The sequence below is a fragment of the Pistacia vera genome, unplaced genomic scaffold, assembly GCF_008641045.1.
Source record: "Pistacia vera cultivar Batoury unplaced genomic scaffold, PisVer_v2 Contig390, whole genome shotgun sequence".
NCBI classification, from domain to species: Eukaryota; Viridiplantae; Streptophyta; class Magnoliopsida; order Sapindales; family Anacardiaceae; genus Pistacia; species Pistacia vera.
The window spans coordinates 45,263-117,351 of NW_022196213.1; the positions used below are offsets into that span (position 1 = coordinate 45,263).

At 36.8% G+C, this 72,089-nt stretch overlaps 4 protein-coding genes across 5 annotated transcripts; 2 read left to right on the top strand and 2 right to left on the bottom strand.

Moving 5' to 3' along the window:
- Window positions 1-13,086: 13,086 nt before the first annotated feature.
- Window positions 13,087-23,784, bottom strand: LOC116141057 (putative phosphatidylglycerol/phosphatidylinositol transfer protein DDB_G0282179). Its single transcript, XM_031426608.1, has 4 exons — window positions 23,671-23,784; window positions 23,317-23,418; window positions 14,783-14,943; window positions 13,087-13,418 (listed from the first exon to the last, which is right to left on the bottom strand). Exons 1-4 carry the CDS (start codon window positions 23,768-23,770, stop codon window positions 13,311-13,313), a joined length of 471 nt encoding a protein of 156 aa, XP_031282468.1. The 5' UTR covers window positions 23,771-23,784; the 3' UTR covers window positions 13,087-13,310.
- Window positions 23,785-25,325: 1,541 nt separating this feature from the next.
- Window positions 25,326-28,529, top strand: LOC116141056 (probable receptor-like protein kinase At1g49730). Of its 2 annotated transcripts, none has more exons than XM_031426607.1 (7): window positions 25,326-25,486; window positions 26,036-26,291; window positions 27,131-27,183; window positions 27,271-27,338; window positions 27,732-27,826; window positions 27,936-28,005; window positions 28,102-28,263. In XM_031426607.1, the coding sequence occupies exons 1-7, from the start codon at window positions 25,423-25,425 to the stop codon at window positions 28,129-28,131; spliced, it is 636 nt and encodes a 211-aa protein (XP_031282467.1). In that variant the 5' UTR covers window positions 25,326-25,422; the 3' UTR covers window positions 28,132-28,263. The 2 variants fall into 2 exon arrangements, with proteins under 2 accessions (XP_031282467.1, XP_031282466.1); XM_031426606.1 differs by having other exon boundaries at window positions 25,328-25,486; window positions 27,732-27,821; window positions 28,102-28,529.
- A 2,703-nt stretch (window positions 28,530-31,232) lies between these two features.
- LOC116141053 (dnaJ protein homolog) lies at window positions 31,233-33,624 on the bottom strand. The gene is made up of 6 exons (XM_031426604.1): window positions 33,326-33,624; window positions 32,759-32,924; window positions 32,510-32,648; window positions 32,135-32,411; window positions 31,843-32,041; window positions 31,233-31,748 (listed from the first exon to the last, which is right to left on the bottom strand). Exons 1-6 carry the CDS (start codon window positions 33,473-33,475, stop codon window positions 31,426-31,428), a joined length of 1,254 nt encoding a protein of 417 aa, XP_031282464.1. The 5' UTR covers window positions 33,476-33,624; the 3' UTR covers window positions 31,233-31,425.
- Window positions 33,625-58,021: 24,397 nt separating this feature from the next.
- LOC116141055 (protein IQ-DOMAIN 1-like) lies at window positions 58,022-66,070 on the top strand. Its single transcript, XM_031426605.1, has 8 exons — window positions 58,022-58,074; window positions 58,262-58,345; window positions 60,267-60,383; window positions 60,985-61,230; window positions 63,663-63,890; window positions 64,418-64,531; window positions 64,943-65,432; window positions 65,919-66,070. Exons 3-8 carry the CDS (start codon window positions 60,300-60,302, stop codon window positions 66,068-66,070), a joined length of 1,314 nt encoding a protein of 437 aa, XP_031282465.1. The 5' UTR covers window positions 58,022-58,074; window positions 58,262-58,345; window positions 60,267-60,299.
- Window positions 66,071-72,089: the final 6,019 nt, after the last annotated feature.

Here is a 72,089-nt window from a genome sequence, read left to right on the forward strand (position 1 = left end):
TTTAGTTTTTTCGATTATTGATTATTGATCAGTTCTCTAGGTTTTCTATGTACACGGTTTTTTTTACGTGGACAAGACCATGCCTATTCTTTCAAATATCGACAAGAAATATACCTGAAACCTAGAAAGTGGTTGTTTTCATTTTTTAACTTTTGCATACGTACAAACATTATTTGCATTTATAGCTAGGAGAGGAGAGTGCCAAATTACAAAAGGTCCAATAAGAGAAAGAATACTCACTAGTTAAGTGGTGCAATTCATGTGGTACTTAAAATCCTAACTACAAATCTCTGAAGATTCCTAAAATTACATTATCATATGGCAGGTTGATCACAGAGTGAATTGGATTAATTTTGGTCATTAACTGTTGTTATAGCAAATGAAAAATAAGAACAGTGGTTTGACACTTTGATTTAAAACTTAGAAGGACACTGGAAATTTTAGTTGTACACCATAATCAAAAGCATCAAGTATGGTTGAGGAGTGTTTTATTACAACATGCATGCTTAGATATCATCAATTGTGTACAAATTGCAACATAAAAACTGGAAAGAAAATGACACACACAAAATCATTGTAGCTAAATTATTAGAATCGGATTATAGGTTCAGCCCTTACATTGACATTATGGAGTTTCTAGTATTGTAGATAAACTATGTTCAAATTAACTGCCAACTCATGCACAAAGTATTAAAATTGATACATAGAATACTCCACAAGTCACAATCACTATATCTTAATTTCATGTTAACCAGGAGAGAAGTCTTATAATCCCCAATAACATTTTGCTTACAACTGAGTCATACAACCAGATAAAAATTGGACAAAATTTATATAAAATAATTACTTTGTGTGGACGTCAAAAATCACCTGGGGCTTTATCAGGCCCAGACATACATTTTCTACTGCAACGGCCCAAGGATACGATCCAACTCTAGTTGGGCCAGCACCAAATTTCATGATTTGGGCCAAAGCCTATGGCCCAAATCCCACTTTCCACCAAAATAGGTGTCATCAATGACCTACCTAAGGCCAAACCTCCGGAACAAGGTAAATAGGACTCCTCCTATTTGATTATATCCTAATTCGCCCAAGATTCCATATGTTGGGTGAATTATGACTCCTGCTACTAATGAGGCAAGTGAATCAGGATTTTTCCTATTCACTAGACCTCTTCCTTCATGGATTCAGAATCCTACTAGGATACGAAGATCCCACAACTACTATATAAACAGAGGTCACCCTACTGTTTAAGCATTCAATATTACACCTTCTAACCCCTTAGTTCTCATTCTTGAGAGTTATACATTGTCACTGTGGTTCTAGTTTCTAACTAAACTACTAGTAACTTTTCCTTTCCCTTGCCCTCACTAAAAAGCCTTTATTATCCTTACTAAATTGAGCGTCGGAGTGCCTACGGCAAACACCACCCCGGTGTTTTCCATTCACTTCACGTTAGTTTCTTTGTGTGTGTAAGTGTATCGGATTGTTAGTGGCCTCAACCTCACAAGATTCGTCCTTCTTTCCGCAACCATAGATTTTAGTGTCTACAGTTTGGCGCCCACCGTGGGGCCTTTGGCAATTAACACTCCTTCGACATTCTGCTCCACTAGGAAATCAGTCATGACTAAGACGACAAACAATGCTCCCACAGACCTCTCGTCAAAAATCGAGGCTCTAACAGCCATGATGCAATAAAATTCAAATAAAGTTGCAACATTGGAGGCCGAGAACACCAACATCTAAACCGAAAACCGGACTCTATGAGAGCAAGTAACTCAATTTTATTCACTGGACTTCACTCAAGATCAGGTGCTTGGGAATTACTTTTGTGTCTCAGTAAGTTCCATGCAAAACCTTTCAACCCCCTGCCCCAGAAGCCCAAACAAAGATCCTCAATCCTCTCATATCTAGTCATCTTTAACAGACGGCTCAGCCTTAAACACGATGCCCGTAACTGGCCCATCCTTACAAGCATCTCTCCCAGCTGACCCATCACTCACACTTGACCCCATTGCTCAAACGATCACAAAACCAGCAGTTGCAGATATTAGCCATTATCGGTGACCCCACCCAAACTACCATGACTGATAACCCATGTCTACGAACCCCACTAGGCTCTGCTCTCCCTCACGAGTCGAGCGAACAACATTACACCCAACAAACCCATCATAGTATAACTCACCCCCATAGCTTGAGTCATCCCCAAAATACATCCTTGGTCATTCATGCTAGTAAAAACAGTTGTTTGGTCACACTGGGGCCGACTCAACCAAAAAAAGCTACTAAGTACCCTAATACCCAACCAAACCCCTATGGAGCAAACCTGCAATCCATACCTTATGACGTGACTCATCCTGGAGGACTGAGTGAGTTGCAAGTACACAACTAGAGCATCAATACACAACTATTATTCATAGGTACCCCTCTCGAGCAAATATTGGAAAAAAAGTTGGCCGACATGGAGACCATGATGTGGCGCATACTGGGAATGCCTACCCCTGCTAAAAAGAGTCTGCCCTATAGCTATACAAACTCACCCTTTGTGGATTCAATAGCCTTAGTTGAGATGCCAACAAATTCACCATACCCAACATGAAGTCATATGATGGAACAACTGACCAAGACAACCACATAGCCTCATATAAGCAACAGATGTTCGTTGCCTCTATACCAAGGGATCTTAGGGAAGCCTGCATGTGCAAGAGCTTTGGTTCTAGTCTCCCAGGATCGGCTTTGCAATGGTACACTAACCTCCCCAATAACACCATAAGGTCCTTTGCTCAACTAACACCTTTGCCGAACAATTTGCCAGTAGCAAGAAACTAGAGAAGCTGTCAGCCGATTTGTATCGAGTGTACCAAATAAGAGGCGACCCCTTGCGAGAGTATGTTAGCTACTTCAACAAGGAGAAAATGTCCATCACTTCTTGCAACCCCAAGACCGAAGTGGACACATTTAGGACTTAGGAGGGGACTCCTTCCTGGTGGGGAGCTGTACAAAGACCTCACCAAGTTCGGTTGTAACACAATGGAAGATGCATTGGCCTGGGCAGTAATCCAAATTAGATGGGAAGAGGATGAAGCCAACCGAATGCGGCATAACCGAATGCGGCATAACCGAATGCGGCATAACTGTTATGATGATTGTCGGCAAAGACATAATGACAGATGCCATGAAACTTGCTCCTATGAACCGTATTGCCCAACTCAGTCATGCAGCTCCAACCATCACAATAGAAGACCGTATGATAGATAGCCTTCCTACCCAACCAAACACTTATCCAGCTCAACCCCATTCAAAGTCCCAGATTACAACCTCAGCATTGAACAAACCCAGCTAATAGAAATTATGAAAAATATGGGGCCGACTGTCAAACGCCTAGCTAAGTTAGACCCAAACATCAAGAGAGACGCCTCTAAATGGTGTGAGTTCCATTATGATCATGGACACAATACTGTTGACTGCATCGCCTTAAGACTAGAGGTTGCAATGTTGTTGAAGAGAGGGCACCTAAGAGTTTTATTGACTGACAAAAGGAAGCAAACCTTGAACCAAATAAGCAACAAAAAGTAGTCCACCCCCCCCCCCCCCCCCCCCAAAAAAAAAAAGATCCAAAACCCAAGAGTTTCTATAACATCATATCCGAGGGCTCAGTAATCAGTGGAGTCAGCTATTCATCAGTAAAGAGACATGCCCGAGCCAATCACTATCAAGAAGTTCGTTCAACTTATCTACTCAATCAGACACCCTTAAAACTGGTCATCCAATTCGAAAACGATGATCTTATCACCCTAACCGCAATGCACCATGATGCCCTGGTGATCAGCCTGCAGATCGCTAATATTCTCATCAAGAGAATTTTTGTAGACGAAAGATCCTTAGCCAACATACTTTTTCTACAAGTAGTTAAGACAATAAGGTTAGACGAAGCTGACATAAGTAGGTGTCCAACCATCCTAATAGAATTCAGCTCAAAGCAAAAGTATACCATTGGTGAGATTGTTTTACCTGTCTATGCTTGTAGTGTGAACCGTCAAACAGTCTTCTTGGTCCTTGATTGCCCCTCCCCTACAATGTCATCATAGGCCGACCTTGGATGCATGACATTGCTAGGAAACGATCAAAGTGGCAGCGGAAAAACAAAAACATTTACAACATGGATCGTTCCTTAGAACCAAGATCAGGGTACAAATTTATAGTTTATATATTAAATAAGAATCTGAAGATTTTAGTTTAGACTTTAAGAAATCATATGCACGTTTGGAGGCTCCTCCAACTTGTCTCTGAACGTATTTTGCTACCGACCCAAGTGTAGGATTAAACCGATGTAGTCCACACAAAGATAACCTTAAGGAACTAGAGAGGGATTTGCTAGATCCTCTTTAGCCTTTAAGAACCAAAAAGAAATCAAAGTGTATTTGATTTTTAGAAAAAAGCAAAATTGGCATGAGAGAATATTAAAGGGGCTGGAACTTTAGTTTAATATCATTGAAATGAATAATACCATTTATTTCACAAAGTGTGCACTTATATAGTGCACACTTTAACCTATTCCATCATGGAATGGGCTTGGGCTCCAACCCAAACACCCCTTGTATCCAAACATCCCCTTTAAGATATTTTAATTTTAATTTATCATTATCTCAATTAAATTCAATTAATATATATTTACAATATATATATTAACATTTAACAATAATGATAATTTATTTAAATATATGCGAACACATATTTAAACGTAATCTCACTTATTTAATTTTAACATCAAATTAAATAAAGGCTACGACCTCAGCAAATTTAATTGCATTGTGAAATTACCAAAATACCATTTCACCTAAAAAGATGAAAACTCCCTTCTTCTAAATTGGTTCTTAAATTATCTTCTATGTGTGTGACCCGTAGGCTCCTCATCATACCAATAGTGTGTAGTATCGCGATTAACACCAATTAATTGTCTCACTATACACAGACCAAGATTGGCCCCTAGCAAGGCATCATGGCCACCTGATAGATTTGGATTTAGCGAAGTAGCTACCTGTCAACGATATGATTACTGTGTAATCCGATCCTTTCATCATACGCTATCTCGACGAGACTGTGGCATAGAAATAGTGTCAATCTCGGTTACTCTCGATATTATGTATTCAGTTACTAGACCAATGAACTATATTATAAACTGGATAGAGCAACAACTCAATCCCATTATGGCCACAATTTTAGTGTCATTACCATTTACTGAATTGCGCCGTAAGATAACTTCTCCCATACCCAGGAGTGATGAATCCTCTGTCTATCCACCATAGTCTTAATACACTCCTTGATGCAGCTAATCACCACCGTATTGACAGCTCTGATTAGAACTGCGTTAGGCTAGTGTCAAACAACACCAATCGGTGCACAAGGCGCTCCGATGATCTCAAGTCTAAGGATCACATGCACCACCATTCATTAGAGAATTTGTTCCATAGACACTGGGGTTACCATCCATATGTAATCCTCTAATGGATCAGTCCAGTGAACTTACCTACAACAAGCACCCATGTGTTGCACCAGGTTGTCACCAAACAACCTTGACAAGTGAGATAAGTCACTGCCTTTCGACAGGGTCATTCAATACTATGATAGTCTTACCGTATTATCTGTGCCCTTACTTCAGAATAATACTGGGGCTACAGACATTTCTAGAATGGCCACCTTATGTGCTCATAGGGTTCTCACCATCAAGATTTGAAATACTTGATACCCTCATCACGGTTCTACCATTCTAAGACATATATCAATACATACAATGATGATTTATGCGACATAGTATAAAATGTATTTTATTGATCAATGAACATTATTACAAAGAGTCAATTCTACAATAATTGATTGGCTCTAGTGCATCTACTCTAACAGACATGAGAGTTGTTCCATCCACATTCCACCAAAAAATCAGGTTTCTCACCAAGTGGGGAGTGAGTGAAATCAGGGGTGACCCCAAGGCTTCTAGAGAGTGTTACAAGAATGCCTTCAAAGGCAAGTCACAAACTTTGTAGCAATTATAGTCAAATCCAACCCCTCGAGCCGAACATGACGAACCATCAATGGAGGAGTTGGATGAAGTACACACCCAGACCACCCTGGAAGGAAGACACAAATTGGTTCCCTGATTGAGGCCTGTTATTAGGGAGTGGCTAATCAAATTTCTAACAATAACGGCTTCACTTGGTCTCATTCAGATATGATAGGGATCAGCCCTAATGCAATCGTCTACCACTTCTAAATGGACCCCAATCACCCCCTAGTAAAACAAAAGAGAAAGAAGTTCACTCCGGAGAGAAACCAAATCATCAATGAGGAGGTTGAGAAACTGTTACTTAATAGGCTGATGTGAGAGGTACAATATCCAAATTGATTAGCTAATGTAATGAAGGTCAAGAAGAAGAATGGAAAATGGAGAGTCTATATAGACTTCATCAACCTGAATAAAATTTGCTCCAAAGATTCATTCCCACTCCCCCACATAGACATGCTGGTAGATGACATAGCCGGACATGAGCTGTTCAGCTTCATGGATGCATTTTTTATCTACAATCAGATCCTGATAAATCCGGGTGACCAAGAGAAGACAATTTTCATCACCCAAAGAGACACATACTGCTATAAAGTCATGCCTTTCGGACTCAAGAACACAGGGGCGACTTATCAGTGACTAGTTAATAAGATGTTTGCTGAACAATTGGGAGACACGATAGAGGTGTATATAGACGACATGCTTATTAAGTCCCTAATAGCTGATCAACAACTTGACCACCTGAGCCAAGCATTCTCGACACTCAGAAAATATAACATAAAGCTCAACCCTGTGAAGTGTTCATTCAGGGTCTCATCTGGAAAGTTTTACGGTACATGGTGACTCAGCGTGGGATAGAAGCCAACCCTAATCAAATATGAGATGTGCTAAACATACCCTATCCCACAAGCACCAAAGACATCCAGCATCTAGCTAGACGAGTGGCCACCTTAAGCAAATTCATCTCTTAGTCAGCCGACAAGTGCTACCTATTCTTTGCCACACTCAAGAAATTTAAGAAGTTTGAATGGACCCCAACTTACGAAGAAGCCAAGCAATAGTTAAAAAGGTATTTAACTTCTCCGCCTCTTCTCTACAAACCCCTCATAAGAGAAAAAGTTTATACATACTTGGCCGTCTCGGAAATAGCGATCTCAACCAGTTTAGTTAAGGAAGATAATAGGAAATAACTGCATGTGTATTATGTGAGTAAATCGCTCCTTGAATTTGAGACTCGGTACAACCAGTTGAAAAAGTTGGCATTATCACTCATCCATGCCTCTAGAAAGCTTCACCCATACTTCCAGTGTCATTCCATAGTCGTCCTCACCACATTCCCACTAAAGAAGATTCTCCATAAACCAGAGTTGTCAGGATGACTCACCCAATTGATAGTCGAATTAAGTGAATTTGATGCATCCTACCAGCATCAGACAACCATCAAGTCTCAAGCATTAGCTAATTTCATTGTCGACTTTACAACCAACACCACCATCCAAGTAGAGAAAGAGTTGTTGTGCATGACAGGTGTCGAGTCTCGTAAGTGGGCTCTCTCTATCGACAGGTCCAATAATTCAAATAGAAATGGTTTGGGCATTCTTCTAATTACACCTGAGGAAGATAGCATCCAAAGAGCCATCAAATGTGGCTTCAAGTGTACTAACAATGAGGCTGAGTACAAGGCCTTGATAGTCAGGCTCACCCTGGCCAAAGACATAGGGGTAATGAAATTGGAAGTTAAGTTCGACTCTCACCTAGTGTTTAATCAACTCTAAGAACCTACCAAGCCCGAGACACCAAGATGAATACCTCAACATGGTAAAAGTACTTTATTCTACCTTTGAAGAGTTCACAATCACTTAGGTCCCAAGAACCGAGAACGCTTATGCAGATGCCCTAGCCAACCTTGGATCAGCTCTTCAAAGGTCATCTTCAGCAACCATCCCGTTTTTGTTGCTATAGTGGCCAGTCGATTGGAAATATCCCTAGCCAGAAAACACATTCAGAAGTATTAGACATCAATTTCGTTAACTCGTGGATGACCCCTATCATCCGATATTTGGAAAATAATGAACTCTCATCTAACAAGAATGAAGTCTGCTGACTCAAAGCCAAGGCTGCCAGATTCATAATCTATGAGGGTCGGCTACTGAAGAAGTCCTTTTTCGACCCCTATCTCAAATGCATTACTCCAAAACAAACCAAATATGTCCTCGTTGAGATACACGAAGGCGAGCGTGGGAACCATGTTGGGGGACATAGTCTTGCCCACAGAGTGATCACAACCGATTACTACTGGCCTACCATGCGAGCTGATTCAGTAACTTACGTCAAGAGGTGCGATAGTTGTCAAAGGTTTGCCAATGTCTCACACCTCCCCCCTAAAAGACTCAATTCCATCCTCACCCCCTAGCCATTTATAAAATGGGGGATAGACATAGTCGATAAACTTCCAATTGCACCTACGCAACGAATGTACATGTTAGCAATCATTGACTACTTCACCAAATGGATAAAAACCAAGGCATTCACTCAAGTGTGAGACAAAGAGGTGAAGGGATTCATCTGGAAGAATGTAATATGTAGGTTCGGCATACCAAAGGAATTGGTCATCGATAATGGATCTCAATTTATTAGCTTCAGGTTCAGAGACTTCTATGATACCATATCAAGCTCAACTTCTTAACACCTCGCAATCCTCAATAAAATGGGCAGGTTGAGTCATCCAACAAAATAGTGATGCAAACCCTCAAGAAACGCCTCTAGAAAGCTAAGGGTGTTTGGGCAGATGAACTACCGAGAGTACTTTGGTCCTATCGAACCACAGTCTGCTCATTCATTGGAGAGACACCATTCTCATTAGCATATGGCTTAGAGACAGTCATCCTAGCCAAGGTCTCTATCCTTTCTCCCAGACTCCAATGGATGGATTAGCATACCAATGACCAGAATCTCTGCCACAACCTAAACACCATCAATGAACTGAAGGATCAGGCTCACATTAGGAACGCTATCTATCAGCAATGAGTCGCTCGGCAATATAAGTGTAATGTCCAAGTGTAATGTCCGAGTGAAAGCTTTCAAGGAAGAAGATTGGGTGCTTTGCAAAGTCTTTCAGAATACTAAAGAGGTCAACGATAAGAAGCTCGACCCTAATTGGGAAGGCTCGTATAAGATAACTTGAGCGATGGGCAAAGGAGCCTATAGGCTCTAGACTCCAGAAGGGAAAGATATCACCAATAGCTGGAATGCCATCCATTTCAAATGGTACTACATTTAGTAAACTGCTCTTATTTTCCTTTTTTTTTTTTTTTTTGGTTCTAAAAAAAAAAAAAAAAAGTGAGTGGGTTTGTCCATCTCTTCTCCTGTCAATTGGGCTTTTAGCCTAGTATCAATAAAAGTATTATTCAACATAGAAAATTTATTCAACTCCAATTAATATGCATCAACTCAGTCGCGAGGCCCGATTTACATTTATAGTCGATCATGCCGACTGGGCCTCAGTATACTTAGCATTGACAAATTTATCCAACTCCAATCAATATGCATCGACTAAGTCACGAGGCCCGATTTACGTCGACAGTTGGTCATGCCAACCAGGCATTGGTATACTTAGCATATACAAATTTATTCAACTACAATCAATTAGCATCGACTCGGTCGTGAGGCCTGATTTGCATCGACTCGGTCGTGAGGCCTGATTTACATCGGCAATCGTCCATATCGACCGAGCCTCAGCACATCTACTAATTTACATAGACAGTCGACCATGCCGACCGAACATCAAAACATCTACTAATTTACATCTACTGGTTTACATCGACTGACTTACATCGACAGTCGGCCATGTCGACTCAACATTTACTGATTTACATCGACTAATTTGCATCGACCTACTTACATCGACAGTCGGCCATGGCGACCTAGCCTCGAGGCACATTGATTCACATTAGGGAATTAGATTCAACCAATCATCAAAAATTCAGCCACTTGACCTCAACACACAAATTTCTAAAAAATAAAAACATTCTAAGTATACAAATCACACAACAACGCAACACTTGGTAATGAGGCAAACGAAAAACAATGCATTAAAACTTAAAAGCTTGCATTGGCGAAGAGTTGCAAATACAAAAGCACAAAAGGCACTACATGCCTTAAAAGTCTAGAATAGTATTGAAAAAACATATAAACTAAGGGTCGACACGACCCAGCTGATCTTCCTAAGCTAAATGATCTCTAGTCAGCCCGACCTTTTTCTCCTGACCAGCTAACCCACTAACAATTGTTGCATCCATGGTCAACTCAGTCGAACTCGCTAAAGCTTCCTCTTGATCTTCAACAAATTCCTCCATCTGATCTTTGAGGTCAGACTTGGCTCGCCTTTCATCCACTTGGTCATCGACACAGGCTGCCTCAGCCTTTATTGCCTCCCAGAGATCGATGTCCCCATCAAGGTCCCAATGTGCAATATTCTTAGCCTTGTATTCCTTCATCAGCTTAGCACGGGCCTTGATCATGGCATCCTTAGCTATGGATTTGCATCGCTCCCTAAGTGTGACTGACTCTTCCTCTCTCTCAACCAGTTCTCTATTCACATCAGAGAGCACCCTCTCAACTTCAGCCAATGCCTTTTTCAATTCGACTGACTCCAACTCGACCTACCATTGCTTAGTGCAGCTCTTCTTTGAGTTTTTCAATGCTTGAGCCTCCCGGTTTCTCAGACCGGTATTGGACTTAATCAACTCTTGGATTCGCACGTCCTAGGCAACCGCAACCTTCTTCAAATAGAGTCTTCTCAAAGCCTACAAGAAAACATGCAAGTTACCTCCATAACTTAGCAAAAAAGTTAGTAATTAAGAAGTACTTGAAGTTGCCAACCCACTCGGCCACAGCAATCGTCCTCATCTGATTCAGTCGAATTTCGTCAGCAGGTAGCAAAAACGACTTGGCCAAACTACCCATCCCAGTTGCATCAAAATAGATCAAGGTTGTGTTGGGAAGAGTGATCGTCACCTTTTCATCCTCATCAAATGTGACTTCTTTTGATGACCCGACTCCAACCGATGAGAGGAATTGACTCAGTTTGTTGAACTTGAACTCTCCTTGGGGCCAAATCCCTCTTCTTCTTATCTTTACGCTTCATAGCCACATCACTCGTATTTGGTATGCCTACCTTAAGATTACTCATCAACCTCTCTACAATGGCAAACCCATCAGATGCTAGTGGATGAAGAAACAAATGCTCAAATAGTATGTGATTGCTGTAGTGAATTAGTAGCACGTGCCATAATTGCTTCGATGAGGGGAATGGGATACCCCTTTGAACAGCTTCAACTCCGGCCCACAAATGACTCATCCTCAAGTTGGATTCTTTCAAGATTATTCTCCAGTCTCTTTGTTCCTTCGAAATGGTAAGAACTTCCCTCGTCATCACGTCTACACCGTCTCCATTTTTTTTGACTCGATCGAAGTCGGGATTTGAAAAAGAAAGAAAGAATAAGACTTAGTAATCACAAGGAGACAAAAATCGATCTCTCACGTGTGGCTCTCCATGTGTTTGCTATCTCGCCCTGGCCTCTCTCGCTAAATATGGCCTTGCCCTTCATAAAGAAAAACTGCTCCTTCCAGTTCTTGTCACTCGACCTCAGGTTCGTCACTAAGTGGAGTCTGTAGTGCCTAAGGGTGATGGCGTATCTACCTTTCTCTCGGTCATGTTCCTTCAAATAGTAGGAATGCAGTAGCTCGTGCAAACCGAACATCACTCGGTTCTGAGTGCACAACACCTCCAAGCACAACAATAACCTCCACCCGTTCGGCATTATCTATGTTGGTGCAATCATGAAATGATTTAACACCTCCCAAATGAGTCGAGGTATAAGAAGGTACAAACCGTCTTGAATTCATATCTCGTACATGCTCACTTATCCTTTTGCCTACCAATCAACCAGTGCATAGCTTTTCAGGATTCTGATCTCCACATAACTAGAAACGTAGTATTGCATCTGAATCTACCATTGATCATTCTCCTTAAGTAAAGGTTGTTAGAGTAGGCACCCTATAGCCAATCAATTATTGTAAAATTGACTCTGTATAAATGTTTATTTATCAATAAAAGACATATTCTTCTATATCATGTATGTAATGATATATGTCCTTAGAATGGTAGAACCGTGACGAGGGTATCAAGTATTTCAAATCTTGATAGTGAGAACCCTATGATCACATATGGTGGTCATTCTAAAAACGTCCGTAGCCCCAGTATTATTCTGAACAAGGATACAGATAATACGGTAAGGTTATTATAGTGTTGAATAACCCTGTCGAAAGGCAATGGCTGATCTCACTTGTCAAGGTTGTTTGCCGACAACCTGGTGCAACGCATGGGTGCCTACTAGAGGCAAGTTCATTGGACAGACCCACCAAAGGATTTCATATACAAATTTATGATTTCATGAAATAAGAAGGCAGCATGCATTTTCTTCAAATAGTCACCACCAGATTTTCAGCTTACCCAGACATGGACAAGTTGCCGGAAAATCGTATTTTCGCGTCTGAAAAACCAAACACCGACACACAATTCTGCCCGGCGGTTGTCTAGGCATCTTACTCGGCAACGAGTTGTGCAATCATGGATCAGATAAACGCAGTAAATAATTGGTAGAAGTTAGAGAAAAATTTTGGCTGAAAAGAAAAGTTGGGAAGCCATTAATTATCTAGGGGAAGAATCTGTAGTTGGGAGCATTCATTCAATATAATCGACGTGCGCCTTACCATATTACTACATTATGACGAATGAAACATCACCGATTCAACCAAGCAAAAAGTTTTAGGTGACACTTTAGTGACCATAGCTCCAATTGTTTCCGGAAACGTTTTTGGCATCTAGTATTTGCAGATGTTAACACAAATTTATTAACCATAAATTATTGTATTTGGGGCAAGTTCGTTTTCATTTTATTTGGATTAGCTACTGTCTGCAAGTAAGTATTACTATTATCTTATCTGTTGTTTGAAACCTTCGGGAAGAAGATGATAAGGTAAAACTTTGAATTATTAGCTGAAGAAGATAGGAGTTGAGTATTTTAATTTACTCGTAAACGGTAAAACCATTCAACAACAATGGCCCTGTCTTTATATGCTACACACAACGCGCTGTTTGGGACACTTCTTTGGATAGCAGTAAGTGTTTTTATGTACAAAGACCTAAAACTTATATTCAACCACGCAATTACATCGCACGCTTTTTGGCTCAGCTATCGGAGATCAACGATCCAAAACCGATTTTGAAATTGAAGCTAAAGCAAGACAACTTTTGGTTGTTCTTGTCCTCCATTGTCATCTTAAGTTTGTAAGAGCCCTGTAGAAACCACACCCATATTAAACAATTGAACAAATTGTAAGAAAAAATTAATTATCAAATTAACTTCCAATTTGGCTACTAAAGAAATATTGTACTAATTTTCACTTCCACCAAATACTATCTTAAATTTGAAAATCAAATAAAAACGAGCAGCCAACAGCAGTAGTCAGAAGATGTTCATAAGAAGCAAAATGGGATTAATTATAGAACATAGGAGCTCGATGACCAAAGTTGGTGGGTGAAAATATTGTTATTGGGATCTAACTCCCAGAGAAAGGGGCCAATGAAAATAGTAGTGTTCAGCAAAAGTAAAGAACCAGATAAACTTAATTTTAAAAATAGCAACAAGCAAAGTTTTTTCCAAAAAGCAAACTAGTTTCTTTATCAAAGGATAGAAGAAATTGCGATGTAAAGTGTAACTACAACAATATTTATCCTATTTGTGGACACGTGATGTAAAAGCAAGACACTGAAAGTAGTTTCGACTAAGGATAATGTTTCTGGTTCCAAACAAGACAAGTAGGATTCTAGTTATGCTAGCATTAGAATTAAGAAGTACGAGCTGCTACTGTAACTTGTCATACTTCCCGTAATCATACATTTGGACATCAACAAAATGTGTGGGAAAAAATAAAAAATCAGAAAAATAAGATTTTTTTCTCATTATTTTGTTTTTTCTTTCCACCTCTAGGAATCAAAGGCAGCATAGAAGGTGGTGACACATGATCCAGCTTAAGGATAAAAGATGGTTCCAGCTACAAGCTTAAATTAAGGAGCACAACTAAAGAGCCCTTCCGCACATGCAGGCTAATACTTTATCGGGTATATTTTTTTTTTTTTTTTTTTTTTTGGTAAATATTCGTTGCTTAACATTATTGCTTCTGTTTTGCTGTATTTCCAGTTTTGAGGGAAGTATTCCATGTTCCTTGTCTTACCCTTAACTTCTAAAAGATATACTTCATTAACTTCAGAGATTAAATTGGGATGTAAAGTTTCACTAAGAAAAAGAATGGATGAAAACAAACACCTCCATACACTCATTTGCTTATCTATCATTTTCTGTTTGCTCCAAATTTGATCAACAAAAGCATTTAAGGCCTCTATGTCCCCCCTAGGTAGGTGTATTTTCTTCTTCTTATGAACAAATTCTCCTATTCCGCAAGGTTACTTGAAAAATAAGAAAAAATGCCCACATACCTCTGCCAACGCCAATGTTCATAACTTAGTATCAGCGTCTAGTTATTTTGGGCATTTTAATGCATCGTGATAGAAGTTGATACTTTAACATGGCCTAATAGTTTGGGGGTACCTATGATGGTCTCATAAATCACAATGTTTTAAGTCATAGAGATGAAACTTACTGGAGGAGTGAAACCAGGCAAAGTCTGGGTGTGAGACAGCACAAAGTCTCCTTCAGCAACAGGACAGGACAATTCTTGGCAAAGATCATGTGTTTCTTGATGGACATGCACTCCAAAGTAAGAAACGTCAATCACCACTTTCCCACCAGGGATAGCTTGAGCTGTGAAAAGGGACACAATAAGTTTATTGATGAAACTCCAAGGGACACATCAAGGGAATGTAAACACAAAAAGTAGCTTCATATATGACAGACCTATTAATAAAGTCTACCAGCTGAAGGGGCATAAGGGGCACAAGGGCAAAAGGGTGCTGGTAGTGTGAGTGAGCTATAAAGAGGGAATGTGCTAGTGAAGGTTTGTTATGGAATATCCACGTGTCAGGGAATATAGTTTGTTAGAGGGAGGATAATTCAGTAGATTAAATAGAATAAAAAGGGAGCTTTATTCTTAGGGAAAGTTAAGTATATTTTTTTTGAGGGTCATTAAGGGAGGTCCCCAACTTCTCGAATTGCTGGGAATTATCTGTTCTTGGTTTTGGTTGGTTGTTTGTGGAACTATTTCTTGTTAAGTTTTCTCTTCTTCAATACAGTATTTGATTAATTGTTGGGTGTTTGTCCATTCTTTGTATTTTGGATTGTTTGCAGCTGGATTTGATTTAATTTGACAGGGGTTCCCATCAATATTCATACATTAATGTGTGCTATAAGAAGGTAAAATATATGGACCAAAAAGACCAAGGACATCCAGAAATGAGAAATCTTCATCTGAGAACCAATTGCCCCAACCCAACAATTTGAATTTAGCTCTATGGGTGGAAATATGATCTAACATCAAAATTTAAAGTAAAATGATAATCTACAACTTTAAGTCAGTATATGAGCAGCTGCCAAAACTTTGAAAGATGACATGATTATGCAGTTTGACCCAGCAATAAGGGAATCACAATATGCCAATTTCCCTAGACCAAAAAAGGGTTCTAATTAGACAATAAAAATATTGACATGATTAAAATAAATTTTAAATATACTAGGACAATTTGCTTGTTCTCTATATACTGTTGAGAAAATCAAATCAGATGTAGTGGCAAATAAATCTAATCATGCTATCTTACCATCACATCTCATTATACTTGTATTTTTGGATTTCCACTTCCAGAATCAATCAAATTTTCAAAGAAATTATTGAGTGAAAAATCATAACATAGTAAATTGATATCAAATGAGTCGGTGCACATAGCCACCAATACTTGTTTTATTATCAAGACCCTAGACTTTAAATTCAAACAACTCATTTTCCGTCTTTTATCCACTTTTTCCTTTCTCGATGAATGTCATCCATGATAAATGCCATTAGACACCATATTGCTATGTAGTCGACACTGCAAAAGGAACAAATGGCGTGATTGTCAACTAACAAAAGCCTAGCCTATTGGGTGGTGTTACCTACCCACCCTTACAAGCCCAAAACTCAATCAATTTCAATCCAACATGGGATCACAACACAAGGAGACATTGACTATGACTCAGTAATATATCAAAGTTATTGTCCACAATTAGAAATTTGCTCTAGGATAATAAAAAGAAGAGAAGAAAGGTATCACATTACATCCTGTAATCGTGAAATACTACAAGCTTATGAAGATAAGTGCTACTGAAGTTCATAACACTTGAATACTATGAACTTGGAACTCATCTTATAAAGAGCTTGAACTCTAAAATTCTAAAACTGCATCACAATCCAATATCACCATGAAAATTACAAATGATGTAATCATCACAATTACCACATCCTGTAAAAGTACGAGATAGAATCATTACTAAAATGCTTATAATTGCCACCGTTAATATAACGATTACCATAGTCACAACAACTACCAAAAGCAGCGTCATTGTCACCATGACCATTAGTGATTTACTTTACAAACATTTCGTATTATTACCAGTAGCCACTATCTTAAACTCCAAGACCAACAAGTACCACAGATATAACTATAGAGAAAACACCACAGTCGATGTCATAATCCTAGTAACCATTATTAGTACTACTGATTTTATCATAGGGAATTTCTTATACTTACAATTGTAAATCATTCTACTTGATGGAAATTCAATATATTGTTTTCTATATGAAACTCTGAACTGACACGATGCCGTTCCCTGTCTTTCAGATTTTAATTGTTACACTAAGAATTAGTTAAATCAAATTAAATTTAATAGTAACAGTTTAGCTGAACTACATCAGTTATAACTTAATTACAAATAATTAAACTCTGCAGATTTTCATTCCTGTCAAATAGTACCTTGACAACTGTTTGCGTTACGTTCACCTAGTGAGTCACAATATAAACTCATGACATTTGGAGAGAGAAAGAGAAGGATGGAGGAAAAAATTGTTACTAAACAATGCAGGACAGGACTGAAGGTTTAAGAAAGCAAACCAATTAAGCCACTACACTGTAGGCAAATGCCAGAGCAACATAGAATATGACTTGTGCAGTGATTAACACTTTAGTCTCTAAGGTTTTAAGGGTGTCAATTATGTCAAATATGCAATATAATAACACTGACTGAAGTCCAATTTTTTTCTAAAACCTTTAAATCAACTACAATGAGCCAATTCCTCTTTTATTTGTATGCTTTCTCATCAAGTTAATCAGCCAAGTGAGTTGATGGTTTGATAAATGCAATGATTAATTAAAGCCTTCATTTATAAATAGTGTCCTTATGGATTCGCAAGAAATCAATGTCACTAAATATCAAATGAAAATATATATGTTTCTGGTTAGCACATATTCACCAACTGACAAATGTGGTTGCATTCACCTTGCATGAACGAGATGGAGGATGGATCCAAATTTTGTGATTAAATACCCCTTTTTATCATCATCATCATACCACAACCACTTTTCCTATCTACAATTATACTTCCCAATGTTTTATTTACATTTTTCTTTTTTTTTTTTTTTGCTTCTCTTTTTCTTTTTTAAAAATAAAATGTTTTCCCAATGTCAAGAAGAGATTCAATCTCTCTCTATAATGAAAAGCCAACTTCATCTTATAAAACAAATGCTGTGGAATAAAAACTGCCCTGTGCCAATACATAATGGCTCCAACATCACAGCGGCCACACCACAACAGACTAGACAAGCATGCCTAAAGTTTAGAAACAAGATGTTTAGTAAATTTGTTGTATTTGGATACTTGATTAAGTCTATCTATATCTTTGACATCTTTTTTGAAGATGCAATCTTCATAGTAGCTGAAGGGGGTGTTTACATCCTTGTATGTGATTTCTTTCCTTTCTCTTCTCAATGACCAAAAAACTAAAAGGGGAAGAGAAAGAAAAACCATAGACATGTAGAGAAATTCAATAATTTCTTTCCTTTATTTTCTAAAATGGATATATAATTTAATCATTTTGGATACTCCCCACATATGTGTATCACACCTATCTTTAAATGACATTATCAAACATAAGAATAGATTAACTAGTGTCATGATACAACAAATAAATCCTGTGCAAGTGATACAACACGCGAAGTGCAGATGTACAAGAGGCGTGGGAAGGAGCACCAGGGGATCAATAGTATTAAAAGAAGCAACTAAAGTGGGAATTGAAGTAGTGGGACAGGTGGCGAAAGATTACTGGAGGAGGGATAAATTCTGTTAGTAGAAGAAAGAATAAAGGGAACAGCAGAGGGTAAATAGGCATCCAGAAAGAAGTTAGGAAAATGGGAGGTAGCTGGCCCTCAAAGTCAGCATATCGGTTTCTTAGTTCTAGTCTTGGTTTCTCTTATTTTCATTGTCGTTAATTAAATCCAGTACTTCTTTTATTTGAGATACGATCTAGAGTGGTGTAAACTAAGTACAAATGAAATACACTCTTTGTATTTTGGAACTCTAGAGGTTGCTATGAACTGCTGTTTGTTTCTGTCATGAGCTATTGTATGTGGGAATGATTGAGAAATCTGGGTAGGTTCGAAACAAATTGGTATCAGAGCAGGTGGTTGTGGGTGGTTTGGTAGCAACAAGAAGGAATCTAGGCTTGAAAATGTGGAACGGGAGCTACACAAATTGGGCATGGTATGGGGACAATTCGTGAATGCATGGTAGAGATACAGAGTTGGATGAGGAGAAAGGATGAAGAAGAAGTGGACGTGGGGAACAGAATTCATCCAGAAACATGAAAATCAGGAAGAGGAGAATCAAAACAGAGTAAGTGGATCAGGGAGTTTGGGACAAAGTCAGAGTGAGTTGGGAGGAAGAAAACTGAATTACCCATTTGTGGGTGAAGATCCTTACGGGTGGATCTTTAGAATTGAAAGGTATTTTTCTCTGAATGGAATTCCTGACGATGGTAAGCTAACAGCTGCGGCAGTGTGCATGGAAGGGGAAGCCATTAACTGGTATCAATGGATGGAAGTCAGAGCACCTGTAACCTCGTGGCCATCGTTAAACTGCTTTAATTCAGAGATTCAGCGGATCTCAAGAGAGTAACCTTATGAAACTCTAATGGCCCTGAAGCAAAACAGTACAGTCGCTGATTACAGAAGAAGATTCGAAGCTGTAGTGCTGTTGGGTGAAGAGAAGGAAGAGATCCTGAACGCTGCGTTTTTGAATGGGTTAAAGGCAGAAATTCGGGCTGAGCTGAGGTTGATCCAGCATTTCTCTTCTCCAAACAATAGAAAGAGCCCACAGAGTAGAGGAACGTAACTGGGCTTTAGAAGAACTTAAGACAGGTCCAGCAAGAGCAATAGGTGGAAGGGCCTGGATTAAATGTCGAGTCAAACAATATTGGATCCAGGAGTTTCAACCCGATAACCACCCGACCCGAAGATTCATTTAAAGCCCCAAATTTGACTGAATCCCTAAAATCGAACTCCTTCTCAAATTCTTTCTCAATTCATTCTCAAATCCCGGGCGAAGAAACGCAGAGGGTACTGCGCTGGGTTCATCCAAATTCTCTCCTTGCGAATACACCTCTACAAACTTCAGATCCTTCGACAGAAACCATCCACCGCGACGTGAATTTCCCTTTCGAAAAATGACGAAGGCCAAAATATAGAAGAAAAGAGAGAAAGGGTTGTGCTTCAAGTGATGGGAAGTATTTTGGCCATAGTGTGGTGAGAAGCAATTTCAAGTAATCCTGTTGAGGAGAAGAAGAAGATTTGGATCCGGGGGAAGTGGAAACCAGTGAAGGAACGACGGCAGAACAAATCCAAGGTAATGTTGAACTTTCCTTAGCTCGGTTGTGGGAATCAATGGCCAAAAACGATGAAGTTGAAGGGCAGTATTATGGGTCAGGAGGTTATTATCTTGATTGACAGTGGGGCTTCCCACAATTCATTAGCGAGAGTTGGTAGAGAAGCTGGGTATTGCTGTAGAAAGAACACAGGCGTTTGGAGTGAGAGTTGGTGATGGATATAAAGTCCGATGTGAGGGAGAGTGTAAGGCAGTATGTTTGGGAGTCCAGAGGGTACAAATAATTCAAGATTTTTTTCCCTTTGAAATGAGTAGTGCAGATGTAGTGTTAGGCATGGCTGGCTAGAACATAGGGGAAACTACAATGAATTGTAGGCAGCAGGTGATGAAATTTAAATTGGGTGAGGAAACGTGACAATTTAGGGGATCTGCACTAGCAAAACAATGGTTTCCTTGAAAGCCATGATCCGAACGTTGAGGAGTGAGGGAAATGGACAGGGTGAATTTGGGCAGCTGCAAAACAGTCAGATGAAGAGGTCAATGTCAGTAGCACGTCATTTCCAGTGTTAGAAACATTTAGATCCGTATTTGAGCCTCTACCGGATTTGCCCTAGCAGACCCCCGGACCAGCAATTAGGTTACTACCAGATGCCCAACCCCCAAACCTTAGGCCTTATAGATATCCGTTTTACCAAAAACGGAATTGAGAAAATCATTGGGGAGATGTTTGCCTCAGGAATTATTAAGCCGAGTATCAGTCCTTTTTCCAGTCCAGTGTTGTTGGTTAAGAAAAAGGATGGTGGTTGGAAGTTTTGTGTAGACTATAGGGCACTCAATAAACTGACCATTCCGACGATTTCCCATTCGGCCATTGATGAATTGTTCGACGAACTTGGGGAGCTGAGGTATTTTCCAAGCTGGACTAAAGTCTGGCTACCATCAAATCAGAGTGCGCTCTGAAGACACGCACAAGACGGCTTTCCGCACTCATGAAGGGCATTACGAATTCCTAGTTATGCCCTTCGGATTGACCAACGCCCCATCCACATTCCAAGCTTTGATGAACGAGGTATTCAGGTCTTACTTCGGAAATTTATTCTGTTTTTTTTTTTATGATATTCTTTGTACAGCAAGTCAATGGAAGACCACATGAGCACCCTCAGTCTCACATTTCAGAAGCTACGGAACACCAATTAGTGGCTAACCGAAAAAAATGTTCCTTCGGGCAACCCAATTAAAATATTGGGCATTTATTTCAGCAGACGGATTGGCTGGGGATCCCTCTAAAATTGAGAGTATTGTCGACTGGCCCCGCCCGAAAGATATTAAAACACTAGAGGGTTCCTTGGACTGACCGGATACTACAGACGATGTCAAAAGGTACGGTAAAATGCCACTTCCCGAAACCTGTTTAAAAAGGATGCCTTCATTTGGGGGATGACCGCGCGCGCCATTTGAAGCTCTAAAATTGCCCTGACCAGTGTACCAGTGCTACGAATGCCGGATTTCTCTAAACAGTTTGTTATTGAAACGGACGCATCAAGGTGTGGGTTGGGAGCTGTCTTAATGCAGGAAGGGAGGCCTTTGCATTTTAGTAAAGGACTGTCAGCCAATTCGAAACTCAAACCAGTTTATGAAAGAGAATTGATGGCTATTGTATTAGCAGTACAGAAACCATTGCTGAAATACAAAAACCATAACTCTCCGGTGGATGAAGTTAATCCACAAATGTAGACCCGCAACAGCATTTTACTTGAGCTTAAGGAGAATCTGCACAAAGCTCAAAACCGCATGACAAACTTCTGCCAATGCAAAGAGAAGGGATGTCAGTTTGAAGTGGGGGAATCGGCCTACCTGAAGCTACAGCCTTACCGTCTGAAATCTAGCTTTCCGCATTAATGAAAGCTAAGTCCCAGGTTTTATGGCCCCTTCCAAGTCCTTGAGAAAATTGGTTCAGCCGCTTACAGGTTAGACCTACCAGAAACTGCCCATATCCATAATGTATTTCATGTGTCTCAACTCAAAAAGGCCAATTTCATCACCACATATTCAGCCTCTTCCGATTCACTGAATGAGGACTTGGTCTTAGTTGTTGAACCAGAGGAAGTGCTTAAGCTCCGCCGGTTACTCAATGGAGAAAGGGAGGCTCTTGTTAAGTGAACGGGGTTACCCCACCAGAGAACACTTGGGAAGAATATGACACCCTGAAACTGCATTCCTTCATTCCACCTTGAGGACAAGATGGCTCTCCTTCGGAGGGTATTGATACAACACGCGAAGTGCGGGTGTACAAGAGGCGTGGGAAGGAGCACCAGGGGATCAATAGTATTAAAAGAAGTAACTAAAGTGTGAATTGCGGGAGTGGGACAGGTGGCGAAAGATTACTAGAGGAGGGATAAATTCTGTAAGTAGAAGAAATGAATAAAGGGAGCAGCAAAAGGGTAAATAGGCATCCAGAAAGAAGTTAGGAAAAGGGGAGGTAGCTGGCCCTCGAAGTCCAGCATATCGGTTTCTATTATGTTCTAGTCTTGGTTTCTCTTATTTTCATTGTTGTTAATTAAATCCAGTACTTCTTTTATTTGAGATACGATCTAGAGTGGTGTAAACTGAGTTATCAATGAAATACACCTCTTCTGTTATTTTGGAACTCTAGAGGTTGCTATGAACTGCTGTTTGTTTCTGTCATGAGCCATTGTATGTGTGAATGATTGAGAAATCTGGGTAGGTTCGCAACAGCAAGCAAACTCCACATAGAATAGGAGATATTCTTGAAATTAATCGACCCCAGAAAAACGACAAAGGAATCCATTGCTATACAAAGGACTTAGAAAGTTTAAGAATCAGATTGACTGTAACTCAGGTTCGTTTGAAACAACCTCAGGTCTGAAGACCTGAACAGTCTGCACAAAGCCATGATGAATATCATACCAAATAACACACGTTATGTATTCCCAAAATGTAAAATGCACAAACACTTCTTTTATTATTCTGGACTAATATAGATACTATTGGCAAATATCCCATCATACTTTCCCAACAAAAATTTGTATTTCAAAAATCACAAAATGCTAAAGCTAAGAAGTGGATAAGATGTTGACAAACGAGTATTGAGGAGAAAAAGACAACTCGGAGACGAACAACAAAAGAGTAGTCAGTGAACACAGAATATTCAAGATAAGCGTCAACACATAATCTAAGGTAAACCAACTGAAAAAAGCGCAGAATTTCATCCTAAGACAATCAACAGATTCCCAGTTTAAGGATCCAATAAATCACTAAACTGAATCAATCAATCCCGTATATGCACCAGGTAAAACTGAATAGGAGAATTACCTGAAAAGGCAGAAATTTTAAAAGTGGCTGGTTGGCCTGTCACTACAGGGTCAGGTATTATCTCAACTCCATGGACCTTTACTTTATAATCCCCCTTCTTATCTGCAATTACAATCATTAAAAGAAGTCAAATCCAACTAAAACATATGTTTCTTATTAAATATCCATCATTTATGAGTTTAAAATAACAATAAGTCACCCAACAACATCTAAATTCTTCTAAAAGCTTCAAAAAATAATAAACCCAAAGTTAAAATTACATAAAGAAACAAAAAAAATGTAGAAACAATGGCAATGAAAATAACTGGGAAAAAAGCATTAAGAAATGAGATAGAATTAAGTGCAGAAACCGACCGCAGTATGTGACATCTATGGCTTGAATTGGAGAAAATAAAAGATAAAAAGTAACCACCGCCAATCCGGTGAGCTTGAAGAGTCCTGTTGGTTGATACATGGGCTTGAATAAAGGAGAGAAGAAGAGAGTGGAATTATCTGAGCAAGTGGTTCATGTATCTCACCGAGAAAGCTGACAACAGATAAATTCAAGAATGGTTTTGGCATAACCCTTCCTTTTCATCTTAATTATATTTGACCCTTATGTCATTAAATTTATTCATTTACCCCACACGATTTAGAAGGGTTTCTGATTTTAGGTACAACTTTTTTTGAAAACTATCTGAAGAGGGACAAAAATTGCAAAATGTTAAAAAAAACATTAAAAATAATTAAATTGAAATTGAAAAAAGAAAAACTAGTTACCAATGTTATTAGATTAGATGTAGATTGTAGACAGACACTGTTAAAATGTTAAGAATTTCAATATAAAATTAAATTAATAATTAGAGCATTTTACTAATTGACACTAACCTAAGCTTTAATAAGTTAAGATTATTCAAATAAATTTATACATTTTCTGACGAAAGCTTAAGAAGTAAGTCGAGGAGAATAAGAATAACAAATAAATTCAAAGTTTTCAAGGTAATGCAGCAACGGAATTGCGGGCAATGTGAAGTGGCAATAAAAAGAACCAAACAGGTTGACTCTGATTATGTATGTTTTTCCTACATTAATTAATTATTAACCTGTAAAAGAAGAATAGAGTATAATATCCATTGAGAGTTTAAAGTTCCACTCCACAGATGGTCAAAAAAGAAAGAAGACTAAAGAGACAAAGATAGACCCCACCAATCCATTCAAATAATTCATTCATTCATGCTCAATCTGCCTTTTTTGTATTTTAACATTGGTACATTTTTACTCTTTTATCCACTCACAAGATAATGCAAGGTCTCAAGCGGGCCTAATTATTTTATATTTTTTTAACTTTTTTTTAATTCGTTAAGAGAATTGAGACTCATCCATCTTTTATAACCTAATTTGGGATGATAATTGGAATGGTAGGGATATTTATCATAACAAAGACAAAACACATAGGAATACGAATAAATATAATATAAGACCGTGGCCACCAACTACCATGTGCTACACTACATATATGCTTTCTATCGTACACCATACTTTTACAAACTGCCATTAATTACGTGAATATTATTTTGAATTTATATTATCATTAATCATAATCTAAAAATTTATATAAAACAAAACATAGTATTATTCTTTTACTGTAAGCATAGCTTATTCCTGTATGTAAATTTTATATTTTTATTTTTTTTCTTAAACTTTGATAAATTAAAAAGAGAGTAATATGTGTTATATTTGTTCAAAAGATCTATTTGTTCAATATATATATATATATATATATATGAAGGGTTGCCAGGTCACCACCACCCACAATTAGATATCTCAATAATCGACCACCACCATCCAACGGTGAATGTTGGCCGGCAAGATAGAAGAGCCCAAGATGATCTGTCAAAATGACGTGTCATTCAAGTTTATTTTCAACGGTTCATAACTGTTTTTACCACTTTACTCAAAACTTGTTCACTTACACACAAACTCATTTAACTGCTTCTCTCTTTTGTTGTTTTATGAGTTAAAAAAAATAATAATAATAAAGCAATATATTTCTCGAAGCCTTAAAAAAGAAGATTCTGTTGTGTTCTGTTAAAACCTGCCAACCCCATGTGCTTCAAATCATAGTTAATGGATCGCTTCACCCGCAAATTCAGGCTTCTTCTTCTTGCATGGCTGCATCGATCTCGTTCTGGTATCATCTTTTTTCTCTTGTAATTTTAAGAGTGGAGTGTTTTAAGTGCAATGTTGATTTTTGGACTTCATTTTGCTGAATTTTATGTGGGTTTATGGTTATTTTTTGAGGTTTAGTTTAATTGTCTGTAAATCGATGCAATTTGAAGGATTTCAACTTGAATTTTCTGAATTGTGTAGAAAGTAGTTTCGGTTTGGCTTCAAGTTCTCTGATATGCTTCATTCTGTAGAATGTGAAGATAGTAAATACAAATTCATTTGTTCTGCACGAAATTCTGATGAATTGATCGGTTCTTTTCCTGTAAAATTGGAAAAATACCTCTATATTTTGGAGAATTATTGGAGTCTTTCTCTCAGTAACTTGAACTTTCGAATGTTAAATGTAGAAACTATTCTATTCTCTCTTAATTGTTTCACTTGAACAACCATTCTGTCATACTAAGTTTTGTGTAATGTGACTGGTGTCAAATTTATGATCTAGTCTGTGTTTTTGGGTTTAGTCAGATTTTCGTTAAACTACATATAGAATTCACCAACTTGATTGTTTCAGGCCCGATATCTTTGGTAAGGCGTTTTTCTTACAAGGAAATTAAGAGAGCAACGGATAGTTTTCACAGAACATTTTACAGAAATTCCCATGGGGCTGCTTATAAAGCAAGATTTCAAGATGGTGAGGTTGCTTTGGTAAGAGAAGTGCAAGCTTTTAATGTAGAAAAAGATGTCTTCTACAGAGACGTGCAACAATTGGGGCGTTTACATCATCGCAACCTTCTTGCACTTCGAGGGTTTTCTGCCGGACGTAAGAGGTCTGAATCCTAATTTCTAACATATTTTCCCGGTGGCGCAAGACAGAAATGGGAATTGAGCTCATTTCATAATTACAGTAGTAATCTGCGAAAATACAAACTCTCTGATCTATAAGAGATTTTTGAATTTCCTAAGTTATAGAACATTAGAGATTTCTAGCATGCCATGTGAAGACTTCAGCAGAACTCATTTTCTTTCTAGACCTTTTATTTTTGTGGGAATGCTGATGAGTTCTCGTCTAGCTAAAAAAAATGACTTGAATATCTTTTAAAATTTGTTTAGAAGTTTTGGATTAAGTCTTGGCCTGTAGTATTAGACTCAGGCGTATATTGTAAAAGGGATAAGTTACTTATGATTTCATTTGCAGGTAGGTAAAATGGTAAGAATTGAAAAAACTAGTTGTTTTTCAATATAATAAGAACAATCTATTTGCAATGTGTGTGTTTGTCAGTATGTTGGTGAAGATGTAAAAACCTTGAGAATTAGTTCTCTAAGCTCTGCATGGATATTTGATAAAGAACTGATTTGCCAAGGTCATTTAGAAGTATACATGAAAAAGATCATGTTCTGGTGTCAATGTAATATATATGATATTTAGAATGTCTAAATCAATGGTATTATACTCTGCCTATATATACACTCAGTCAGTGTTGGTTCATCAATGTAAATGGCAGATTAAGTTGTCACATCAAAGTTTTTTGTTCTTGGCATCCAATCATATGTGATTCATTCCTGTGTCCTGATTCCGTAATCTTTTCGATTAGTTGAAAGGTTATATTCCTTTTCTGCTTTTCTAATTACTATTACTTATGTTTGGACTTTGTTTTAACTTTGGCAGGTATCTTGTGTTTGATAACATAGAAAATGGAAGCTTGAAAGAACATCTTAATGGTAATCCTTAGGGCAGAACTTGTGCGAGAAAAACTTGCCCATAATTGTCAAAGTTAATTTGTGCTAACAACTATTGGTGCTTGGCAGATCCTCTTAAAACCCCCTTAAATTGGAAGACGAGGCTTCAAATAGCCATTGGTGTGGCAGCTGCACTGGTATGTTGTAAAGTTAAGCTATTATCTTCCAGAAGGCAGTCATAACCTGCATTACAGATTCTTAATATTTGTTAGTCCAAGAACCTGTCTTTTCTCAATGGGAAAGAGAATTTTTACAGAAAACATAAAGAAATGTATTAAGTCAAACCAAAAGGACTGCATTTTGCTTAATTCTTTCTTCCAGGAACTACAGATTATCTTAATTTAATCTCAATATTATCCTCAAGACACACAGCCTTTGGCACTGATGTTTATTAATGGACTTGAGGGAACAGATACACAACAATAAGCAGCTCGATCTCTATGGATATATCTTTCTAGCTTCTGTCAAAATTCATGCATAACTTACAAGTTAGTTATCTGGTATCTGATTAAGGTAATAATACACTGCAGGAATATTTGTTGCTCTTTAGTAACCCACCAATATATCATGTCTCCATCAGCTCAAGCAGTATTATGTTAGACGAAAACTTCACTGCAAAGGTTAGGTTGACAACCTCTCTTTCCGTAATAATTTTTAGCATTTTCTCATGCGGATAATTCAACTTTTTTATAATTGTGTTGTCAAATTTGCCTTTGATTTTGAATTTGTTACAGGTCTCTGATGTTGGCATTCTTAGTTCTGTTGGAAATTATGTCAGAGTGCCTAACAACTCATGTCCAGAAGGTAAATAATATTCTGCTACTAGCCTTACAAAAGGTAGACAACAAGTAATATGTCAGCAATTTATCTCAACTAAAATATTTATTCATTCTTTTGTAGATCTTAGGAGTCAGCATTGCAGTAACATAATATTTCAGCTTGGCGTGCTGATCCTGGAGCTAATAACTGGGCAGTCATCAGAGGAAGGAGGTGAAGATTTAATCCAATGGATCCAAGAATCGTGCTTGGGCAGTTCAATCCCTAGGATGATAGACCCAGATCTTGGGAATAATTATGATTCTAGAGAGCTTAAAAAGCTTCTAGCTGTAGCAAGATTATGTATTAAAACTAAGGATAAGCCAACATTTTCAATCCCACAGATATCTCGGTATCTCCAGAAGAAGGTAGATGTTCCAAGGCAACAGTATCTGCGCCCTCAGGTTTCTTTTATATGAAGTTTTCATCTTATATGAAATCAAGTTATTTGTTTCGTTTTAACTGTTGCTCTTTTCTTTTATATATAAAACTAGGTAGAACATTGACAATAATAAGTAGTTTTCACTTGGTCATTATCATGAGAATGATGCTTCGGAAGTATGCCCTGAGCCCGTGAGATTATGCTTTGGATTGGGCTTTCAAGTTTTATTTATTTTTCTTTGAATTTGCTTTAATACCCACCATTTCATTAGTCTTTTTTTTCCTTTAATTAATTAAATCTTTAAAATGTTTTCTTTTATTGAACTTTATAATGTATTTAGGCGATTCAAAAATAATGAAAGGATTTACTATATGTTTATCTAATTACGTCAGGTGTATGACCAGATTCCTGCTCTGCCCTTTTGAAATTCATGTGGGTATTATATGACCAGTCTATTGTCCTTGCGTACTTGTTTAGACCTTAGAGAAAAATTAAAATGTTTGCATATAGTTTTTGATAAAGTACTAAACAGTCACTGAAAAGGTAATCGACATATTTTTATTGGTTGCTGTATGAATGTTTATTAAATTATGTTTACAAATTGTTTTTCTATGTTATCAAAGTATTAGATTAGCGACCTCAGGTTTACTTAGAAGTTATATGATTTATATGATTTATTAGGTTTATATGGTGTTCAATAGACTCTATGGATTAATTGAGATGTTCTTAAACTGTTCAAATACCCCGGTCAAAAAAAAAAAAAAAAAAAAGTATTTAATTAGATTTAGAGTTAATGACTTTTTTTCTACCGAAATAATAATTTAATGACATTTTCTCAACCAGAGACTTTTAAAATACCATTTTACTACCCAAATTTATATTCCGATGACAAATAGAGCAAACTCGAATCAGGTTGTTGGGGCTTTTGAAAATGAGAGGCAGATAAGTCTTTTGGTGGTGGTGGTAGGTTGTATTTTAGTGGTTGGGATTGATCGAAATTTGACTTAGAATTGGGGGCTAGGAAAACCCTAATTAATCGATTGTTGGTGATTGGCGGAGGCAGCAAAAGTAGGGTTTGAGGGATTTTGGTGGGCGATGATCGGAGAAGAGAACAGTGGTGGCGTGGGGTCGCAACAATGCCAGAATTGAAAATGGAATATAAATTTAGATAGTTAAATGGTATTTTAAGAGTCTGTTGGTGGAAAAGTGTTATTAAACCATTATTTGGGTGGGAAAAAGTTGTTTACTCTAAGATTTATTGAAAAAGTGTCCACTCAGTGTGTTATTTTAACTCAAGAGTTCATAAATGTTTAGTCAACTCATTTGTGGTAATATTTGAGATTGGGTCTAGTGATGGTTATTTTTGTCATTTCGTGTTATTAAATTCCGCTATTGTTAGAACTTTTAAGTATTTTATTTAGAGTAAACGACATTTACCCACCCAAGGATTGGCGATGGCAATCGGCGATTGGCGAGCAATTGTGATCAGCGATGTTGGGAGTTTTGGTCCGGAGAAGCTGGTGATACCATTGGTGGTGTCGGGGGTGGTTTCGATGTCGGGATGAGTCGAAATTTGGATTAAACGCTCGACCAAAACTAAGAATGGTGGCCGTCAATCGAGGGCGACGAGGGGTCAATCAGGCATGGAGGTTAGGGGTTTTGATGTAGGGGTTGAGGGGATTGTAATGGTGGTGTTGGGGGGGATCGACTACACCGAGAACAAACCAGATTGGCCTGAAATTTCTAGTCCTTCGGTAGGGTGAATTTGAGATATGAGGGTTATTTCAAAATTTTTATCTTTGAAATGACCATTTTACCCTTTTAACCGTTAGATTAAACAGTTTTTAATTAATTTAAGGGTGAAAATCTGGAATTTATGAAACCATGGGTGGGAACTTGAAGATTCGCCAAACCTTGGGTGGGTAAATGTCGTTTACTCTTTTATTCATGTTGGACTTTAAGACTTTATTTTAAAAGTAATGCTACAGTTATCGAAAGTAGTGCACCGAATAACGTGACACAATCCTGACCGTCGATTAATATTAATTCATAATTAATCAACCACCAGGATTTTATCATGTCATTCGATGCATGAATTCGGTGCACTACATTCGATGACTATATTATTTTCCTTATTTTAATACTGCTTCAAGAACAACTTTACATTTTTTTTTAGAATTAATTTTCAAAATGACAATTTCAGAGTTTTTCTTAAATTTAAAGGATTTGCTAAAGCTTTTTTTTCCAAATAATGGAAGTGATTATTTTGTTAATAAGAAAAAATAGAAAGAATACTATTTTATGAGACCCAATCTAGATTTATAGAAAAAATAAGGTGGATTGTTTCAAATACTGAATACTGATACATGGAGATGGTACAAATTTAGAAAACTCTAATTTAATTTAATTCCTTCATAAAATCATAAACCTAAAACTTTGCAAATTTTCAATGGCATTTGTTGTTATAAGGAAAGTGGCATGCAGTTTTAAGAAAAGTGAACACAGAAAATATAATCCATTAAAAAAAATACACTTGGCTCAATGAGTATGCACGCAACCAACAAATTATTCATCAGTTTTCCAAATAAAATTTTTGTGTAATCTTGAATTTTACAACTAAACAATTCGTATTGTGCACACAAACAGTAAGCTATACTTATTAATCAATCTCAATTATGTAAACATCACATACAGTAAGATTAAACTAACAAAAATATCAATCTTCTTTTCTACCTGCATAAATTTCTGTCGCTTATTTTTGCCAAATAAGTTTCAGTTTGGCCTGCCATCTAAGTTTAGCCAGAAATCACAAGGTTCGATTTCAACCATCACATAACAAAAACATTAACAATTATAAAAATATGAAAATGACTGCCTTAAAAGAACTTTTAGGAATGAAAATTTGTCCCTTAAGTCTCTCCATGGTTATCTCACCACATTCCCAAGATCTCTAAGTACTAGTCACATTAGTAGCTTCAATCATGCAAGCATATTAAAGGACTCAGGTCTATCGATTTTTATCATCATCACTGTTGGGCACACTGCACCCTCTGAGGACCACCGTGCATGTCATCATCTTCATCATACGCCTCCTGACCCTGAGACTGCTGCTTCCTCCGCATCTCCTCTTCAATGTTAACATCATGCAACGTAGTTTCCTCACACTCGTCCAGCTCCATGTCAGTCAGCTCAGATGATGGCTTGGGTGGCAGAACAGCCGCTAGTGCCTTAACCTGATCTGGGGTCAGAGAATCAGGGAAGTCCACAGTAAAGTGAATGTAAAGCTTCCCTTTCATGAATGGCCTCTGGTACAAAGGCATCCCCTCATCATTAATAGCCTTGAATGAATCTGTCAAAGAGAATTACAAGTCAATGCTTAGAACAGTAATCAATACAATCTCAAACGTTCTAGAAACTTCTACAGTTATGCACCTATTACTCACCAGGCTTGACAACTTCCCCAGGGCTAGACTTGATAAGGAGCTGTCTGCCATCCAGGTGTGTCAATACAAACTGAAAACCACATAGAGCCTCAGTGAGAGACAACGTGTGCTCATAAAAGAGGTCTTCACCCTTCCTCTTGAACTTGGGATGTTCCTTCTGCTGAAGGACAAACACTATATCTCCAGTGACTGTATCAGGCTGCAGAAAACACAAATAGGGAAAACAATCAGAGCCATTACATAAAGCCAGTATACAGGGGAAGAAGCTATGCTAACCGAAACCAAGGCATACCGATTCATCAGCTTCACCAGGGAAGGTAATCTTCTGCCCATTCTGCATTCCCTTCTCAACAAAAACTTCAAGCACCTTCTTTTCTGGAACAACCTTCTCTCCCTTGCACTGTGGGCATCGATCCTTATCATCAATAGTCTCACCAGTACCCTTACATTCATTGCAAGCATGCTGCATCTGTTGAATCATAGAGGGGCCAAGGTGCCTAATTGAAACCTTCATACCAGTACCTTGGCAACCAGCACACTTCGTTGAAGCTCCAGATTTCGATCCTTTGCTGTTGTAGATCAAATATTAGTATCCCATGTGGAAAATTATTAACCATATTTGAAAAGGATCTTCAAAAGAGCATTAAAGTAAAAAAACAGTACTCACCCATTGCATTTAGAACATATCACATTTCGCGAGAGTGAGAGCTTCTTTGCGGTACCTTGGTAGAGGTCCTCAAGAGAAACCTTCAGAGGATGAACCACATCTTCTCCCCGCCTCTGTCGACGTCCTCTGCTGCTGCCACCTATTCAGAAACAAGACATTGATTCAATCACCAGTACTTGAGCACAGATGCACCGGCTAATCTAATAAAATACTCCCTCTAAATCATATAAAAGTCCATACAGTCCATACCTCCAAATGGGCTCCCACCAAAGAAAGATTGGAATATGTCAAATGGATCATGGCCACCACCACCACCACCCATTCCTTCCTTGAGTGCATCCTCACCATATTGATCATATATCTCACGTTTCTCAGGATCACTCAGAACCTCATATGCCTGAGCCAACTCCTTGAACTGCAAAAGAAACCCATTCAAGATTCATCTTTACTCATCTACAACATATTCAAACGCTAAAGACCACATCTTTTTCACATAAAATCAATCACCAGACCCATAAAACACTAATAAAGAATAAGAAACAGCAAAAAAAGAAAAAAGAAAAAAAAAAAAATCCTTTCATTACAAATTTCTCAACCATTGATCCCACAAATTCATCATTTCCCCTCTAAAATTCCTCAGAAAAGCCAAAGAAGAAAACTAATATCCACGAAAAAGAATGAATGTACAATTCCCAACAATTAATAAACCCCTAAAATCCAAAAAACACTAAAAAAAAAAACGACAGAACATTTCACCACCTAATTCATAGTACTTCACCGGACTGGCAATAATAAGATGAGTAGAAGAGAACTCACTTTCTCAGGATCGCCTCCCTTATCGGGATGGTTCTTGATTGCAGCTTTCTTGTAAGCCTTCTTCAAATCGTCCTGTGAAGCGTTCTTGGACACGCCCAGTATCTCATAGTACCTCGTGTTATCGCTTTTCTTCGGCGCTCTCCCGAACATCTTCTCTTAACACTTTCAAGATCAAAGTCAAGAACGATTAAAAAGCTTTAAACCCCAAATTCTATTCTTTTCTTCAACAGATTTTGATCCGAACACGCCAGGAATGAAGAATATCGTACAGAAAGTTCACGAGAAAAAGTTAGAGCTGTGGGGACTTTATTTATATGAAAGGTTAGTCGAATGGACGGTCCAGATTGTTTCCTTGTTTGTGGAATCCTTGGATGCGAAGGGTCTAGAATTCTCTTTATGGTGAGATCCTTTGAATGCTGTCTTCATGAGGTTGGACGGTGAAGATTTTATTCTGGAGGCTTCGTCCAAAGGATCTCATTTCATTATAAAGTCTCGTTGATTTGTATTGTTTTTGGTGTTTTTATATTGAACTATGGAAAGAATTAAGTTTGATTATGTGATTTTGGAATTTGAAGCGTTGATCAACATTTCATGATAAAGGTTATATATATATATATATAGCAAACCTCAATATTTGATGTGAACTCTTGCTAGTTGAAAATCCAACCCTAGCCCCAGTGTGTTCAGTTATTTTGTAGTGAGTACCCTCTGATTTCATAAATATCATCAATTCTCAATTCAAATTTATCAATAATTTCATCAATTTAATCTCAAAAAAACATATTAACTTCTCAACATTGTTGATTGATATCAGATTATTAAATTTGGATGAATAATAAAAACATCATTTCTTTCAAACTTAGACAGAATAACCTAATAGTTCATAAAAAAAGAAAGTTAAGAGTCGTATTTCCAAAACCAATATGTGTTCATTACAAAAAATGGCAAAAACATGAAGGTTAGAGTTAATAGTGTATACGAGTTGAGCCGAGCCGAGTATCTGCCCACTCGAGCTCAGCTCAGTTGCTATAGTTTCAAGTTCGAGCTCGACACCAAAATGGGGTCCTCGAGCTCGAGTATGCTCAAGCTCGACAACTACTCAAGAATCTTAGGCATATTGCAGTTGTCAAGCTCTAATCTAGCTTGATTAGACTGCCTCTAGTAGGTGAACAAACATAAAACCAGAATCAAACAGCTTGATCATATCATCAATTTAGCAAATGAACAAACAAACATCACAAAACATAACAAATCTTGACCCCATTTTTACAACCCATCACACTTACTCTTCCTAAATACTCAACATAAAACCAGAGAACCCTGTTCATTTCCGAACCATTACAATTTACAACCCACCCCACTTACTCTTCTTAGATACCCAAAAAGATTGCTGACAAAATTCAAAAAAACTATTCGATTTCTTGTTTTCACTTTTATCTTTGACAAACTTGAATCAAACTGTTTGATCATATCATCAATTTGAAGAATGATCACGTAATTTGGAATATATTCATATGGTCTACGTCAGAAGTGAGGACAGAGATGGAGAATGAGATCCTCGGCCGTGCCCCATCCGCGCCCATCTCATGCTTTGGATGAACTTGAAAGCTTTACAAATTAAACTAGGGAGAACGACATTTTCCCACCCCAAGGTTTGGCGAAACAACACTTTCCCATCCATAAAGTTTCAAAATGACACTTCCCACCCTTCGTCAGGTTCTGTTAGTATTTTCTGTTAATATTTGACTAAAAGACAAAAATACCCTTAAATAGTTTATTATAAATAAAAATTTAGTTAAGTGAAAGTTTTTACTCAAGTGTAAAGATACATTTTTTCCTTTGTTTATTTAATTAATTATGAATATTAACTATTAAGATTTTCTATGTTAATTAGTAAAAATGAAAAACATTTATATTAGTAGATTATTGAATAATAGTGATGAGATATTTATGACATTATAAATAAATAAATAAATATTAAGGTCATTTAACTTTAGACAATTTTATAGCATTACTCTTAACTTTTTAGTTGGGTTGATTATTTTTTCTTTTTTGACTTTTTAATATCTTACTTTTTGGCTAATTCAAAAATAAAAAAAATATATTTATAAAGTCAAATATTTAAGGGTATTTTCATCTTTTCAGTCAAATATTAACAGAAAACATAACAAATTTTGACGAAGGATGGGAAAGTGTCATTTTGAAACTTGACAGGTGAGAAAGTGTCATTTTGCCAAATCTTGGGTGGAAAAATGTCATTCTCCCATTAAACTAATACATACATTTCAACGAAATCTAATGTTACATTCTAATAAATAATATTCCACATGCACGACCAGTCGACCACTAGTTTGTTCGTTTGAGTATTAATTCAACATCATATCACCTATAAAATTACCAATAAATTTTTGTTTTACACATTTTGACTTTAAGCAAATACAAACTAGCCCTTACTTTACTCATCATCAGGATAATTTTTTCATAAAAATAATTTTAAGATCAACCATATATCTGAAAAAAAAAACCTCAAATTTCTTGTTCTAAAATATGTATTTCTCATGACAATGATGCATAAATGATGAGATGATTTAGTAAATAGTATATTAAATCAAATAAAATGACACACGTTTATAAATTGATTAACAAACCTGGTAATTAAAATTCACCTTTTTAATTAATTTAATGATAAGGAAGATAATATTAATAAATTTACCATTTAAATTTACTTCAGAGCAAGGGAGGCAAGATTAATAAATGATTAGTTTATGTAAATCCCACATGTATAATTATTTGGTTTTTACTAGAAAACCCCTATAGTTATCACAAAATTGCCCACAAGTATAAAAAATAGGAGGCTAGCCCCTATCCTGTCCAATTCTGTAAATAAAAATTCGTTAAATATAGTATTGAAATGATATCTTTGCCTTGATTAAAATTTCATAATCACTCCAAATTCATTAATTTTACATTCGTCAAACAAAATTTACAAAATTATACATTATTCTCCACAAAAAACAAAAAACAAAAAACTTCATAAAATTTTCTTATTCGACCCTTAATCTCAACAACTTTTCCAAATATCATTCTCATCCAATTTTTCATCAAGTCTCCTACATCCATGATCCAACATCAAACCCCAAATCAAAGTTTTTGCATAGACAAATCAAGTCCGGATTAAACCTTACATCAACGTCATCACTACACAATACTTCATCAAATTCATTGATCAAACAAAAAACCATCCACCAATATTGATGAGGACATGACCGAGCAACATGTTGTCGTAAAGCTGACACATGATCCTCTTCACATTCCAATGGGCCCGATTACGAGGAGTCGAGCTAAAAAGATGCAACGTGCGTTGTCAAGGATAATTGAAGAACTTGAAGCCAAGGAAGCAATGCATGAAGCCGAGTATGCCTTAGAGGGATTCAAAAAGACTGTTAACAAGATTGAAGCCCAAGTCCAAGTTTGAGGAATTGAAGACCGATTCTTGCTAGCCCTAATTGGGTCCAAGTTAGCGTCCAAGCCTTTGTTCATGGGCCTTAATAATTGTTATTTTATGTGGGCTATTTTAAGTTCTTTTAAGACTTATTTTGGTGTAATGTGTTTGAATTATTTATTTAGTAAAACCCAAGTCTTTTATTGTTTTTATTAGTTGGGTTTGGGTTAGTTATTAGGGTTAAGACCTATTAATGGGCCGTTAGCCTTACTTTGGGCTAATTAGTTAGTTATATATAGTTGTAGGCTGTTTTGGCCACACACTTTTTGGAGGAATAATTAAATATTTCGTTTTTTTTTTTTTTTTTTAAGATTGCATCTTGATCTCTAGAACTCATTAAGAATCACGAATTCTTGTGGCGTTCGTCCACGAAACTTATCAATCTAAGTCAAGATTGTGGCGTTTCAAATTATCCATACCAAGGTTTCGATAGATTCGTTTCGGGTCGCGACTCTTCAAATTATGATTGTTCCTAGATCTTTACGTTCTTGATCGGCGGGTTTCTTCGCAAATCGAAGGAGTTCGCATTAGTTGGTATCAGAGCTAGGTTCAAATCAGATCCCTTATTATTTTTTTTATTTTCTTTTGTTTCTTTTCGAGTTTTTATTCTTGTTTCGTCGTATTCAATTCGTCTTGGTTGAGTCTTGCTGAATATCTTGAATAAATCGATCATCATACTATTGAATAAATTGACCATCTTGATCAATTCGTGCACCAAATTAGGGTTTCGATTCAATTTAGTTCAAGTCATTAGGGTTCTTTGAATTTAATCCCATGTTTTGTAATCCGATCTTATGTTGAATTCATGTTATTTCATTTGGGTCTTGATTTGTAATTGACTGAATCTTGCTAGCATCTTTTCTTGATTGCAAATTAAATTCAATACAAATCAGATTTAACAAAAGTCGGCCAAGTTAAAAAAAAAAAAAAAAAAAATTGCAACATATATCAAATATGAATCTACTGTTCACGTTTAGATCTTGGTTATTAATGAGAATAAAAAATGTCATATTTACCCCCCCTTAATGTCTAGTCTTTTATACTTATTTGCTGCCTAAATATACTCATTATTATTCTATTTTGATTTAGGATGCAAATGGAGGCGTTAATTGCAAAACGGAACTAATTAAGTGAATTCAGACAGTTTTAACATTGTTTCGTAATCTGGGCATAATTCTCTCATCCGAGCTTCGATTGAGATGATTCAAAATGTTATGGAACCCAAACAAAGAGATCTACAACTTTTATGTTTTGAGTTTGGAGAGATACTCACTGCATCAAGGTTGTAATTGGGCTTAAAGTTGACGCACCTGCACTGCCGACGTTCTGGAACATTTTGCCTTATCATGCAATTCAAATAGGCAGATTATTACAAGAAGTTTTAAAGACCTATTGCACGCAAATTACAGCTGGAAACACCACTTTCTTATTTTGTATTAAGACTTTATTTTATTTTCAATTACTCAGATTAGGATAAAGGTTATTTTGGGATTTTAGCATATTTTTAGGAGATTTAGATTGAGTAGAATTAGAATTCGAATTAGAATTCGAATTAGATATTTTTAAAGGGAGATCAGATTAGGGATTACATGCTAATATTTATAACTTGGTCGAAGGAAACAAGACCTCGGAATCAATAAACTGTGAGATCAATTTGGTTTTTTTTCTTTAAGTGTTCAATTTATGTTTGAGTATTGAATGTTCTTCTGTGCTTATTTTCATGATTGTTGCATTTAATTACTAGGAGGCCTACTAGTTTATTAATTGTTGCAATCTACTGCTAAGTTAGATATAAAATCCGTAATTGTTTGATCCCTTTAACTTGTGAAGCAATTAGGGTTTAAGAATTTGCTGCGTCAGGAATTATTAAGCCTTAAGAAGAACATTTGACTGAATTAAATGCAACCGCTTGAGTTTGTGTTGTTTAGCTTCATCGATCTCTCTAGGTCTTAAGGCTGCCACTAGATTAAATCTTTAGCGCTTGTCTATGGTTGTTTAGTAGTAAGGTTAATTAGATCGCTTGTTTCTTAATTAATTAGAACTAAGGAGAGATAGGAAAATAGTTCCAACGGTGAATATTCAAAGTATGAATTGATTTATTTTTGCATCGATGATCAATTGTAAGATTCCGATGGTGGATGTTGACTTAGACCAAGGTTTGTTATTTTGATTGATTGATTAATTTGAATTGTGGTTTTCCTGAAATAGTTTATGTTTAACTCAAAACCCCCCCATACTGGTTCACGTAACATTAAATTCAGCTAGACACTCTCCGTGGGAATGATCCTGACTCACACTACTACATGTGTTTTTAGGTTTTAATTCTGGGTGCCTACGACAGCACGCCAGTTATATATATAAGTATAAGAAGAAAGAAAAGTCGCGGCCAAATCTTGAATCTTGGTTTGATTTGTTACAATCTAATCTGTTACGATTGTCCTACCAAAGATTCGATCTTAATTGAAGTTTTGTTAGTTTCATATTTTTGGTGTTGATTTTTTTTTATTATTATTGTCGTGAACACTCCTTTGAATTCCGGGTGTTCTATTGTCTTCATGATTTTTTCGGATATGTCCTTTGCATTCTTGGTTGGTGATTTTGGGCATCACATCTAAAAATTTGATAATTCTTGCCTTTCGTTGTAAAAAAAAGGAAAAAAAAATTTAGATCGTGAGATTCAAAAGAGTGTTCTACACGAGAGTGTGAGTGGCTTGAATAATTGAGTGTAAACACGTGAGGGAGTATTTGTAAGGAATTTTCTAACATTTTCTACAGGTACACCTTCATGGGAAATCTTGAAAAGGACATTACAAAAGAATCAGAGAAATCCGAAGCTTTCACAATGAAAGCTATGCAGCAACAATTAGAACGTATGATAAATGTTATGAGTAGTTTTGAGAGTAGGACAGAAAGAATGGAAGAAGGGGAAAAGAAATAAGAAGAAAGCACCATCCATGGGAGCTCATGACAGAATAGTAACCGATAGTGAGAATGAGCGCAGTGACGATGAGATGACCATAATAAGTGGGGATGGGCAGGTTAGAAAGAACAGTGGGAAATACTTTAGAGGAGGTAAGAACTTGATTTAGGAAGATAGAAACTTGGGTAGTATTAAGATGAAGATTCCACCCTTTCAAGGTAGGAACGATCCGGAGGCTTATTTGGAGTGGGAGAGAAAGGTAGAACAAGTTTTTGATATCCATAGTGACTCAGAAGAGAAGAAAGTGAAATTAGTGGCCGTGGAGTTTACTGATTACGCTAGCGTATGGTGGGACCAATTAGTTAGGAACAGGCATAGAAACATGAGTATACCTATTAATTCTTGGGAATATATGAAGAGTGTGATGAGGCAGCGATTCATTCCGAGCCATTACTATAGAGATTTGTTCCAGAGATTACAAGGGCCTAGGCAAGGGAATAAGAGCATAGAGGATTATCATAAGGAGATGGAGATTGCTATGATTAGGGCGAATATAGAGGAGGATAGAGAAGCCATTATGGCTAGGTTCTTGAATGGGTTAAATCAAGAGATAGCGAATGTGGTAGAGTTGCAACACTATGTTGAATTAGAGGACATGGTCTATATGACCATGAAAGTTGAGCGACAGTCGCAACATAAGGGCCGACGAGACTTAGGATCCTATAGTAATACTTTTAGGTCGAGTGGGTCTAAGCGAGATGAGGGGACTTCCTACAAGCCCAAAACTGAGAGTCCCAAGCCTAAGAAAGACGAGTCCAACCGTGATTCAAAGTTTAGTAAACCCAAACCAGCCAAGAGAAACGGCGAGATAAAGTGCATTAAATGTTTGGGTAGAGGTCACATAGCTTCTCAGTGTCTAAATAAAAGAGTCATGGTATTGAGGAAGGATAGAGAGTATGAGACAGAGGAGGAGTCAGATGATGATTCTATTCCACCATTAAAGGATACTAGTGATGTAGAGTTACAGTTTCCTATCAGAGTAGAGATAATAGTGTCTAGGAGAGCTTTGAGCATGAAAATTAGCGAGGAGAATGAGAAACAACGAGAGAATTTTTTCCATACTCGCTGCCATGTGAAGAATAAAGTGTGTACCTTAATCATAGATGGTGGTAGTTGTACTAATGTCGCTAGCACGGAACTTGTTGAGAAGTTTAGCTTACCTACACTCAAACACCCTAGGTGTAAAACCCCATTTCCTAATTTAGTTAACTAATTAATTCTATTTTATTTTTGGTATTGTTGTAAGGAAGGGGTATTTCTGTTAGTTTTTAAGTTTGCGTTAAGGGGTGAAAACAAAAGAAATAAATTATGATGGGTTTGCATGTATCAAGAGGGAAAAATCTGGACAGTTTTGCTAGGAAAAGCTTATGTGGTGGGGTTAGATGAAATTATGAGAAATTGGGGGGCAGATTGAAATTTCAAAAAAAAAGGGACTGTTTTGTTTAAAAAAGAAGAAAAGGGTGGTTCGCCAAAATGAAGAAGAAGAAGACGAGAGTTGAGGGAGAAAGCGAAAACAGAGCAAAAAAAAATAAATAAATAAATAAAGAGAGAAGAGAAAACGAAAGGAGAAAGAGAGAAAGATAGAAGAGATGATAGAAAGAAAGAAGAAAAAAGAGAAGAGAGGAGAATGGGTTCAGCTGAAAATGGTAGAGTGAGAGAGAAGAGTGGAGGAGAGTGCAGGGAGCTTCGGCTATTAGAATAGTGAGTGGATCTAACTAAAAACCCTTTTAAAAAAAAATCAAAATCTTGTTTGCATGTCAAGCTGTGAAATTCTAGCATGTTGTGTTTGAGGGAAAATTGAAATTGGTGTGAATTTTTGTTTGCATGTGTCGGTCCAGTAATGTTTCGGGAAAAGTTTTTAGATCTGGTTATTTTGCTCAAAGGGTTGAGATTATTATGCTGCATATTTTCCATGATTATGTCTAACAGCTTAAGATTCTATATTTGCATGTGTTATATTCTTTTCTTTTTTTTACTTTTCATATTTTTCATATTTTATAGTTGCATGATGTCAATGAAGTAAAATGGTGCTGAGGTGTGTGATTGGAAATGTGAACTTGACATATTGAAAAAGGTTGTTTCGGTTGGGCTGAAATTGGGTGAGAAAAAAAAGTTAAAAAGTGCAGATATTGATAATGGAAAAATGAGGGTATTGGCTATTTGTTTTGGAAGGGCATGTTTATTTTATTTTAATATGAGATATCCTTATGTATTAATTATTAGCTCTTTGGTTTAATTATAATTATCGTGTGTTATTTGAGTTTTTGGCTTTTCAAAGTGATAATTGCTGATGATTGGTGTCCGACATATGCTATGGTAATGTAATGTTGAAGTAATTTTTAATCTGGGTTAAATTGTCATTTTTTGAAACATGTTTAGAAAATTATAGTTTCACCCCTATATGTGATTTTTGAATATTATGTCATATATGTATGATTTATAAGCACATATGTAATATGCTCTTGACTTACATGTTACTTGAGATTATGCATGAGATTATTGTGTGCTAAAACCACCCTACGAAGTACCTATCCCCTAGAGTTACAGATTATCAGATCTAGTTTATGACTCTACGCATGCATATGACAGTTATCAGTGCTCTGCCTAGGCGTTGAGTGGTCCGCCAGGTATGACAGTTTCAAAGGCTCTGCTTACGCGATGATAGATCTTGTCGAGTATGATAGGTACGTCCCTCGCTCTGCCTGCGTGTGGGACACCCACTAGGTATGACAGATTTTCCCCGGGGTACTAGTTATGGTGAGAGTTTCTAATACCAAATGTTGAGGTTTTATTCAGAATCAGATACAGTTAAAAGAAGTAAGTCAGAGTACAGTTTACTGAGTGCATGATGGTTAGAAATAAATCACATATTACATACGTGAATGGGGTGATTGCTTTCTTTGCATATTCATAGAATTATATTGTCATCAAGATTTGCTTAAGAATTGTTGTATGTTATCATTATTTCTTTTTATAGAACTTTGGCAAACCTCCCCTCTCCCCCACTCACTGAGTATTTTAGCTCACCTTTTTTTTTTCAATGTTTTTCCCCCCTCACCAGGACCTCCCGGAGATCGTGCCGAGCAGTAAGTCTCCGCTCAAGGTCGTGCCACGCGTCGACGTCTTTTTATGTGGGTTTATATTTATGTCGTATTGTATTTTGGACTTCCGCTTCAAAAACTCATGTTTCCCATCATGTATTTCCTTTTGTTTATGCTTTGGAATGTGTAGTATAAGTGGAAAACCTGATACCACAAGTTTCCCTAAATGTTTTCTTTTGTAAAACGAAAGATGGTGTATGTTTTTGAAATGTTGGAAATGGAAATACTATGATGTTATTCAGAAAAAGTAAGTCTTTTAACAGGTTTCACAGTTTTTCTACATCTCGGGTATCCGAGTCTTATGGGAGCGCCCGGATCCTACGGGATGAGAAAATTCGAGACGGGTCATGTCAACTTGGTATCAGAGCATGGTTTTCAATTTTTAAGGGCATTTTAAAAAAAAAAAAAAAAGTATCACGCATGCCAATTTGTCCCTTAGTGAAGTTTATTCCATCCATGAGTTTGTTTTAAGAAACCAATTTGCTTATGTTTTGAAGATGTCAGCATGAGTCAACGTGGCCAGCCTCGTACGAAATTCATGAGAGAATTATTAATTCCTAGAGTGCTCAGGAGGGTGAGTGAGCCTGGGGAAGAGAGAGTAGAAGAGTCGAGTACCCGCAGGTCAGGACCTCAGGGACCCTAGAAAGAATCAGATGCCGATGAACAAAATGATGGGGAAGGACCAGTGAGTGAGCAAAATGCAGGGCTCCAAGGTGATGGGGATAACATGGAGCAGACTATGGATAGGCTAGCTCAGCTGATGACTAGGGTAGTGCAGGATAGGACGCCTGGGCATTAGGGAGAAGGAAAAACTATAGAAAGAGCGATAAAATTAGGGGCAACAGACTTTGAGGGGACGGGAGATCCCACAGATGCCGACTCCTGGATGGATCAATTAGAACAAGTATTTGGGATGATGGAGTGCATCGATGACTAAAAACTACGATTTGCTACCTTTCTGCTAAAAGGTATGGCTCGTCATTGGTGGAGATCGGTACAACCTAGATATAGGGATCCGACAACAATTACTTGGGCCAATTTCCGTCAGGAGTTCTTCAATCATTATTTTCCTATGGTGTATCAGGATGCTAAGCAGAGTGAGTTTATCAGACTAACACAAGGAAATATGTCAGTGAAGGAATATTTGATTAAGTTTATTGAGTTATCTCATTTTGCCTTGTTTATAATCGAAGATGAGAGAGCAAAATGTAGGAGATTTGAGGAGGGCCTCAGAGGTAGGATCAGAACAAGAGTGGCCTCACACTACTGCTCAGAGTTTGGGAAATTGACAAAGATAACTATGAGAGTTGAGAGTAATTTGGGAGAGTTTGATAAGAAAGAGCCACGAAGACCGAAACGTAGTAACCGTGAGTGGACAGTTGGTGGCCCTAGCAATAGAAATAAAAAAAAAAAAAAAAAAGAGGGTAGTCTTTCCAGGACCTCAAGTAGTTTAGGACAGATGCAAAGATTGGCTCAGAGTCAACATTCAGTGGATAGTAGTAATTGGAATAGGAGGACTCAAGACAATAGATATCAGAGTGGTGGTGCAAGTGGGAGTCAACGATCACCCTGTAACAGTTGTTGTAGGTTTCACTCAAGGCATTGTCAGAAAGGAGCTTCAGGTTGTTATCATTGTGGGTAGTTTGGCCATATCAAGAGGAATTGTCCCATTTTGGCTCAAGGTGATAATGCCTCGGTTCAACAGAATTTCAAAGGAAATGGGGGCCAGTTTCAAGGACAACAGAGATCTCAGGTACAGAGGGCCCAAGGTAGTGTTGCAGGTAGTAATAGTGCCAGACAGAGAGGAACAGGGCAACCTCAGACCCAAGCTCGTGTCTTTGCTCTCACCGAGCAGGATGCTCAAGCTACCCCAAACGTAGTTACGGGTATGTTGATTGTTTTTTATCATGAGGCCCGTATTTTAATTGATCCAGGTTCTACACATTCATTTGTTTCTTATCATTTTGCTATGCATGCCAATAGAAAGTTAGAACCCTTAGAGTGTAAGTTAGCAGTAGCCACCCCTGTTGGAGATTCTTTAGTGGTTGAGTATGTGTATAGACGTAGTGTGGTGAGGATTGGTAAGCATGAGTTACAGGTAGATTTGAGTCCTCTAGACATGCACGATTTTGATGTGATTTTGGGAATGGATTGGCTAGCCTTGCATCGTGCCATAGTGGATTGTTTTCGTAAGGAGGTGACCTTTAAGAAGCGAGGGAAACCAAAGTTTGTTTTCTGTGGGAAGCGTCGTATCCTTTGTTAGGAAACGATCTAGTTATGTAGCGAAAAACAAAAGAATTTATAACAACGGATCGTTCCTTAGAACCAAGATCAGGGCACAAATTTACAATTTATATATAAAATAAGAATCTGCAGAAAATCAGTTTAGAGTTTAAGAAATCATACGCACGTTTGGAGGCTCCTCCAACTTGTCTCTGAACATATTTCGCTACCGACCCAAGTGTAGGATCAAACCAATGTAGTTTACACGAAGATAACCTCAAAGAACTAGAGAGGGATTTGCTAGATCCTCTTTAGCCTTTAAGAACCAAAAAGAAATCAAAGTGTATTTGATTTTAGCAAAGAATGCAATCTGGCATGAGAGTGTTTAAGGGGCTGGAATTTTTTCCTTTCAATGATTGAATGAGTGAATTAAAGTATTTCATAAAGTGTGCACTTATATAGTGAATAGTATACCCTATTCCATCATAGAATGGGCTTGGGCTCCAACCCAAACATCCCCTTTAAGATATTTTAATTTTAATTTATCATTATCTCAATTAAATTCAATTAGTATATATTAACAATATATATATTAACATTTAATAATAATGATAATTTATTTAAATATATGCGAACACATATTTAAACGTAATCTTACTTATTTAATTGTAATATCAAATTAAATAAAGGCTACGACCTCAACAAATTTAATTGCACTGTGAAATTACCAAAATACCCTTTTACCTAAAAAGACGAAAACACCCTTCTTCTAAACTGGTTCTTAAATTATCTTCTATGTGTGTGACCCGTAGGCTTCTCATCATACCGGTAGTGTGTAGTATCGCGATTAACACCAATTAATCGTCTCACTACACAGAGACCAAGATTGGCTCCTAGCAAGGCATTATAGCCATCCGATAGATTCGGATTCAGCGAAGTAGCTACCTATCAACGATATAGTTACTGTGCAATCCGATCCTTTCATCATCCGTTATCTCAACGAGACTGTGGCATAGAAATAGTGTCAACCTCAGTTACTCTCGATATTATGTATTCAGTTACTGGACCAATGACCTGTATTATAAACTGGATAGAGCAACAACTCAATCCCACTGTGGCCACAATTTTAGTGTCATTGCCATTTACTGAATTGCGCCGTAAGATAACTTCTCCCGTACCTGAGAGTGATGAATCATCTGTCTATCCATCATAGTCTTGATAACCTCCTTAATGCAGCCAATCACCACCGTATTGATAGCTCTGAATAGAACTGTGTTAGGCTAGTGTCAAACTACACCAATCGGTGCACAAGATGCTCTGGTGATCTCAAGTCTAAGGATCACATGCACCACCATTCGTTAGAGGATTTGTTCCATAGACACTGGGGTTACCATCCATATGGAATCCTTTGATGGGTCAGTCCAGTGAACTTGCCTACAGCAAGCACCCATGTGTTGCACCAGGTTATCACCAAACAACCTTGACAAGTGAGATCAGTCACTACCTTTCGACAAGGTCATTCAACACTATGATAGCCTTACCGTATTATCTGTGCCCTTACTTTAGAATAATACTAGGGCTACGGACATTTCTAGAATGGTCACCTTATGTGCTCATAGGGTTCTCACTATCAAGATTTGAAACACTTGATACCCTCGTCACGGTTTTATCAATACATACAATGATGATTTACGCAATATAGAATAAAAAAGCTTTTATTGATTAATGAACATTATTACAAAGAGTCAATTCTACAATAATTGATTAACTCTAGGGCACTTACTCTAACATCCTTTCTTCCTGTGTTATTTTAGCGATGACTACCAGGCGATTACTCAGGAAACAATGCCCCGCTTATCTAGCTCATGTGGTAGACACTAGAATTAGTGAATTGAGGTTAGAGGATATTTTGGTAGTGAGGGAATTCCCAGATGTTTTTCCTAAAGACCTTCCTAGTTTGCCACTTGATAGAGAAATTGAGTTCACTATAGATTTGGTTCCCGGTTCAGCCTCCATATCCATGGCCCCTTATAGAATGGCACCACGGGAATTGCAAGAGTTAAAAGTACAACTACAAGAATTGGTGGATAAGGGTTTCATTAGACCTAGTGTGTCACCGTGGGGAGCACCAGTTTTATTTGTTAAAAAGAAATATGGTACTTTCAGATTATGCATAGATTATCGGCAGTTAAATAAGGTAACAATGCGTAACAAGTATCCTTTGCTGCAGATCGATGACTTGTTTGATCAATTGCAGGGTGCCAGGGTCTTCTCCAAAATAGATCTGAGGTCCGGTTACCATCAACTAAAGATTAGGGAGACTAATATACCGAAAACAGCATTAAGGACTCGTTATGAACATTATGAGTTCTTAGTGATGCCTTTTGGCTTAACCAATGCTCCTGCAGCTTTTATGGATCTGATGAATAGGGTGTTTCACCCATACCTGGATTGGTTTTTGGTTGTGTTCATTAATGACATTTTAGTGTATTCGAGAAACGAGGAGGAACATGAGGAGCACCTTAGGATGGTCCTACAAACCCTCAGGGAAAATAGACTCTATGCGAAGTTTAGCAAGTGTCAGTTTTGGCTCAATCAGATTACATTCTTGGGTCATGTGATCTCAGCAGATGGTATTTATGTGGATCCCCAGAAAGTAGAAGCAGTGTTGAATTGGGAGAGACCTATCAATGTGACAGAAGTGAGGAGTTTCCTCGGGTTAGCCGGATACTATCGGAGATTTATGGAAGGATTTTTGAAGATAGCAGCCCATTTGACCAGGTTGACTCGGAAGGAGGTAAAGTTTGAGTGGGATGACGATTGTGAGCGGAGTTTCTAGGAATTGAAAGTAAGGCTAACCTCAGCCCCCGTACTTGCCTTGCCTTCCAGTAATGATGGATTTGTGGTGTTTAGTGATGCACCCAAACAGTGTTTAGGTTGTGTATTGATGCAACATGGGAGAGTAATAGCCTATGCCTCCAGGCAACTTAAGAAACACGAGATGAATTACCCAACCCACGACTTGGAACTCGCAGCGGTAGTCTTTACTTTGAAAATTTGGAGACATTATCTTTATGCGGTCACTTGCCAGATTTTTACAGACCATCAGAGTTTGAAATATTTGTTTACTCAAAAGGAATTGAATCTGAGGCAGAGAAGGTGGATTGAGCTTATCAAGGATTATGACTGTATGATTGATTATCATCCTGGTAAGGCCAACGTAGTGGCGGATGCCCTAAGTAGAAAAACCGCGAGCGTCATAGCGCATATGAAAGTGCGTTATCCCTTGCTTACAGAGTTGAGGACCTTAGGAGTTGAGTTGGGAATGAATGAGTCAGAGGTACTTTTAGCACATTTTCAAGTTAGGCCTATTTTGGTGGATCGAATCAGGGAGTCTCAGTTTATGGACTCTAATATAATGAAGTTAATGGGAGAAGTAAGTGAGGGGTTACAGACATATTTCTAGATCAGGGGCGATGGTATGTTAATGATGGGGAATAGACTTTGTGTGCCCAATGCAGAAGAGTTGAAAAGGGAGATTTTAGAGGAGGCTCATTCGTCAACCTATGCTATGCATCCAGGTAGTACGAAGTTGTACCGTACTCTAAAGGAACATTATTGGTGGCCAGGTATGAAAAGGGAAGTAGCTGAGTTTGTTTCTAGATGCTTAGTTTGTCAACAAGTTAAGGCTGAACATCAGATGCCAGCAGGATTGTCCCAACCGCTTCCTATTCCACAATGGAAATGGGAGCACATTACCATGGACTTCGTGATAGGCCTCCCTCGTACTTCATATAAGCATGATGGTATATGGGTGATTGTTGATCACAAAGTCCGCTCATTTCTTATCGATTAAGACCACCTATTCACTTAATAGGTTGGCGAGCATCTATGTCGTAGAGATTGTAAGCCTTCATGGAGCCCCTGTTTCTATAGTATCGGATCGGGATCCCAGGTTCACATCTAGATTTTGGCCAAGTTTACATAAGGCTTTAGGTACCAAACTAAATTTTAGCATGACATTTCACCCTCAGACTGATGGGCAGTCAGAAAGGACAATTCAGACTTTAGAGGATATGTTGCGGGCTTGTATAATGGAATTCAAGGGTAGTTGAGATTTGTATTTACCCTTGATGGAATTTGCCTATAATAACAGTTATCACTCTAGTATTGGGATGCCACCATATGAAGCTTTATATGGTCGAAAATGTAGAACTCTAGTGTGTTGGGATGAGGTTGGTGAGAGGAAATTGTTAGGCCCCGAGATTGTGCAAGACACTAATGAGAAGATTAGTATTATTAGGGCGAGACTTAAGGAGGCTCAAGATAGACAAAAGAGTTATGCCGATCAGCGGATAAGGGAGCTTGAATTCCAAGTGGGCGATAAGGTTTCCCTAAAAGTTTCGCCATGGAAAGGGGTGTTAAGGTTTGGCAAACGGGGTAAGTTGAGCTCAAGATATATTGGTCCTTATGAGATTCTCGGAAGAATTGGTGAAGTAGCATACCCATTGGCATTGCCACCAAAATTGGAGAGAATCCATAATGTCTTCCATGTCTCTATGCTCCATAGGTATGTAGCGGATCCCTCCCACGTTCTCCAACAACAACCGATTCAATTGGATAAGCACCTAACTTATGAGGAAAGGCCGGTTCAAATTATGGATTATAAAGAGCAAGTGCTCCGTACTAGAACCATTCCTAAGGTAAAAGTCGTATGGGAGAATCATGCGATCGAAGAGGCAACATGGGAGCCTGAAGATGTCATGCGGACTAAGTATCCCTACCTTTTTCAATAAGGTTAGTGAAATTTCGGGGACGAAATTCTTTTAAGGGGGTGAAGTTTTAAAACCCCATTTCCTAATTTAGTTAATTAATTCTTTCTATTTGATTTTTGGTATTGTTGTAAGAAAGGGGTATTTCTGTTAGTTTTTAAAGTTTGCGTTAGGGGTGAAAACAAAAGAAATAAATTCTGATGGGTTTGCATGTATCAAGAGGGAAAAATCTGGACACTTTTGCTGGGAAAAGCTTATGTGGTGGGGTTAGACTGAAATTAAGAGAAATTGGGGGGCATATTCAAAATTTCAGAAAAAAAGGGACTGTTTTGTTTAAAAAAGAAGAAAAGGGTTGTTTGCCCAAATGAATAAGAAGAAGACGAGAGCTGAGGGAGAAAGCGAAAACAGAGCAGAAAAAAAAAAAAAAAAAAAGGAGAGAGAAGAGAAAACGAAAGGAGAAAGAGAGAAAGATAGAAGAGAGGAAAGAAAGAAAGAAGAAGAAAAGAAGAAAAAAGAGAAGAGAGAAGAGAGGAGAATGGGTTCGACTGAAAATGGTAGAGTGAGAGAGAAGAGTGGAGGAGAGTGCAGGGAGCTTCGGCTGTTAGGATAGTGAGTGGATCTAACTAAAAACCCTTTTTAAAAAAATCAAAATCTTGTTTGCATGTCAAGCTGTGAAATTCTAGCATGTTGTGTTTGAGGGAAAATTGAAATTGGTGTGAATTTTTGCTTGCATGTGTCGGTCCAGTAATGTTTCGGGAAAAGTTTTCAGATCTAATTCTTTTGCTCAAAGTGTTGAGATTATTATGCTGCATATTTTCCAGGATTATGTCTAACAGCTTAAGATTCTATATTTGCATGTGTTATATTCTTTTCTTTTTTTTTTTTTTTTTTTTTTTTTTTTTTTTTTAGTTTCATGATTTTAATGAATTAAAAAGGTGCTGTGGTGTGTGTTTGGAAATGTGAACTTGACATATTGAAAAAGGTTGTTTCGGTTGGGCTGAAATTAGGAGAAAAAAAAAAGTTAAAAAGTGCAAATATTGATAATGGAAAAATGAGGGTATTGACTATTTGTTTTGGAAGGACATGTATATTTTATTTTAATATGAGATATCCTTATGTATTAATTATTAGCTCTTTGGTTTAATTATAATTATCGTGTGTTATTTGAGTTTTTGGCTTTTCAAAGTGATAATTGCTGATGATTGGTGTCCGACATATGCTATGGTAATGTAATGTTGAAGTAATTTTTAATCTGGGTTAAACTGTCAGTTTCTGAAACATGTTTAGAAAATTGTAGTTTCACCCCTATATGTGATTTTTGAATATTATGTCATATATGTATGATTTATAAGCACATATGTAATATGCTCTTGACTTACATGTTACTTGAGATTATGCATGAGATTGTTGTGTGCTAAAACCACCCTACGAAGTACCCATCCCCCAGAGTTATAGATTATCAGATCTAGTTTATGGCTCTACGCATGCATATGACAGTTATCAGTGCTCTGCCTAGGCGTTGAGTGGTCCGTCAGGTATGACAGTTTCAAAGGCTCTGCTCGCGCGATGATACAGCTTGTCGAGTATGATAGGTACGTCTCTCACTCTGCCTGCGTGTGGGACACCCACTAGGTATGACAGATTTTCCCCGGGGTACTAGTTGTGGTGAGAGTTTCTAATACCAAATGTTGAGGTTTTATTCAGAATCAGATACAGTTAAAGGAAGTAAGTCTGAGTACAGTTTACTGAGTGCATGATGGTTAGAAATAAATCATATATTGCATACGTGAATAGGGTGGTTGCTTTCTTTGCATATTCATAGAATTATATTGTCGTCAGGATTTGCTTAAGAATTATTGTATGTTATCATTATTTCTTTTTATAGAACTTTTGCAAACCTCCCCTCTGCCCCACTCACTAAGTATTTTAGCTCACCTTTTTTTTTTTCAATGTTTTTCCCCCCTCACCAGGACCTCCCAGAGATCGTGCCGAGCAGTGAGTCTCCGCTCAGGGTTGTGCCACGCGTCGACGTCTTTTTATGTGGGTTTATATTTATGTCGTATTGTATTTTGGACTTCTGCTTCAAAAACTCATGTTTCCCATCATGTATTGCCTTTTGTTTATGCTTTGGAATGTGTAGTATAAGTGGAAAACCTGATACCACAAGTTTCCCTAAGTCTTTTCTTTTGTAAAACGAAAGATGGTGTATGTTTTTTAAATGTTGGAAATGGAAATACTATGATGTTATTCAGAAAAAGTAAGTCTTTTAACAGGTTTCACGGTTTTTCTACATGGCACGTCTCGAGTATCCGAGTCTTGTGGGAGTGCCCAAATCCTACGGGATGAGGAAATTCGGGATGGGTCGTGTCACTAGGCCTTATAAGCTACAGTGGTTAAATGATTGTGGTGAGATTAGAGTTACCAAACAGGTGTTAGTGTCATTCTCTATAGGGAAGTACAAGGATAAAGTTATGTGTGATGTTGCTCCGATGCATGTCGGGCATATACTGTTAGGAAGGTTGTGGCAGTACGATAGGCGTGTAATTCACGACGAATTTAAGAATAGATATTCCTTTGTCATGAACAACAGCCAAACTATATCTGTACCTTTAACCCCGAAACAAGTGTACGAGGATCAATTGAGAAAGAAATTGAGCGAAAGTGAGAAAAAGAGTAAGGCCGAAAATGAGAGTGAAAAAAAATTGATAAGCGAAAATAATAGAGAGAAAAAGAGAGGTGAGATCGGGAAAAGAGAGGGGGCTGAGTGTTTAAGAGTGCAAAAGTGAGATTACAAATAGAGAGAAGAAAAAGATGAGTTTCTACGCAAGAGAGAGCGATGTGAGGGCTGCCCTTGTGACTGAGCAACACTTGTTAATGTTTGTTTACAAGGAGTCATTTTTATCAAATTATGATGCTAACCTTTTTTTGCCTAGTGTGGTTGTTTCTCTTTTGCAGGAATTTGATGACGTATTCCTAGAGGAGATACCAGATGGATTACCACCAATTCGAGGAATCAAGCATCAAATCGACTTCATTAATGGCACATCGATCCCTAATCAACCAGCCTATAGAAGCAATCCTGAGGAGATGAAGGAGCTTCAGAGGCAAGTTGAAGACTTGATGAAGAAAGGATATGTACGAGATAGCATGAGTCCGTGTGCAGTTCCAGTTATACTTGTGCCCAAAAAGGACAGGATGGGGAGGATGTGCATTAATTGTCGAGCGGTCAATAAAATCACTGTAAAATATCGCTATCCAATTCCTAGGTTAGATGATATGTTGGATGAGATGCATGGATCTTGTTTGTTCTCTAAAATTGATCTTAAGAGCGGATATCATCAAATTTGCATGAAAGAATGAGATGAGTGGAAAACTGATTGTAAAACCCCTCCCTAGCCGGGTATTTCCTAAGTATCCCTTGGCCATTGAGAACCTAGAAAAGGCACGCCTAGGAAAGAAGTTTATTTTTAAACTATAATAAGTTCATTGTATAATCAAAAAATATAATTTCCTTTCTTGGAGTAAATTATGAAATCCATAGTAATACTTACTAGAACATACATACTTTTATAAAATTTACTAGCAATTTGATTTCCTTTATTAATACAACATATTTACTCCATTATAGAACATGGACATAATTACTACATTATGAGCTATGAACATAATTACTACACTAAATATTAGCAAAACCATTCAATAGTCATCATTAAAGCATCCCCTCATGCTCATAGCGTCCCTTGGAATCCTCTCCCAGCTTCATGCCTTAATCCGTACCTGCAAAACATTTTAAAACATTTCGTGGGGTGAGCGCTAATCGCTCAGTAAGGAATATGGCCATTTATAAACTATTAAGGTTCATTATACAAGTAAATTACTTAGGACTTTACCTACCTACAAAACATGACCTTCATTCTTTGACATAACAAGTTCATAAAACATATCATACATTTTGGACTTTTCTCATAAACATAAGTCATAACATAACCATACATAATATAACATAGAACATAAATGACTTATGAAATATTCATGTACATGGCATGCTTATTTGTTTTGTCTATATACTTGACGATTTCATTAGTCTTTGTTATCCGATCGGATTCATTTGAACCATTACCTTGTTCTTGGTCGTCACCTCAAAGGACTCATGGTTTCCATAAGAATTCCATTCCTCTGATCTTGGTTTATACCTCAAGAGACTCATGGAATTCATTCTTTAACATTTCATAAATTTTTCATAAGACAACTAAATAAGCTATATGCATTACCATTATGAATGCAAACATATGGACTAACATATTCCATGCTCAATCATACTATATTCTCCTACTAAACTTCTTAACTTAATTCATTCAATTTCTCATACAATACAAAGAATTTCAGTAGTAAGATTATTCAGGGGTTTATTAGAATTAGAAACAAATGGGAATTTCCATTAAGAAGGTGGATGCCATACAGTTCGTTACTTTTCAGCAATTTTCCATTATCTTCTAATTCGAATTTATTTTTGGCTAAAACATAAAAGTTTTAGGTCTGTTTCTAAAATTTTTAACACTTCAAGAATCAACTCAATCGGACTTCTATAACTTCAGTTATGACTGATTCAGTGAAGCATGTACAGTATAAGTCTCAAAAAGCCAAATCCGAATTCTATTCATTTTAACCATGTCACCTTCATTTGCACATTCATATCATTTGCCATATCATTCTTAGTATAAAAGGCCATAAAAACCTCCCTTTTTACAGAATCAAAAAGTGCCAAAACATCGTCCAACTACAAATCTCTTAATTGGCATAATCATCCTCCACATGCACACATACACCAATCAACACACCCATTTAAACAATCCATAACCAAAACATAGCATCACACTCATATTAACATAAATAAATGTAAGTTTCATAAACCCTAGGTGTTATCAATTGTAGTCATAAGGGAGATTTTTTCCTTACCTTAGTATTCAAAGCACAAAGGTACTCCTCCTTGGCTCCAAAGTTTCACCTTTCTACCTTACACACATAACCACTTATGAATTTCTCTTTTAACAAAAAAATTCAGAAAAACTAGGGTTTTGAAACTCACCTTTAACCCTGAAATTGAAGTTCTTTAAGGGTAGATGGTGATCTCCTTTAAAAATCAACTTGAAATCCTAAGAAAATTTGAGAATAAAAGCTTGGATTAGTGGTTTTTATGTTTTGGGAATGGACTTCCTGAGCAAATATGGAGTATTGATAGATTGTCGGAAGAAGAAGGCCAGGTTTAACTTAGATGCTGGAGATAGTTTCACCTTTGGGGAAGGTCATCTACACAGCCTAATGATAAGTGCATTGAAGGCAATGAAGATGATAAGGAAGGGGTGTACAGGGTACATAGCTAATGTGGTGAATAAATAAAAGTTTCCAAATTTTAGTGTTCGAGATGTACCCATAGTATGAGAATTCGAAGATGTATTCCCAGAAGATTTGCCAGGACTTCCTCCAGAAAGAGAAGTGGAGTTTTGTATAGAATTAGCTCCTGGTGCGGCACCAATATCTAAAGCCCCATATAGAATTCCCAGAAGATTTGCATATTATAGGGTTGTGTATTCCGCTACAGGTTATTCACCATTTGAAATTGTTTATGGTTTTAACCCTTTAACCCCTTTGGATTTGTTGCCTTTACTTGTTGATGAGTGTTCCAATTTAGATGGCAAGAGAAAAATGGAGTTTGTTCGACAACTTCATGAAAAAGTAAAGAAAATATTGAGAAGCGAACTGAACAGTACGCGAGACAAGCTAACACGGGGCAAAAGAAAGTGGTATTCCAACCAAGAGATCGGGTGTGGGTACATTTGCGGAAAGAGAGATTTCCATCTCAGTGGAAATCTAAGTTGCACCTAGAGGAGATGGTCCATTCCAAGTGCTCGAGCGAATCGGAGATAATGCATACAAAGTAGATCTTCCAGGTGAGTATAACGTAAGTGCTACCTTTAATGTTTCTGACTTAACTCTTTTTGATGATGCAGATTCGAGGAAGAATCCATTTCAAGAGAGAGGGTATGATGAGGACATGACCGAGCAACCTGTTGTCGTAAAGCCGACACAGGATCCTCTTCACATTCCGGTGGGCCCGATTATGAGGAGTCGAGCTAAAAAGATGCAAGGTGTCTTGTCAAGCGTAATTGAAGAACTTGAAGCCAAGGAAGCAATGTCTGAAGCCGAGTATGCCTTAGAGGGATCCAAAAAGATTGTTAACAAGATTGAAGCCCAAGTCCAAGTTTGAGGAATTGAAGACCGATTCTTGCTAGCCTTAATTGGGTCCAAGTTGGCATCCAAGCCTTTGTTCATGGGCCTTAATAATTGTTATTTTATTTGGGCTATTTTAAGCTATTTTAAGACTTATTTTGGTGTAATGGGCTGGAGCTATTTATTTACTAAAGCTCAACTCTTATTATTTTTATCAGTTGGGTTTGGGTTAATTATTAGGGTTAAGACCTATTAATGGGTTGTTAACCTTATTTTGGGCTAATTAGTTAGTTATATATAGTTGTAGGCTGTTTTGGCCGCACACTTTTTGGAGGAATAATTAAATATATATATATTTTTTTTTTTTTTAAGATTGCATCTTGATCTCTAGAACTCATCAAGAATCACCAATTCTTGTGGCGTTCTTCCACGAAACTTATCAATCTAAATCAAGATTGTGGCATTTCAGATTATCTATACCAAGGTTCTAACGATAAATTCGTTTCGGGTTGCGATTCTTCGAATTCTGATTGTTCCTAGATCTTTATGTTCTTGATCGGGGGTTTCTTCGCAAATCGAAGGAGTTTGCATCAAATATTTATCAATCTAACGCAAAAAAGCTTCCATCAAAATCTGAGAAACCCATAAACAAAAAATTAAAATAAAATAAAACTGTTACATGACAGCGACTATTTTTTTGGCGAAGCGTGATCTGGCTACCACTTGGCCCTCAAGCGACGACTAAATTTAGCCAGCCCTAAGCCATGTCGACGAGGGGTGAAGAAATAAAATAGGGGAAAGAGAAGAAGAAAGAAAGGAGGAGAGAAGAGAAGAGAGGAAGAAAGAGCAAACAGAAAAGAAAAGGAGGAGGAGGGGGAAATTAAAAAATATATGAATAATACCTTTGTAATAACTAATAACCTAAAAATATCAATATAACCTGCAAATCAGTTAATTTAAATGGAAAAGGTTAGCGGAATGGGGGCTAGGCTCCTATTTTGTACACTAGTGGGTGTTATAAAAAAAATTTGTTTTTCTTTAAATTTAAAAAGTCTAAAATACCCTTATAGTAACTTAACAATATCAATATAACATGCATATCAGTTAATTTTAACGAAAAAGGTTAATAGAATGGGGTTAGGCACCTATTTTTTATAAGGTAAAGCTATTTATATAAACTTTCGTATAAAAAGAGTTTGAACAAATTGACATTATATGTCACATGGCATACCACGGGATATTGAAGATCATATTATATTAATATTATATAAATCTTCGTATCACATAACATTTATATGCTATGTCACGTCAGTTTATATACAATTATTTTGTATTAGAGTAATTTAACCATTTTTATACTATACCAGTGGGTGTTATCAATAACCGCACAGTAAAATTTCTTTATCGGGAGTTATATTATAACCATATTTTCCCTCCAACTTTATTGTCTTTTTCTCCAATTTTTAAATTTAATATACCATCGAGCTTATGCTAAAATGTGCCGGAGGTGAGAAGCTGTCGTGGCATGCGCTAACCGACTCGATTACACACGTCCCGTGATTGACTCTTTTTGTCGCGTGCATGACAGTGACATGTTCACACCTCTCCCACCAAAACGACACAGCATCACACTGTTACTTAAACAATCACCTCCCGGCGTACTTTAGCTTCGACTGGTCCTTCCTCACCCACTCACACAACACACTCGCTGCCGTCTACTTTTATTACCTCAAAAATTCAGCTCGTACACACAGAGAGAAGAGATTTGTAATTATAGCTTTTGAATTGAAGAGTTGATGTGATGACTTGTTGACTGATTGGTAGATCAACGGCTGAAAAGGTATCTCTCTTTCTAACATTTTCTCTCTGTCGTTGAAACTGCTTACTTTCTTTTCCTTTTTTCAATTTTATTTTATCCGGTTCCTGAGATTTTGAACCTTCAGGTGAATGTTTAATTCAGCTTGTTGAGCTCGTGATCTACTGATCTGCATTGCTTGGTTTCCAAATTCTGTTGAATTGTGTTTCAAGATCTGACTTTTTTAGAATGTAGTTTAGTTATAAGTTAGGTCTTCTTTTAATGAAAGTGAATTGGAGATTTTTCAAGAAAATTTGGTGCCTAATGATTCGCAGGGTGCAAGGGATGAGGAGGTTAATTGGAGTATCTGCTGCTTCAGAGTAGAGAAAGATTTTTCATTTCGAAATTTAATTTGACAGGTTAGTGTTATTCTTTGGTTTCATGGATATAAAATCTGATGCTTCTCATTTCATAATTGAAATGTGTTTAGTTTGTGTAATTGAGTCTTGGTGTGACTCAGTCGTCCTTTGGTGGAATTTGTTTTGAGTTTGTTAGTCCTTCGGGGTTCTTTTTAGTCTGATTCAAGTGGATGATTGTGATGTTGTGTATCAACTTTTTGTCAAGCTGTCCATGGGTACGGAATTATTATCGTGAATGATGCTTATGAATAAGAATTAAACTGTTGTTTTCAAGATATGGGTGGCATTAGTTTATAATCAAGGGTGAGTTTTATAGTGATTTTGGAAGTCAATCAAAATAGAGATAGTTTGTGGAAGTACAGTGTAGGAGAGACTTGATTAATTCTAAAAATTTTGTTTGATTTTGGAGCCCAGTAACAGAAAGATAGAGTAAGCTTCTTCATACTTGTTTTACTCCCTTTGCTTTCAAATGCCAGGAGTTCCTGTAGTAAGAAGGATTTATCAACATAGCAACTATGTGCCTTCTATTAATTTCATAATCCACTTTTAAAATGCATAATTAATTGATTATTTAATGTTCATAAAAATGTGATGAACCATCATATATGGTGATAACACATAGGTTCCATCATACTTCAGTGGTATATGGCCAAGGCACTTAAAGATTGCGACAGGAATCAACTTCTAGCCTTGGTTACATAAGGCATTTATCTCAGCTACATTTATATTAGTTAGCAGTCAGTTTATGTGGATAATTAATATTGTCAAAAAGGTCTTTAACAGGCCAATCACTTAAGCTGTAATGTGGACAATCCCTAATTTCATCTTTCTATTGTCACTCAAATAGAAAATGTTCAACAATCTACAATGGTGAATGTCATTCAATACGGCAAGGTCTCATTATTTCTTTCTCATAAAAGTTTATTCTTTTTGCCCCTTTTTGGGAATACACGTGATGTTGATTGTTTTGCTTCCAAAAAAATTTCTTTTAATAGGAAATATAAACTTTGTGAAGGTGCATGGGTGTTAGTCCTCTTTCTTCCAAAAGATGGTTTTCCTAATTTCTGGTGATGCCTTGTAGAGTTGAGTTTGTTTCCTTGAAATAAAATTGGGCACATCTATGATGGGGGGGTGAATACTGATTTAACTGGTAGTATACCAATGAATTTTGAAAGTCTACGATCATTTCCTTAGTGGCCAGAATGACAAGAAGTGCATAGGAGTGAGAGGCAATTTAGAAAACCCCCATAATGAGAGTATATGCAGATTATTTTTCAATTATATTTTTATTACATTTTAGAATTAGTATTACATATTATCTTACAGTGAAGGGTTATGTTATCTTAGCTTACGTGCCAACATCATCACAAATGAGCTAACCCAACCCAATATGTAATTGATTATATGACCCAACAAAAGAGCAATACAAAATCCCAGATGTGTAAACTTGAGGATGAAACTTTATTCGCAAATCACCTTTGGCCAATATGTGGAGTCTTAACAAATCTACGTTGATGGTCTCGTCATGATCTATTGGTGAGCAAGTTGCAGAACTTGTCCCCCGGAAAGGAGGGCAGGTTTAGTTGTGTAGAATGCTCTAGTAGTGACAAATGCACTTTATAATTACAGCTCTGGTAGCAAAGCAAACCCATAATGTCTTCAATAAAAATCATGAGATTCTCTATTTTATATGACTTAATGAAATTTTATGAACTTATATCTTTATTTGTCCGTCATCATCAAGCACTTCTTTATTTAATCTTGCTTGATTCATTAGGTTGCGATGCTTTCTTAAGCAAATTCTTTTTTGCTTTTGCCATTTCCCCCCTATCTCGCTATTTTTCTCTTGTTTCCATGTAAGTACTTACTCAATAAACAAGGCATTTTAACTGATTTTTTGAAGGCTACTGTTTTCTGGCAGGTCTGTTTCTGGTTGAGTTTGCTGATTTGTACCATGGGTGTCTCAGGAAAATGGATTAGGGCACTGGTTGGTTTAAAAAAGTCAGAAAAGTCACCTTCTTCAGAAAAGGATGAAAATGTGGGTATTATATCTTTTACTTCCTTTTTAAATATTTCATGTTCATGGTTATTGCAATTTTTTGAAGCTGCTAAATCAATATATGGTTGTTGCAATATGGGACTCCTGTAAACGTTGAAATCATTACAATTGTCTGAAACTGCTAATTGCATATATGGTTGATGCAATGTTTATATTTTATTTTCCCTTTTTGTACACTATAGATAAGCTTCTTCCATTCATAATGTAACCATGTGTGGTTAGGACTAAGGCTTGGTTTGTGTCAACCACAATCTGACTTCTAACAAATTGTTTGGGATCAGATGATCACCCTCTGTCAACTATTTCTTTCTCTTCTGTGAAATAATCTTGCTTTCTATGTCTTTTCTAAAATAATTAAAGGGATCCTCTTTGGTTATCGTATTCATTCTTAGAATTTAGCCATATTTTATTAGATCCAGTGTTTCAAAACTTTATTTTTTTTAATTTTCTTTTTTTTTTTTTATCATTGGAGGCATTAGCAACTGGAGAAGGTCAAAGATGTCTGATCCTAAGTAAAATACTGCATGGTTAATGGTGTAAAAAGGTTATAGTTTAATCTCTTATTCCTATCTTGTTACAGAGGGCAGCAGCTAGCAAGTTTCGGCATCGGAGAAAGCACTCAGTGGAGATTGATACTGATAAACTTCAGGATGAATTTGATCAGAATGCTGCTCCACTAGTTGGAGATGCTAATATAAATGTGATTGCAGAGACTGTTGGCTCTCCATCATATTCACTGCAAGTGCAAAATATAGTTCATGATCAACAAAACTTGAGAGAAGAATGGGCTGCAACACGCATCCAAACAGCTTTTCGTGGATTTTTGGTATTGATTTCCTCATGGCATCAGCCCTTTTCATTCAGCAATTATTACTAATTAAATAATGATTTCTTGTTCAATTTTACGCGTACACGTTCTCTTGGGGCTTCTGAGTACCTTTTTGATAACTAAGAATAGAAGAGATTAAAAAGTATTTATTGGGAGGTTAAGGGAAGCTGCTACTCTGTTTAAAGCTGAAGTTTTGTAATTCAAAAGACCGTGCCTTTATGCTTAGGTTAATTTATAGGACTTTCTATTGATTGGCTATTGAGTTGATCCTTGTTAGAAATCAAAATAAGGTCAAAGAAGGTGTCTTCTATGTTTCCCTTTGAAAATTATGATAATTAATCTTTAATTCACTGAAGCCTTGTAATTGTTGTTGGGATTGGGTTCGCAAAAGTTGTTCTACTCTATCCAAGGTGTTAGTTATTGTCATTTCGTATTATGCAAACTCTTAGGTTGTGTTTTGTGCTTGGAATTAGATTGAGCTAGTCTAGGATTAAATTCGATTCTATATGATAAGTGTCCGTTGTTTGATGTTGTTTGATTAGTATCATATTGGATGAGATTTTATATTATAAGTAAACTCAAATTTCACTATTATGCTATTTGAAACATATAGTGATGAAAAAGTCTTCAATGGGATGGATTCATGTCCATTCGTCTAATCATGATGTGCATGCATGTTGTGTGCTGATCTGATGTGCCTGGTTGGATGGATGCACATGCGTCTGTCCCACTGAAGAATTCTCGTTAGTGATAGTTGATTGAATGTTTATGTTTTAACTCAATTGGGTTATTGAATATCTTAGATATGATTAGATTGATGATAGCGATGGTGGAATCATATGATGAAATCACATGATGACATCAAAAGACTCTGTATATAGTATTAATTATGATTCTCTGGTGACAGAGAGTATCTCTTAATAGTGTTGGTAATAAGATATGATAAAATGTAATCTTTAGGTTGTGGTGTAGAGAATGCATAACTGTAAAGGAGACTCCATAGAGATAATAGAGCATCTCCTACTAGTAAGATAATGTCTGTAATCGTGTTTTCTAGGATCTATAGAAACGATCCTCATGTAGTGTATTGAGCTATTGAAATGAATGTAATTCCCATCGCAGTCAAGAAAGCTTGTTAGTAAAAGATCATTTTTAATATTACATTTTATCATATATTATCACTAATAGTATTTGAGCGATACTCTTGTCTCCAAAGTCTTCTAATGTCATCATGTGATTATATATTATTCCAATTAATAACTAGTTAATCATTCTAGTTATATATAATTAATTGAAATTATAATTACAAAATACAGGCACGTCCAAAAATTTAGTCTCATAAACATGGAATAAGCTAATCCCATGACTTTTCATGGAATTAGACTTAGATATTCCATGTAGATGGGATAAATTTATGGACCTGAGATAACTTATATTATCCCCTTGTGTTGCCAAAAAAAAAAAAAGGAATTATCAACTTTTGAAATTATCCAATCATATTTTTTTCCTATCCACCAAAACACACCATAATCTCTTATTTTGGCTAATAAGACTTGACGGAGTAGGTTGCAGACCCATGCTAGCCTGGTTAAGTGTCTTTTTTTATAAACAAATTGCAAATCATAAAGCCAGGCTGTGACTATATTTTGACTGTGTAACATAGCTTAGACAATTTTTTATGTGCAATTATTTCCAGCATACCTTGTTGTGACCTTAAAGTGAGGTATAAATTTATTGCTTTTACCAAGTTAAATAAGAAAATATAAATGAGGCTTATTTAACATTATATTGGCAAACACATTTGTGAAACCAACTAAAATGAACTTTAAATTTTACATGTGTTTCTAGGTTCTTGTGAGAGCATGTAGCACCTAGTGGTCCATTTCTAAATTGTTGAATTAGATTTGGTTGGGTAAGTGAACTATCAAAGGTTCTGTTAAGCGAATATGGTATTCTAGTTGGAAAAGACAATGTTGCTGCCTGTCCTATATTAAGATCATGCAATGACTAAAAGATTTAGGGGCTGCTTCTCTAAAAATATTTGATGTTATCTCACTACATCTTGTGACTTCTCTCCAAACTGTACTCAGATGCTAAAGTTCCATGCTACTTTGAGTTGAGTTCCTTTTTTACTCTAAATTGAGCTGCATGCTGCTTCTGCTTACTAAAGTCATCCATTGTCATTTGCTGATGAAATAATAAATTATAAAAACTAAAAGCCTCTCATAATATTTCAGGAGCTAACATTCATCTGCCTGGAGCAACACAATTTTTATTTTTTTCCTGAAGTCATGTGTACTGGTCAGAGAGTAGCTGTATATTATGCACCTATGCCCTGTTTAGTTTAATAATTTGATATCCATATCTTTCAAGTTCTTTTCAGCCTAGCAGTTCTGATCTGACTAGGTTGTCTTAATGATACGTATCAGGCTAGAAGGGCTTTAAGAGCATTGAAAGGGTTAGTGAGACTTCAAGCCCTTGTCAGAGGTCATGCAGTGAGAAAACAAGCTGCAATAACTCTTCGCTGCATGCAAGCTTTAGTAAGAGTTCAGGCCCGTGTCCGAGCAAGGCGTGTTCGATTGGCATTGGAAAGTCAAACAGCACAACATAAACTTCAGCAACAACTTGCGAATGAGGCTCGTGTTCGAGAAATAGAGGTAAGCAACTTAAAATAGTGTACAGTCATACAGTTCTTAGCTGTTTCCTTTGTTGGATTTCTTTGGGTGCAGTGGGAACTTGCCATCTTCCCTATTTTCCCAATGGATATTTCTCTTGCATGAAGATATGTTATCTGCATTGCTGGAGTGCCAAACTGAATGAATACGGTAGATGTGAATAAATAACTAGGATATGGCAGTCCTAATAAGCTGGAACCTATGATACATATGAAGAGTTAAGACTTTTGGATTCCATATGGACTTGTATAGTCAATCTTGATGTTTTTTATTTACTGTATTTGAAGTTGGTGATTCCTCTTATGATAAGAGGAAAGGAGTACTGAATTGCTATTGCTATTTATAGTCGAAACTATATTACAATTACATAGCATTCCTGGTGTTACAGCATTTTTATTACACATTAATGGTTAGAAAATTTTACAGTTGCTTCCTCATCCGCTGTTTTAGCTAGTTGAATTCACTTTTACTCAGAGTGCTCATATCAGTTTGAATCTGATTTAATGCAGGAAGGATGGTGTGACAGTGTAGGATCAGTTGAAGAAATTCAAGCCAAGTTGCTCAAGAGGCAGGAGGCTGCTGCTAAGCGTGAGAGAGCCATGGCATATGCTCTTGCTCACCAGGTAAATTTTTTGCTCCCATTGTGGGTTTATGAAGAAGCAAATTTTGTCAAGATATAATTGATTGATTTTCCTAAAAGGAGTTATAGATATCTACAAGGGAGGGTTCATAACTTTATATTTGTACCTTGGCATAGTAAATAAGCTTCCTTTTTCATGAATTTTTTGGAGTGTTGTTCATGCACACTTTTAATGTCTTTAGTCGGCTCTTATTCACCCTTGTTATCATTCTATTTTTTTAATCTCTTGTTGGGATTAGTGTCAAGTGCTAAATTAAGATGATTTTAAGTTTCTGTTCAAGTCTGGCTACTATTTGCTATATCAGTTGCCCGCCTAGTATATGTCCCAGAATAATCTCCAGGGGTTGGCATTCCCCAGCAGGCTTGTGTGTAAGATCAATGTTTGTTCCTTCAGTGGCAGGCAGGCTCAAGACAGCAGTCTGCTCCTTCTGGATTTGAACCTGATAAAAGCAGCTGGGGATGGAATTGGTTGGAGAGATGGATGGCTGTCCGTCCCTGGGAAAATCGCTTTCTTGACATTAATCTTAAAGATGGAGTAATGATACGTGAGAATGAATCTGCTGAGACTAACAGTGGCTCCAAATCTCAGATAAAATCTTCTGGCAAGAAACCGCTTTCATCAAATCTTCACTCCAACCTTTTAAGTCAGAAAACAGTTCCATCTCAGTCTGAAGGGAGTAGTTCTCCTGGTATATCAGTGGGCATGCTAGAGGCATCCACAACACAGTTTGCCAAGCCAAAGTCCAAGCCACCTCTTGAAGATCTAATTGAAGAAGTCAACTCAAGGCCTGCTGGCGTTGGTGCCAGATCCCACAGCAATCCAAAAGAGAGATCCACTCAATCAGATAAACCAGGAAAGAAGCGCTTGTCTCTTCCTAACAATGGTAGGTTTACAGACTCTCTTTCCCTCTCCCCTATAGACATTCAATCCTCCAGATCATTTATTTGGAGGAATATAGTTGAAAGCGGAAAAAGGACTGCAGTGCTATTTTCTGTCCCAGTCATCAGTTATATTAAGGGTTTCTTTTTCACACTAGACTAGGTAAAATGAGGTCGATCTGAATCCCAAGCATGAGAATATCTGCATCAGATTATTAAATATTCAGGACAAAAAATTCCCGACACAAAACAATTATTTCATTATTTTATTCTTCAGCTAGATACTCATTTATTTTCTGCAACTTTCTATCGAGTTCTGTGTCAAACAGTGACAAAATTTAGTTTTCAATTTTCCAAAGCACTTGTCCAGTATCCGTTGTGCAACTTAACATTGGATGATAATAATATGACCTGTCATATACATGAATTGTTTATGTCCATGAAATATTGTGCATTTTATTAAAACGCTCTACTTGATTTGCTTTTAGCAGCCGGGGCTCATGGGACTCGGACAAAAAGGGTTGTAACATCTGCTGCTAAAGTGACAGCAGGCTCTCATAAACCCATCAATAGTAAATCCAAGATTAATGGAAAAGGAGATTCAAACCCTACAAAATCTGTTCCGGTGTCTGTTGATCTGTAGCGAATCCATTCAGGTACTCCTGTTTCAATATGTATATATAGAGTCACATTACGAGGTGGATGAAATCACATTGCATATTTTCCATTCAAGATATCGGTGGTTTTGCCATAGCAGAGTTGGTTTCACAGTGGGAGGGTTGTGGAGAGTAGCCGGACATGTCACAGAATAAGATTAGCAGATATAATGTGACTTGTATTCATCTTTCATTTATGTGTTAATTATGTGATTATATATTATTTATTTTCAAATGAATGATTTCCGGAGCAGCTGTTGTTTCAGATTAATGTCTTTCTGGGTTTTCTTTTCTCCATTATCAGCTTCTCAACGATCATGTATTTGTTCTTGTGATGGGATTATACATAATAGATGAGATTAAGTGTTGGTAAAAGAATCCTGGGTTGAGAGAATTTGTAATCAGTAATCGCCAGTGTCTAGTGGATTGAACTCTATACAAGTTAATGTATTTTTTTATTCTTTCTGAAATTTTTTTGGTTTTTTTGGGATGCGCATTTATTTTCAAGTTTGAAGAAATCTTACCCATCTTCCTTATGGCTTAATGGATTTCCTAATTATTTTCATATTCAATTTTATTTCATTTTTCTCATCTATTTCAACGGTTCTCTCTCTCCACAGATACTAAAATTCTTAGGTTGGTTGGTGTACAACTAAAAGTGCGTTTGGTTAAGGGAATATTGGATTACTGGGAATGTTGGATTATTTGAAAGTTAGATTACCTTGAAGATTACTGGAAATCTTTAGGAAAATGTGTTTGGTTAGTTAGAATAAATTAATGGGTATGTTTTATTAATATGTTTGGCTGAGAGGAATAAACTGGTGGATATATTATTTAAATTATTGAATTGTCTTCTAATTAAATATTTAGTATTATTATAACCCTCTGCATTTAAAAACTTAGCAAAAAAACCCCATAATAAAAGTTTGGAAAATCCACAAAGCATCCCTACAACCCAGCCACTGTCGGTCGTCGGCAATCACGAACATAACGGTGCACGGAAGGTAGTAAATGGCCTCTGTGTGTCGTATGGCCATTTTCGGCTAGAGATTTGGCAATTTTCGGCCTTCCGTGCCCCTTTTCGGCGGCGGTTGGCCGCAGTGATGGTTGCAGGCGGTAGGTGGGTGGGNGGGAGTAGTTCTCCTGGTATATCAGTGGGCATGCTAGAGGCATCCACAACACAGTTTGCCAAGCCAAAGTCCAAGCCACCTCTTGAAGATCTAATTGAAGAAGTCAACTCAAGGCCTGCTGGCGTTGGTGCCAGATCCCACAGCAATCCAAAAGAGAGATCCACTCAATCAGATAAACCAGTAAAGAAGCGCTTGTCTCTTCCTAACAATGGTAGGTTTACAGACTCTCTTTCCCTCTCCCCTATAGACATTCAATCCTCCAGATCATTTATTTGGAGGAATATAGTTGAAAGCGGAAAAAGGACTGCAGTGCTATTTTCTGTCCCAGTCATCAGTTATATTAAGGGTCTCTTTTTCACACTAGACTAGGTTAAATGAGGTCGATCTGAATCCCAAGCATGAGAATATCTGCATCAGATTATTAAATATTCAGGACAAAAAATTCCCGACACAAAACAATTATTTCATTATTTTATTCTTCAGCTAGATACTCATTTATTTTCTGCAACTTTCTATCGAGTTCTGTGTCAAACAGTGACAAAATTTAGTTTTCAATTTTCCAAAGCACTTGTCCAGTATCCGTTGTGCAACTTAACATTGGATGATAATAATATGACCTGTCATATACATGAATTGTTTATGTCCATGAAATATTGTGCATTTTATTAAAACGCTCTACTTGATTTGCTTTTAGCAGCCGGGGCTCATGGGACTCGGACAAAAAGGGTTGTAACATCTGCTGCTAAAGTGACAGCAGGCTCTCATAAACCCATCAATAGTAAATCCAAGATTAATGGAAAAGGAGATTCAAACCCTACAAAATCTGTTCCGGTGTCTGTTGATCTGTAGCGAATCCATTCAGGTACTCCTGTTTCAATATGTATATATAGAGTCACATTACGAGGTGGATGAAATCACATTGCATATTTTCCATTCAAGATATCGGTGGTTTTGCCATAGCAGAGTTGGTTTCACAGTGGGAGGGTTGTGGAGAGTAGCCGGACATGTCACAGAATAAGATTAGCAGATATAATGTGACTTGTATTCATCTTTCATTTATGTGTTAATTATGTGATTATATATTATTTATTTTCAAATGAATGATTTCCGGAGCAGCTGTTGTTTCAGATTAATGTCTTTCTGGGTTTTCTTTTCTCCATTATCAGCTTCTCAACGATCATGTATTTGTTCTTGTGATGGGATTATACATAATAGATGAGATTAAGTGTTGGTAAAAGAATCCTGGGTTGAGAGAATTTGTAATCAGTAATCGCCAGTGTCTAGTGGATTGAACTCTATACAAGTTAATGTATTTTTTTATTCTTTCTGAAATTTTTTTGGTTTTTTTGGGATGCGCATTTATTTTCAAGTTTGAAGAAATCTTACCCATCTTCCTTATGGCTTAATGGATTTCCTAATTATTTTCATATTCAATTTTATTTCATTTTTCTCATCTATTTCAACGGTTCTCTCTCTCCACAGATACTAAAATTCTTAGGTTGGTTGGTGTACAACTAAAAGTGCGTTTGGTTAAGGGAATATTGGATTACTGGGAATGTTGGATTATTTGAAAGTTAGATTACCTTGAAGATTACTGGAAATCTTTAGGAAAATGTGTTTGGTTAGTTAGAATAAATTAATGGGTATGTTTTATTAATATGTTTGGCTGAGAGGAATAAACTGGTGGATATATTATTTAAATTATTGAATTGTCTTCTAATTAAATATTTAGTATTATTATAACCCTCTGCATTTAAAAACTTAGCAAAAAAACCCCATAATAAAAGTTTGGAAAATCCACAAAGCATCCCTACAACCCAGCCACTGTCGGTCGTCGGCAATCACGAACATAACGGTGCACGGAAGGTAGTAAATGGCCTCTGTGTGTCGTATGGCCATTTTCGGCTAGAGATTTGGCAATTTTCGGCCTTCCGTGCCCCTTTTCGGCGGCGGTTGGCCGCAGTGATGGTTGCAGGCGGTAGGTGGGTGGGGGTGGTGGCTTGGGTGGGTTGCAATTTGTTTTGAATTTAAGGTTAATGTTGTCCAAAAAATTAATTAATTTGGGTGAAATAGTAAAAACAACATTCATGTAAATAAATTTAAAAATAAGGGCATTATTGTCCAAAAAATTTATTAACAAGGGATCGAATTGTAACAAAAAAAAAAAATTACCCTGTTAATCTTACAATATCTAAGAAAATAGAGGTAATCTGATTACCTCCAATATTACCAACAGTAAATACTATTGGTATTTAAAGATTCCCGAAATCTCATATTACTTGACAACCAAACATGGTAATCAAGTAATATAAGATGACATAACTCTAGTGGTAATCAGATTACCTCCAATATTATCAACAGTAAATACTATTGGTATTTAGGAAAAAGTTGTATTTCAATTCTATTTAAACAAATCATGAATAAAAGTAGCAAACATCAGATACTATTTATGGTTCATTTGATTCAGAGAAGGTTATATAACTGAGAATGTTATATTAATAGAAAGATAGATTACTTTGAAAATTACTATGAATGTTTAGGGAAATATGTTTGGTTAAATTGGAATAAATTGGTGAGTATTTAATATGGATAAGTTTGGTTGAGAGAAATAAATTGGTGGGTATGTTATATAGATTACTAAATTGTCCGAGTTTTTAAATATTAATATAATATTTTTTTATTATTTTTTTTTTTTATCCATTTCTTTTAACCCTTTACATTAGAGATTTTACTAAAGCATCTTAACCACATAAAAGTTTAATTTCTAACACAATCACCCACACCCACCCCAAGCTATTGCCCGCCACCAACGTCGACAGTCGCTAGAATAGTGCACAACCAGTCGGAGCTGGCCAGTCGTGCATCGATCTAGCTGTTTCCGGCTAGATCAATGGTTGGAAATAGCCAGATAATCATGGATCTGGCTAGAAATGACCAGATCTATTCTGGTCATTTCTAGCCAGATCAATAGCTGTTAACGGCCAGATTTGTGGTTGTTAACAGCCATGGATCTGGCTGTTAAGGGCTAGATTTGTGGTCATTAACAGCCATGGATCTGGTTGTTAACGACCATATCTTTTTCGGCATCGTGCGCCATGGATCTAGCTGTTTTCGGCCAGATCAGCGCACGGTTGGCCAGATCCGACGGATCGTGTGCCGTTCCAACAACGTCAACCAGCAGCCGACGGTGGTGGCTGGGGGGTGGTGGTGGTTTTGGGTGGCTCGCAATTTGTTTTAGATATAAAGGCATTATTATCAAAAAACTTAATTAATTAAGAGTAAAATTGTAATGGCAAGCTCATGAAATAATTTCAAAATAAGAGCATTATTGTCCAAAAATTTTAATAGTTAAGGATAAAATTGTAACAAAATTAAGATTACCAAGTAATCTTAAAATACCTAAAAAAATAGAGGTACTCAAATTACCACTTATATAACCAACAGTAATTACTATTAGTTTTGGAAGATTACTAAAGTCTTATATTACTTGACAACTAAACGTGGTAATCTAAGTAATATAAGATGACATTACATCAGTAATGGAGGATAAACCCAACCAAACGTCTCTTTAAAACTATATCAGATTCTACTAGAAGGTTGGGGTTTCTTCAAATTAATCCACTTTCTTTTCTATGTAGTTAAAATAGGCGAAAGAAAAGTTATGAGCTCAAGCCAGGCTGTACTAGATTGGTATCAAAGCCAGGCAATGGATCAAAAATGGAGTAATTAGAGAAAACTATAGGGTTGCTTTCCTATGGTCAAAAGGAGATTATTAATCATGCGATGGATTTGTTTGGTAAACTTGGTCTGGGTATAGTGCGCCAAATTTACAGAAGTTTGCAATAAAAATTCTAAGCCAAACTTCAATCTCTTTGAGATGTGAGCAAAATTAAAGTGTTTTTGAATATATACATTTTAGAAAGAGGAATAGATTTGAGCATCAACGGTTGAATAATCTTGTTTTTGTTCATTAGAACTTGCGTTTGCAAAATAGGTATAAAACATTGGCAGTTATGCAATACTCTTTTTCTTATTTTCTTTGATATTTTTATTTGTCATGCTTTTAATATTTAACTATGGTCATTTAAGATGTGTTACAAGAAAATGAGTTTTGATCCTATTGATTATGAAATTGTCAATAAAAATGAATTTTGGATAGTTGACAATAAAGAGGAGGTTGGTGAACTTAATTATGATGAATTAGAACAAACAATTTAAAGAGAATGATCTATTCCTATCGCTGTTAGTGATCGCTCTTATTATTATGATTCAACATAAGCTTCACAGGGTTGTTTTCAAATTTTGAAGTAATTTGGTTGCTATTTTAAATTAAATAAGTTTAAAATTAGAAATTTTAACTTATGATTTTCATTTTTTGCTGAAAGTTTTGTACATGATGATGATAATGAGTCAAATGACGGGGTGAAAGTCCAATTAAGGATGGATTCAACATCATTGGGTGAAGCAAATATTGCCTCTGGCTCCAATGCTGGAAATCAACATTGAAATTGAAAAGGATTTGGATTTAATTTATTTATATTTGGATTTGGATTTGGATTTTAAATTTATTTTATTTATGACTTGATATTTGGATTTGGATTCTAGATTTATTTATTTATTTGTGTTATAGTGTTATTTGGATTTGAATTGATTTATTTTAGAAAATTAATAATTATTAGGGTTTATAATTTCAATAATGCTATACTTAATCACAAGTTTACTAACCGTTTTACTACTTTTGTTAAAATTATATATAGTATCCGTACTATGCATATGGTACTCGTACTATACGTTATATTTACAAAAGATAGTAAGATGGTCAGTAAGATCGTGAGTAAACATAACATTACTCTTATAATTTTAAAATTTATTAATT

Coding starts and splice junctions, on each gene's coding strand:
- LOC116141055 (XM_031426605.1), top strand. CDS start 60,300: ATGGGTGTCTCAGGAAAATGGATTAGGGCACTGGTTGGTTTAAAAAAG. Junction 63,891..64,417: donor CTCGTGTTCGAGAAATAGAG/GTAAGCAACTTA, acceptor GATTTAATGCAG/GAAGGATGGTGTGACAGTGT. Junction 64,532..64,942: donor CATATGCTCTTGCTCACCAG/GTAAATTTTTTG, acceptor TTGTTCCTTCAG/TGGCAGGCAGGCTCAAGACA.
- LOC116141056 (XM_031426606.1), top strand. CDS start 25,423: ATGGATCGCTTCACCCGCAAATTCAGGCTTCTTCTTCTTGCATGGCTG. Junction 27,184..27,270: donor CTTGAAAGAACATCTTAATG/GTAATCCTTAGG, acceptor GGTGCTTGGCAG/ATCCTCTTAAAACCCCCTTA. Junction 27,822..27,935: donor ACGAAAACTTCACTGCAAAG/GTTAGGTTGACA, acceptor AATTTGTTACAG/GTCTCTGATGTTGGCATTCT.
- LOC116141057 (XM_031426608.1), bottom strand. CDS start 23,770: ATGTATCAACCAACAGGACTCTTCAAGCTCACCGGATTGGCGGTGGTT. Junction 23,419..23,670: donor CATAGATGTCACATACTGCG/GTCGGTTTCTGC, acceptor TTGTAATTGCAG/ATAAGAAGGGGGATTATAAA. Junction 14,944..23,316: donor TAAAATTTCTGCCTTTTCAG/GTAATTCTCCTA, acceptor CCCTTTTCACAG/CTCAAGCTATCCCTGGTGGG.
- LOC116141053 (XM_031426604.1), bottom strand. CDS start 33,475: ATGTTCGGGAGAGCGCCGAAGAAAAGCGATAACACGAGGTACTATGAG. Junction 32,042..32,134: donor CTGGTGAAGCTGATGAATCG/GTATGCCTTGGT, acceptor TGTTTTCTGCAG/CCTGATACAGTCACTGGAGA. Junction 31,749..31,842: donor TGGGGAAGTTGTCAAGCCTG/GTGAGTAATAGG, acceptor TCTCTTTGACAG/ATTCATTCAAGGCTATTAAT.